The 72,089-nt window shown below is 42.2% G+C and overlaps 3 protein-coding genes and 1 long non-coding RNA gene across 5 annotated transcripts; 1 reads left to right on the plus strand and 3 right to left on the minus strand.

Moving 5' to 3' along the window:
- Positions 1-626: 626 nt before the first annotated feature.
- On the minus strand, positions 627-6,038 carry LOC137332170 (interleukin-6-like). Its single transcript, XM_067995879.1, has 3 exons — positions 5,958-6,038; positions 2,891-3,037; positions 627-809 (listed from the first exon to the last, which is right to left on the minus strand). The coding sequence occupies exons 1-3, from the start codon at positions 6,036-6,038 to the stop codon at positions 627-629; spliced, it is 411 nt and encodes a 136-aa protein (XP_067851980.1).
- A 379-nt stretch (positions 6,039-6,417) lies between these two features.
- On the plus strand, positions 6,418-36,346 carry LOC137333870 (uncharacterized). Of its 2 annotated transcripts, none has more exons than XR_010965999.1 (4): positions 6,418-6,621; positions 28,425-28,517; positions 29,157-29,203; positions 35,939-36,346. It is a non-coding gene; the product is annotated as an uncharacterized lncRNA (long non-coding RNA). The 2 variants fall into 2 exon arrangements; XR_010966000.1 differs by lacking the exon at positions 6,418-6,621 and adding an exon at positions 11,614-11,696.
- On the minus strand, positions 35,921-38,080 carry LOC137333859 (interleukin-6-like). The gene is made up of 5 exons (XM_067998250.1): positions 38,065-38,080; positions 37,796-37,965; positions 37,509-37,622; positions 36,213-36,359; positions 35,921-36,112 (listed from the first exon to the last, which is right to left on the minus strand). The coding sequence occupies exons 1-5, from the start codon at positions 38,078-38,080 to the stop codon at positions 35,933-35,935; spliced, it is 627 nt and encodes a 208-aa protein (XP_067854351.1). The 3' UTR covers positions 35,921-35,932.
- A 23,492-nt stretch (positions 38,081-61,572) lies between these two features.
- Positions 61,573-65,344, minus strand: LOC137333878 (interleukin-6-like). Its single transcript, XM_067998262.1, has 3 exons — positions 65,273-65,344; positions 62,874-63,020; positions 61,573-61,916 (listed from the first exon to the last, which is right to left on the minus strand). The coding sequence occupies exons 1-3, from the start codon at positions 65,336-65,338 to the stop codon at positions 61,728-61,730; spliced, it is 402 nt and encodes a 133-aa protein (XP_067854363.1). The 5' UTR covers positions 65,339-65,344; the 3' UTR covers positions 61,573-61,727.
- Positions 65,345-72,089: the final 6,745 nt, after the last annotated feature.

Genomic DNA, 72,089 nt, shown 5'->3' on the forward strand with positions numbered 1-72,089 from the left:
AATGAGACACAGATTCCAGATGTCATCTTATATCATTGATGTCACTTTATATTCTCCTTGTACATTATCATTTTATACAAGCAGCGTAAAATGAATGGTAGACAAGTGAAAGGAATAGTCAAAATATTGCTTTTATTCTGCTTGATTTGTTCCTTTTCATACAGTAGTTTTCCTTACAGTGTTAGATATAAAAATAAATACATAAAAAGTTTCCTTTGAATTATTTTGACTATTATTAATTTTAACCACTGAAGATTTAAATTCCATTTAATAATTTATTATAAATATACAAACAAATGCTACATAGATTTCATTTCAGATGTCATATAATTTGTAATAGTGACACCAGCAGCAGTTCTTATCACAGTATAAAGAACAATAATTCAGTAGATTTAGGAACAAACTGCAAAACAGGATTCATAGTCTCAGTAAATAAATAAATATTAATTTAAAATATTATAAATAGCCAAATTTGCATTGCTATTTTCAGTCTCACAGAACTGAACTAAAGCCAATACTGCTGGTTCTCAATATAGAACAACATTGTTATCTACTATAAAAGCAGATCTCATCCAGGGACTCATGTGAACTAGAACGTTCATACAGTGATGTTGTTGCTGTCATAATTAAACAGCTGTAGGGGTTAATTTCATGAATCGAATGGCTCGAACTGTACTCTCCATAAAGAGAGCAAAGTTTCTAAGAATCACGTGAATTTTCAATTGCTTATTCCAGACACTTTTAGGAGGCGTGTCTGGAATAAAAGCCCCCTTGTGCTGGTGTTGTGTAATACTTTCTTGAATCTTGCTCTAGAAAACAGAGAACAAAGCAGCATTGAGTAATACAGTTTGCATGCTAGTCTAAGTACATGCAGCAAAGTAAAATACTATCACTCTGTGGCATCAAACACTCTCTGACACTATGGTAATGACAAGCCGAGATCGGAGGGAAGTTACAGATTTTAATTGTGGCTCTCATCGTCTCAAGTTAATTTTTATATAGCATGATTTCCTAGCTTGCTAATCCCGTGAGAGAGTGTCTCTGTGCTTAGCTCACCATAGAATAGGTTCCTAGCAACATCACTGCAAGGTGTTGTCTTGATTAACATTAATGCATATTAATATTTACAGGTGAGAGCACACAGTCAAACGGTATTACTAAGGATAGTACTAAAACATTTGTTGTGAATTACAGTGTAATGTCTGCAGTACAAATTTGCCTTTTGCCCACAGGCTGAGCCTTAAATTGCTGATCTAAAACCTAAGATCAAAATCTATTATCTATGTAAAAATCATTTTTGCTATTGCTGATTTGTTTCAGTGAGGAATAGTATTCAGTGAATCAATTTACCAGCCAACAGAATAGAAACTATTTTCCACTGATGTTACTTGCAAAACAAAATTTGGTGAGTAGGCTTTCCAGATTAAAGGATCTGCTTACTTATTAGACTCTACTCAGAGACATCCCCTTTCCTCACAATTGAGACCAGTTTCAATGTCTATTGATGCAAACATCATTCCCTGCCAGGATTCCTTGACTGGGTGCTTCTGGCAGGGAATGATGTTTGCAGGGAGCGCTGGCTGTCAATTTGTGGTCCTGCAGTGCCTGATTTTCTGTCCATTTAAATGAATTCACAGAAAACAAGGCACTGCAGGTCCGCAATTTTCCAGACAGCACTTCCTACGAGCGCTGCTCCAGGCCAGGAGCACTGACTGCTGAATTCAGTCCTTTTGCTTCTATCTCCAATGTAATGTCTATTCATTGGACTGCTTGGCCAAATTAGACCCTTGAAGGCTTTACAAGGCCAAGGAGCACCTTGTACTAAATGAAATAACAAACACTCTTCCTGACCTGGGAAGTTTATGTATTAAAATTCTTTTTCTCCTAGCTGCAGCTGTCCTGGTTATTTTTCTTCTGAATTATGCAATTGATGTATCTAACTTCTCTTTTCTCGGCTTGTGACTGATTTGTCACCAGTCTCCTTTCAGTTTCCCTAAGGCTGCAAACCCAATGCCATCAAACTAACTCAAAGCTTTCCATTTAAAAATAAATGTTGGCCCAACAGTATAATGACTGCAGTTTACAGGTTTAAAAGGTGAAATTTTTGGCTCGAATAGCATGAGATAATGCTTCCAATAGCCTAGTGAGTTCAGCCAGTGAGTCGCTGAACCATTAAGATCAGGAAGGTAATAGGTATATCCCTGGTCTGTGCTGAGGTAGTTGATCTCATCCGGGATGGCAGCAAGGGCACTACAATTGACCTCAGTGCACTTGGGTTAGGGAGTGGGTTAGTCAGGGTTCCTGCTCGGGATAATCCAACAATCCCTGCTGGAAGTGCATATGTGTATACATTGGACGATGACAGGACCTGGCTTGACTGTGATTCACCCAATGTTTGAATAACCTGCTGACACAATCAAGGTTCAAACATGAATAATAGTCACAATGAATAATTGCTAGAGGACAGCCAGTGGAACTGTACTAAAGCAAGGACTGAATGGCTTCAGGAGATAAGGCATGGGGAAAAAATGATAAGGAAATAAAAAAGATTGAGAGAATAGTAATTTTCAACTTTGAGAATTATAGCAAGTTTCCAGTCTCCTATGTAATTCTTGGGTCAAGAATTACTATTGAAGCTGTCAACTCCAATGTATATTTGTTCATATATAATTTCAAACAGGATTGACTGAGAGTCTTTTGTATTCTTGTCTGTTAATCCTTCTTTAGTGGTTACAATTCTTAAGTGAATGTTGCCTGAGGAAATATTTCTATAATGATTAGATTAATTGTCTGCAGAAATGCACTTTGTTTTGACCCATTGATTTACCGGTTACCTTCCTGATGTTCTGACTTGCTTAGTTATAGAGCATACATTCTAAAGAGTGATTACCTGAAGTACAAGTAAATCAGAGAGATTTTTCATGCTGACCAGCATTAAGTTCACTTGCTGCTTTTCATCCCCAATCCATTGATTCACAAATAATAGATACTTTTTGTATTCATGAAGGCCCTTGACAACCTTTGTCAAACAGTTTTCCTACAAAAAAAAGACAAAACTTCTAAAGTTACTGAACACTAGAACAGATGCAAGTATCATCATCTGGTATCCATGATGAAATCTGTGAATTCAAATCTGAGGAAAGTTTACATAAGAAACTGATATCACATGAAAAGGAATCTCTACTTAGCTACTGGCCAAGTAAATTCCTACATGAAGGAGCCACAAAAGATGTAAAGCTGGCTACAACCAGGACAACTGTAGAGAATTTGCACACAGAAAGGACCCACAAACCGAAATGAGATAATGACCAGATAATCTGGGTTTTTTTTTAGTGCTGTTGGCTTATCCACTCCAGAAACATATTCAAGAAGTATTTGCACTAAAAATAATTACTAACTTACAGGATGTGGAAAAAAATATTTAGTTAGACTGTTACTGACTCATTCCTAAACAATTCCTAGTAAACTAATTTTTAAAGGTCATTTAGAAAGACAAAAATACTGTTTTAAAGGTAAAGGCTATGCCATAGTAAAATAGAAAATATCTTTTTTGATATCAGGTGACATGATAGGATACAGTTGGTTGCAACTTGTAGCAAGGGCAGATATATCACAAATATTATTATGGTGCCTGCTGAGGGCATTAACAGACTTGGAAAAATTATGGTGAGATGCAACAGATAAGAGATTTCCCATAAGTTAATACATGCTCCCACAAAGCTAGCTCAAAATTATAACAGGAAGAGTGCCAGTATTTTATCTGACAAAGTTAACACATTTCCAAAGCAATCAAGGATTAGCATGACCTCAAACACACATTGTTTAACTTGGGCAATCTATAAGATTTTTTAAACATATTGAATTAATTTTATTCTGGATTGATATTTTTCTTGTGATTCGGTGAAATGGCACAGTGCAGACTGGTTACCTGTAGGATAACCAATCCAACAAAGGCAGGTTATGAATTAAGAATAAAACTAATGAAAAAAAAAATACATTTTGGGGATTAAAAAAATTGCACTCAATGACATTATAGGGTAAAAGTTTGTGAGGCCGTGTGCAGCTGCAGGGGCTCACACGTGCATATAGAAAAAAATAGGAGATACAGTGTCGTGGTTTTCCAACCATTGAAACTGATGGATGCAAAATTGCCGGCAGTGTGCATGCGATTTTCTGATAAATTCTGACTGTGTGTGAGGCCCCACATGTAGCACAAAACTTACCCTTTTTTTCTCGTGATTAATCATTAATTATTTTACAATGAACAATGCTACAATTGTTAACCTTTCAGTATACAAACTATCACACATCAATGACACAGGCTGTTATGATACATTCAGGACCCTGATTTCCATTTGCCTTGCATCCTCCGACCAATTTGGCTGGCGATAGAACTGAAGAGGTAAATTTTGAAGTATTTTTGTGGAGATGGGTGAAGCAGGAATGCTCCACTGAGCCCCACAAAAGTAATCTGGGCCGCTGCTGCCTCAGACTTCTCCCCACAACGATCGTGCCCCCAGACTTACTTTGCTGCCAACTGAGTGGCCTCCGGCCTGCCCGACATTGCACTGGCCTGAATTGGGCGAGCTGCATCAGGACGCCCATTTGGATCCTGCAGCTCACTGGTTCTATTAAAATGAGGTCCAGGCCTCAAAATGGCTCCTGCCTCCTCACTGCTGGGATGGGTGGGCTGCCAGCGGGCTCTACCAGTCGGTCGCCCAAAACTTAAAATAGAGTGTAGTCTTTGGCTGAAGTGTGGTTAGAGGGAGCGGGATAATTGGACCAGGGCACACAGGCAAAATTCAGTCCCCATTTTAAAGGCATATATTTTGCCTTTGTGGAGAAGCAAGAAAGTAGAGTTGGTGGTTGGAACTTGAGAGATTCACTGTAATACAGGCTGAGGAGCTGGGAGACAGTACTAGAGTACCACCACTGGCAAGAGAATGCACTGACAGCATGACAAGTTTACATGGGCAGTTTCAATTATAACTGAGAACATAAGAATTTACATTGGGAAAATGTGACACGAAAGTGTAATAAAAATATAACAGGAAGTAATGCTTTATAGGCAGAATGTGCATGCAGATGTATTATTTTTAATAGGAACATAAGAAATAGGAGCAGGAGTCGAGCATACGGCCCTACGAGCCTGCTCCGCCATTCGATAAGATCATGGCTGATCTTCGACCTCAATTCTACTTTCCCACCCGATCCCCATATCCCTTGAATCCCCTAGAGTCTAAAAATCTATCTATCTCAGCCTTGAACATACTCAACGACTCAGCATCCACAGCCCTCTGGGGTAGAGAGTTCCAAATATTCACAACCCTCTGAGTGAAGAAATTCCTCCTCACCTCAGTCTTAAATGGCCAACCCCTTATCCTGAGACTATGCCCTCTAGTTCTAGACTTTCCTGCCATGGAAAACCTCTCAGCATCTACCCTGTCAAGCCATCTCAGAATCTTATATGTTTTATACATTTTTAATATATATTAGATAGATGTCAACATTTCCCATTCAACTGTCATGATGTAGTTGCAGGCTTTCTGGAGTGAGTTTCTGAAGTCTAACTCAAAACTCTGCCCATCTTGTACGTAACAAAAACATATATTCATCAATTGGTAACACCATCAGTAATTTACTGGTATCATTAAAAAGGCTCAAAAATCTCAAGGCAGTACTCTAATCTGAAGGTTCAGATAACTACTGTTAATTGCTTCATCTTTGCTCCTGTAGTTAATTAGATCACTGGAAATCCTCAATTACTGATCTACTGGTAGGAGCCCCCTATATGTGTGTGTATTTTTACTGTATATAGGGGACACCTATATATATATATATATAATAATTGCATTATTGCACTGATTTGAAAATTGCCATGTAAAGGAGAAGGGAAGGCAGTTTTTTTACAAATTGTCAGAGGGAGCGAATTTAGAAATAAAGTGAGAATATCTCACCTTTTGGAAACCCCTCTTGAAACAACTGTCTTCTTTCACAAGTTGTGGCAGCTCCATGTTGTACATCTGCAGTGAACTCATCCCTCCGTCACACATGGAAAAAAAGTCGCACAACTGGAAAAAAAAAACAAATATATTATTAATTATTGCAATACAATCACTGCAATAAACGCGATGGGGGTTAATCTGAAGAAAATGATTCTATTCGTGAATTTAACGTAGTCAAATTAAATATTAAATAATATCAATCTAGTTCTTCTACCAGAGGGCTGATGGCAGATTATCGGTAAAGTTTCTTTAAATATTAAAATGATGTTTGTATTAATTCCTACAGCCTCTTATCACGTGGAAATGCTTGACGCGGAATCCCGCCTAATCAGACTCACCTGCCGGTTGCGCAGTTCCACAGCAACACCGCGGATGAAAAGAGCCAAAGACGCGAGCTTCAAGCCCCCCAAATCAACGCTAGATTGCGAAAAGTCCTCAGACTCTCCTGAAGATTCAGGGAGCGGGGAGGCGGCAACTTGAGACATCAGGACGGCTGTCACCCACAGCGACAGCAGCAGGACAGGCTGGCAGAGATCTGAAAGGGAAAGACAAGAAGGACCGTCAGTAGCTGTTTTCCCCAGAGCCGAGAACCAGCAGCAAAGCTCAGAGAGCGGGGGTTTGTACTAACAGTGCGGCGAAGGCATGCTGAGGGTCGCAGGGTCTGACAATCAACCGGATCGTCTGTGTGGAGCTGCCTTAGAGACGAGTGCGGAGCGTTTGGTGTCATCACGACATCTGGGCATTTATTTATTGCCCAGGGTAATTCGTTGGTTTCCCCAACGGAAACCCCAGGATCGTGTTTTGTAATCCATGGAATTTATTTTTAACTGCCTCATAAGCAAGAGGAATCTCCAGTGGGGTGAAACTCAATTTAAAACAAAACTGCAAGTTTACAATTATTGTCGGTTGGCTGAAAATGAGAGGAAATATAACATAGCCAAACATTTAATATGAAATCAGTGACTCAGTTTGCCACTTTTTAAAAAAAAAAGCCGTAAATTGCAAAGAAACTTAAAAATTACAAATATTTTAACCATGAACAAAACCATCTTAACAATTTCCCTTTCTAATCCCCACCCCCTCATTCATTTCTTTCTCTCTCTCTCATACCCCTTTCTCCTCTTCTCTCATTCCCTCATGGAAGGAAGGCACATTTATTGTGACCGCTCACATCCTTTGTTATCAACATCTCCACACAGGTGCATGAAACCACACTTCAATCTCAAGAGCTATGCACAATGTGGAATATGTTATTAATCCCTGCGATGAATGTTCTAGACTATCATAAACTACAGTCATAGCTGGGTTTTACTGGTGGTTGCCAGGACCCAAAAAACAGAAGAATTAAAAAATATATATATATATATATATAACATAAACTATTCATCAATGTATGAGTTCCACATTACACAGGGAAGATGATCATCTCTACAGTTACAGCACTTTCAATCTGTAATGTCAGGCCATGCAGCCCTAAATTCAGGGAGCCAAACAAGTCCTGTTTGTGCCTGCTTTAAAGGATTGTTATTTTGCAAAATGCTCAAATTCTGTAAGTCTCTCAGAAAGATCAGTTAAATATTTAGTCTTCCTGCAGTCTTCCATTTGTTTTAACTGGAAGAATTCAATAATTCTCAATCAACAATTCTCTAAATCATCAATTTTGTATTTATTCAGAAGACATCTAACAAGGCTCTGTATGAGAGATTACAGGTTCAAATGAGGCAACTTCATGGCCTGGATTGGAAATTAGTCGGGAGGTAGGAGGCAGAGTCAGGATTAAAAAGGAAATTCTCAAATTAACATGCAGTGATAAGTGCTGAGGCCTCAACTTTTCACTAGATGACCTGGATGTGGGAGCAGTAGTGGGTACATACAAGTTTGCAGGTGATACTGTAGACCGGTGTGATTCTGTTAAGCTGGCCAATATGATGATCTGCTATTCATTTTTCCTAGAATGGAAAATTTGCTGGAGTCCCTGTACTATTAAAACCATTACTGTTATCAGGGTGAAGTGGTAGCTGTGTTAAAAGCGTGTGTGTGTGTGTGTGTGTGTGTATTTGATAACCTAATGTTCTTGCTCATGTCTCAGTTGTGTAGAACGGGAATGTATAAACAGATAGTCTTTGTATGCAGAATGAGACAGGGGAAATGGTACACCTGTCTGAGAACCAGATGGCTTTGTGGTTCTGGTTCAAGCAAGGTTGGTAGGTATAAATGTAAGGAATCTTACAACACCAGGTTATAGTCCAACAAATTTATTTTAAAATCACAAGCTTTCGGAGATTATCTCCTTCGTCAGATGAATGAATGAAAAGGTTCTCAAATCGCATATCTTATACTATGTTGGGACAGCATCACACCAATCAAAAGGTGTCGTTGTTATTCAAACAGGCCAGTCACGGAGAACAGCACGTCCCAGTACACTCGATATACATTGTGTCTATTACACAGGCAAGCAGAAAGAAACTCAAAATGGCAGAGAGAGAGAGAATTTTAAAAAACATATAAATTTTTTCCCCCTTTTTGCTGGTGGGGTTACGTGTAGCGTGACATGAACCCAAGATCCCGGTTGAGGCCGTCCTCATGGGTGCGGAACTTGGCTATCAACTTCTGCTCGACGATTTTGCGTTGTCGTGTGTCTCGAAGGCCGCCTTGGAGAACGCTTACCCGAAGATCGGTGGCTGAATGTCCTTGACTGCTAAAGTGTTCCCCGACTGGGAGGGAACCCTCCTGTTTGGCGATTGAAGACAAACACGGGACGCAACCAACAGAGTACCCTTCGTCGTCCAGTACTTCCCTGGAGCGGAGAAACTACACCATGTTCTCCGCAGCCTTCAACATGTCATCGATGACGACGAACACCTCGCTAAGGCCATCCCCACGCCTCCACTGCTCGCCTTTAAACAGCCACCCAACCTCAAACAGACCATCGTTCGCAGCAAGTTACCCAGTTTTCAGGAGAACAGCGTCCACGACACCACACAACCCTGCCACGGCAACCTCTGCAAGACTTGCCAGATCATCGACACGGATACCACCATCACACGAGAGGACACCACCCACCAGGTACATGGTTCATACTCCTGTGACTCGGCCAACGTTGTTTACCTCATACGTTGCAGGAAAGGATGCCCCGGAGCATGGTACATTGGCGAGACCATGCAGACACTGCGACAACGGATGAACGGACACCGCGCAACAATCGCCAAACAGGAGGGTTCCCTCCCAGTCGGGGAACACTTTAGCAGTCAAGGACATTCAGCCACCGATCTTCGGGTAAGCGTTCTCCAAGGCGGCCTTTGAGACACACGACAACGCAAAATCGTCGAGCAGAAGTTGATAGCCAAGTTCCGCACCCATGAGGACGGCCTCAACCGGGATCTTGGGTTCATGTCACGCTACACGTAACCCCACCAGCAAAAAGGGGGAAAAAATGTATATGTTTTTTAAAATTCTCTCTCTCTCTCTCTGCCATTTTGAGTTTCTTTCTGCCTGCCTGTGTAATAGACACAATGTATATCGAGTGTACTGGGACGTGCTGTTCTCCGTGACTGGCCTGTTTGAATAACAACGACACCTTTTGATTGGTGTGATGCTGTCCCAACATAGTATAAGATATGCGATTTGAGAACCTTTTCATTCATTCATCTGACGAAGGAGATAATCTCCGAAAGCTTGTGATTTTAAAATAAATTTGTTGGACTATAACCTGGTGTTGTAAGATTCCTTACATTTGTCCACCCCAGTCCATCACCGGCATCTCCACATCAGGTATAAATGTAGGTAGCGCAGCCGCTGACTGTTAGAACAGAACAGACTCGAAGATAGCATGCTGAAGTGATTGTATCTCTGTACTCTGGACTGGGTAAGGTAACTATAATCTGGTGTCTGAAGCCATAACAATCCATCTTTCGAGGGTCAACAATACTAAGCTAGGAAGTATAGTGAACTGTGAAGAACAGAAAATTGCAAAAGGATACAGATAGTGAATGGGTAGAATGGTGGCAGATATAGTTTGATTTAACAAAGTGTAAAGCAGTATACTTTGGATGTAAGAGTGGTAGATGGGAATACGGTCTAACAACTTGCATTTATATAGCGCCTGTAATGTAAAATTGCCCAAGGTGCTTCACAGGATCATTACAAAACAAAACTTGACACTGAGCCACATGAGATATTAAGGCAGGTGACCAAAAGCTTGGTCAAAGTGATAGATTTTAAGGAGCGTCTTAAAGGGGTAGAGAGGTTTAGGGAGGGGACTCCAGAGCTTAGCGTCTCGGCAGCTGAAGGCACAGCTGCTGATGGTGGAGTGATTTAAAATCGGGAATGTGCAAGAGGCCAGAATTGGAGGAGTTTAGAGATAGGGGGGTGATGCCATGGAGGGATTTGAAAAAAAGATTGGAATTTTAAAATCCAAATAGGGAAGCTTTAGGGGTCTATTGAACAAATGGATTTATAGGCCTAGATACATAAGTCATTAAAATATACAAAAAGTGATCAAAAAAACTAATGATGTATTGAAACGGGTATCGTATATAAAGCAAGTAAGTACTATTGTAGATATCCAGAGCATTGGTCAGACCTCATTTAGGGTATTGTGTTCAGTTTTGGGCTGCCACCTGGGGAAGGATATACTGGCCATGAAGGTTCAGTAATGATTCAGGTTGATATGAGACTGAAGGGACTTAACTATTAAAGAAGACTTGGATTGTATTTTCTAAAGATGAGAAGGTTAAAGGGTCCTCTGAGAAAGGGGTGCCACAGGGTTCAGTGTTATGACCACAATTGTTTCTAATTTATATCAAGCTGGTTTTAGATAATCTCAATCCAGTTCTTAGCAGACACAAGCTCACAGTAAAAACTGCATAGAATTATTAAACTAACTGAGGTGTTATTCAGATAAGTCAGAATGATGGCTGATCAGCAGGATGGAAAGGTCACTGGTTCATTAGGAGGTGTTCTTCTGAACTTGAATTTAAGGCACTTTGTTATGCCATAATAGAGGAAGCTTTACCACTGTATCTGACCTGATCTACTGTAATGAAAGGAAATACTTTTGAAGCATAAGTGGCTAGGACACTAGAAGAGCTGCCCTGTTTTTTGAAAAGTTTTGTTTATTCAGTCTCAGGGTGTGAGCGTCGCTGGTGAGGCCGGCATTTATTGCCCATCGCTAGTTGACCTGAGCAGGTGGTGGTGGGCCGCCTTGAGCAGTTTAATATAACTGACCAGACCAGAGGGCAATTAAGAGTCAACCATGTTGGTGTGGGACTGGAGTCACACATAGGCCAGACCAGGAAAGGACGAGAGTTTTCCTTCTCTAAAGGACATTAATGAACCAGTTGGGTTTTTAATGACAATCTGACAGCTTCATGGTAACTTTTACTGATTACCAGTTTGTTATTTCCAAATGTTTTTCTTTTTAAAAACTGAATTCAAATTCATAAACTGCTATTGTGACTTGAAGTCACATTTTCTGGATTAAACTAGTCCAGTAACACAAAATCTATGCTACTGTACCTGTAATAATGCCATGGACTCTTTTACATCTACCTGAAAAGGCAGAGAAAACCTCAGTTTAATGTCTCATCTGAAAGATGGAAGCTGTGACAATGCACTGCACCCTGAAGCATCAGCCTAGATTGTGCTCAAGTTCTGTAGTGGGACTTGAACCCACGACCTTCTAATTTAGAGGTGAGTGTTACCAATGAGTGACTTGGGTAGAATTTAGATTAAGATTTTATGAAGTGCAGTATATTAGAAAGTATAAGATTGAAACAGCAAAAAGGAGGAATGTAGCAAAGATAGACAAAAAGGATATGCTGTTCAAAATATGGGAGATATGTGTTGGACCGAAAAATTCTTCCTGGGAAATGGAAGGGACATTTAAGTATTAAAAAAATGACAGTGATAATAATTGCTAGGGTTACTTAGTCAATGTCTTCTAATGTCAGCCTTGGCTCAGTTATAGCACTCTTGTCTCTGAGTCAGAAGGCTGCGGGTTACATAAGAAATAGGAGCAGGAGTAGGCCAATCGGCCCCTCGAGCCTGCTCCGCCATTCAATAAGATCATGGCTGATCTGATCCTAACCTCAAATCTAAATTCATGTCCAATTTCCTGCCTGCTCCCTGTAACCCCTAATTCCCTTTACTTCTAGGAAACTGTCTATTTCTGTTTTAAATTTATTTCAAGTCTCATTCAAGAGACCTGAGTACGTAATCCAGGCTGACACTCCAATCCAGTACTGAGGGAGCTCTGTACTGTCGCAGTTGCCATCTTTCAGATGCGATGTTAAATTGAGGCCCCATCTGACCCCTCAGGTGGATGTAAAAGATCCGATGGCACTATTCGAAGAAGAGCAGGGGAGTTCTGCCTGGTGTATGGCCAACATTTATCTCTCAATCAATACCATTAAAACAGATTACCTGGTCATTTATCTCACTTCTGTTTGTGGGACTTTGCTATGTGCAAATTGGCTGCTGCTTTTCCTACATTTTTTATTCGTTCATGGGATGTGGGCGTCACTGGCAAGCCCAGCATTTATTGCCCATCCCTAATTGCCCTTGAGAAGGTGGTGGTGAACCACCGCCTTGAACCGCTGCAGTCTGTGTGGTGAAGGTTCTCCCACAGTGCTGTTAGGTAGGGAGTTCCAGAATTTTGACCCAGCGACGATGAAGGAATGGTGATATATTTCCAAGTCGGGATGGTGTGTGACTTGGAGGGGAACGTGCAGGTGGTGTTGTTCCCATATGCCTGCTGCTCTTGTCCTTCTTGGTGGTAGAGGTCGCGGGTTTGGGAGGTACTGTCGAAGAATTACAACAGTGACTGCACTTCAGAAATACTTAATTGGCTGTAAAGCACTTTGGGACATCCTGCGGTGGTGAAAGGCGCAAGTTCGTTCTTTCTAGGAAACAGAGTCTGGTATTGAATGGATTTTGAAACTTCAGTCTTCCTCTAGCTTTCCTCATCTTTGGCTTTTCTCCCCTCTTTCTCACTCTTAACCCGCAATTCAACCTGTTTCTTGGCTGTTTGCTCAGGCTGAACCCAATGATGCTCAATTTTGGTGTTCTTTCTGATAAGATGAGCTTTCATCCAACACTCTAACCATCACCAAGTTCTCCTATTGTCACCTCTGTAAAATTGCCTGCCTCCATTACTACCTGATTTCCACTGTTGCTGGAGCTCTTATTCGCCTTTCTTCAGTTCTAGCCTCGATCTGTCCAATTATCTGATCACCAGCCTCCTGAGCTCCACCCTACATGAACTCCAACTCTGCCAGCTGCATCTTATCCTGTTGAAGTGCCACTCATCAATTACTCCTATCCTCTCTGATTTCCATTGACTTTCAAAATCCTTTTGTTCTTCAAAGGAAAAGATGTCTTGTATCCCAAAGGCTTTCTCAAGGTCTTCCGCTTCCTATCCACCTTATCACCATACATGCCAGTAGGGACTTTGTGGAAATTGTTTTCCTCTAAATTCCCACTAGAAACTGTGGTTTCAGCAATTTACTGAAAAGAAATGCAAGGATTTTAGACTTTCTTTTAAAACTTGTTCATTGGGGCTAGACTTTCAAGAATGTGCTGACATATCGCCTGGTGGCAGCACATATCGGAGTCATGGGTGTGTACCTACATTGGCTCCCAGTCCACCAATGCCTCAATTTTTAAAAATTCTCATCCTCGTGTTCAAATCCCTCCATGACTTTGCCCCTCCCTAACTCCGCCCTCTGAGAACTCTGTTCCTCCAACTCTGGCTTCTTGTGCATCCCTCATTTCCTTCACCCTACCATTGGTGGCTGTGCCTTCAGTCATCTGGGCCCCAAGCTCTAGAATTTCCTCCCCAAACCTTTTTGCACCTCTACCCCTCTCCTTTTAAGACTCCGCTTAAAACCTACCTCATTGACCAAGCATTTGGTCACCTGTCCTAACGTCACCACCTTTGTCTTGGTGTCAATTTTTGTCTGATTACTCTCTTATGAAGTGCTTTGGGACATCTTATTATGTTAAAGGCACTATATAAATGCAAGTTGTTGTATTGCCCACAATTTTCTGTCCATTGAAATCACTGGACAGAAATTACAGGCAAGTGCACCTGTGATGTTGGCAGCACATATCAGAACATGTACCTAAGCTTTTGCTATTTTGCTGAGTCTTTTTATTCTGTGCATACATTTGACTAAATTAGTTCTAGCCTGTATGCAGTAGTCTGTTGAGGTGCTATTTTCTGCCTTTGAAAACAGTGGGATACTGTGAGTGGGCACCTGCATATTATCCAATAAGCAGTTCACCAAAACTAGGAGTTAATTGTTAAATCTGGCCATGCTAACAAATATGTGATGGTGATGGAAGGTGTGGATTTTGGTTCATAAGGGACTTGATTTTATGGAAATTGCAGATGAGCCTTGAACACAAAAGTAAGCGATGATTAAAATCTTGAACTGTAATATGGAGGTCAAACTTGGGACCTTCCTGGTCTCTGTGGCTCAGCTACTCACTGAGCAATTTGGAGAACATTAATGTTTGTGTTTTAATCAGAGTTTTAGACAATACCATTGTCTAGGAGAGAGTTCTCCAGGCAGGAAAGCAATATAATTTGAGCAGGCCTTTTGATATGTGAAACCTGGGTGGGGGGTGGGGGTCTTGTTATCCTGGAAGGTTGGTTAAATGCTGGCAACTGTTACAGTGCTACACTGTCACAGTCTTGTATAGAACTAGTGGCCCAGGTACATCTCTTCAATTTTGGAGAGGATGGAGTAGCAATTCTCTTGCACAGAAATTAAGAACTTGGCCATTTATGCCATTGGTGATAGTTGCTTTTTCAGGACCAAGCTTTTGAGAGAGATGTTTGACTTGTGGTCTTGATTTGGTTAATTTGAGATTTTAATCTTCATGGGAGTTTTGGGACTTTATCTTGGATTTCAGATTTTTCTGCAGATATAGTGTTATCTGGTTTATTAAATGAACTGATTATGATTGAAACCAACTGTGCCTAGCATTCCATTTGAACTTGGTGAAAGGGTTATATGAGCAATAGGCAAATTATTAAAAACAGAACTGCTCTGGGATAAAGAGACTGTAATAGGTCCTCATTTGATGATCCTTGACCTGGAATTGCTTGAAGCTGACACAGGACAAAATGTGATGACGTGCTTCTCCTTAATGGGTTCAAATTTTCCCAAAAAATTAAAGGAAAAAATCCTTCATTAATCTCAACTACCCTTTGGGCTGCAACAGGCCTGAGCTTGGTTAAAATTCACAAGGTAGGTCTGGATGAAGAAAGCCCTTAAGCCTATTTGACTACTTCCTTCCAGAATGCCAACCAAACCATCTTCCTATTTCACTATTGGGCTGTTACTTAAACGAGCCCAGTGTCCTGGCCTCAATCCTCTCTTGGCATCCTTTTCCAGTTATTGATCTCCCTCTATGTAAAGAAATGCTTCCGAATGTGTCTCAGCCTCTCATTCGCAACCCCTCAAATAATGAAGCAGTCCGAGCCCGCATGCAGCAAGACCTGGACAATATCCAGGCTTGGGCTCATAAGTGGCAAGTAACATTCACACCAGACAAGTGCCAGGCAGTGGCCATCTCCAACAAGAGAGAGTCTAACCACCTCCCCTTGACATTCGACGGCATCACCATCACTGAATCCCCCAACCAACAATATCCTGAGGGTCACCATTGACCAGAAATTTAACTGGACCAGCCGCATAAATACTGTGGCTACAAGAGCAGGTCAGAGGCTGGGTATTCTGCGGCGAGTGACTCACTTTTTTTTATTCGTTCATTGGATGTGGGCGACGCTGGCAAGGCCGGAATTTATTGCTCATCCCTAATTGTCCTTGAGAAGGTGGTGGTGAGCCGCCTTCTTGAACCACTGCAGTCCGTGTGGTGAAGGTTCTCCCACAGTGCTATTAGGAAGGGAGTTCCAGGATTTTGACCCGGCGATGATGAAGGAACGGCAATATATTTCCAAGTCGGGATGGTGTGTGACTTGGAGGGGAACATGCAGGTGGTGTTGTTCCCATGTACCTGCTGCTCTTGTCCTTCTAGTTGGTAGAGGTCGCGGGTTTAGGAGCTGCTGTGGAAGAAGCCTTGGCGAGTTGCTGCAGTGCATCCTGTGGACGGTACACACTGCAGACACTGTGCGCCGGTGGTGAAGGGAGCGAATGTTTAGGGTGGTGGATGAGGTGCCAATCCTGACTCCCCAAAGCCTTTCCACTATCTACAAGGCACAAGTCAGGAATGTGATAGAATACTCTCCACTTGCCTGGATGAGTGCAGCTCCAACAACACTCAAGAAGCTCGACACCATCCAGGACAAAGCACCCCGCTTGATTGGCACCCCATCCACCACCCTAAACATTCACTCCCTTCACCACCGGCGCACAGTGTCTGCAGTGTGTACCATCCACAGGACGCACTGCAGCAACTCGCCAAGGCTTCTTCGACAGCACCTCCCAAACCCGTGACCTCTACCACCTAGAAGGACAAGAGCAGCAGGTACATGGGAACAACACCACCTGCATGTTCCCCTCCAAGTCACACACCATCCCAGCTTGGAAATATATCTCCGTTCCTTCGTCGTCGCTGGGTCAAAATCCTGGAAGTCCCTTCCTAATAGCACAGTGGGAGAACCTTCACCACACGGACTGCAGCAGTTCAAGAAGGCGGCTCACCACCACCTTCTCAAGGGCAATTAGGGTTGGGCAATAAATGCCGGCTTCGCCAGCGACGCCCACATCCCATGAACGAATTTTTAAAAAAACTCTGCTGCCTTGGCATACATGAAGATACTATTTTGAGTTTGATCGTCTGTCTTGTTAAGCAACTTGTCTACTTCCATAAGATTCCATCTGAGACCATTGTTGTCAAGGCTGAAGAGCCCTGGCTTATCAATTTAATCTTCATAGCTCTTGACACTGACACAAGAGATTAGTCTCATGCACTGCCTCTAGATTATGGATGGCACCATCATATTACAGCAGTACTCCAGGTGCAGCCTTACTAAGGCACTGCACAATTCTGGTGATTGAAACTCAACTGATTAAGCGATATAACCCAGCATCTGATTTGCTTTGTTTAGCTCAATCCCAAATGTGTCACCACTGAGAATTTGCATTAGCAACTGGCCAATCTTAAGTAACTTTCTAGGTGGGAATAGGAAGTACAATTTCATGAAGTTACTAGTATCACCACCCAATCTGATAATCGAAACTGAATTAAGGAACTATCTTAAATTTTGCAAAAGTTTACCAAAGCAACAAAGAAAGATTAAATAAAAAGAAGCAGTGTACACAATGCGTGAAGCAACATTTCCCTAGGGGATTGACCATGCATTTATACTAAAATAATCAGTGCAAAGCAGTTTTGCTTTACACCAAATCAGGGCCTGGAGTGAGGGTTCACAGATACTAACATTGTAATGTAAATGCACCACGAGTGGCTGGATAGAGTCCATGAATGAGCTGATTGTAGTTGGTCTGTTGAACAAATTGGCTTGATTGCCAAACAACCTTTTCTGATTTCCATGTTTTCTTATTGTCTTTCTTATTCACCATATACATAAACGATTTCATAGAATCATAGAAGTTTACAACATGGAAACAGGCCCTTCGGCCCAACATGTCCATGTCGCCCAGTTTATACCACTAAGCTAGTCCCAATTGCCTGCACTTGGCCCATATCCCTCTATACCCATCTTACCCATGTAACTGTCCAAATGCTTTTTAAAAGACAAAATTGTACCTGCCTCTACTACTGCCTCTGGCAGCTCGTTCCAGACACTCACCACCCTTTGAGTGAAAAAATTGCCCCTCTGGACCCTTTTGTATCTCTCCCCTCTCACCTTAAATCTATGCCCCCTCGTTATAGACTCCCCTACCTTTGGGAAAAGATTTTGACTATCTACCTTATCTATGCCCCTCATTATTTTATAGACTTCTATAAGATCACCCCGAAACCTCCTACTCTCCAGGGAAAAAAGTCTCAGTCTATCCAACCTCTCCCTATAAGTCAAACCATCAAGTCCCGGTAGCATCCTAGTAAATCTTTTCTGCACTCTTTCTAGTTTAATAATATCCTTTCTATAATAGGGTGACCAGAACTGTGCACAGTATTCCAAGTGTGGCCTTACTAATGTCTTGTACAACTTCAACAAGACATCCCAACTCCTGTATTCAATGTTCTGACCAATGAAACCAAGCATGCTGAATGCCTTCTTCACCACCCTATCCACCTGTGACTCCACTTTCAAGGAGCTATGAACCTGTACTCCTAGATCTTTGTTCTATAACTCTCCCCAACGCCCTACCATTAACGGAGTAGGTCCTGGCCCGATTCGATCTACCAAAATGCATCACCTCACATTTATCTAAATTAAACTCCATCTGCCATTCCTCGGCCCACTGGCCCAATTTATCAAGATCCCGTTGCAATCCTAGATAACCTTCTTCACTGTCCACAATGCCACCAATCTTGGTGTCATCTGCAAACTTACTAACCATGCTTCCTAAATTCTCATCCAAATCATTAATATAAATAACAAATAACAGCGGACCCAGCACCGATCCCTGAGGCACACCGCTGGTCACAGGCCTCCAGTTTGAAACACAACCCTCTACAACCACCCTCTGTCTTCTGCTGTCAATCCAATTTTGTATCCAATTGGCTACCTCACCTTGGATCCCGTGAGATTTAACCTTATGTAACAACCTACCATGTGGTACCTTGTCAAAGGCTTTGCTAAAGTCCATGTAGACCACGTCTACTGCACAGCCCTCATCTATCTTCTTGGTTACCTCTTCAAAAAACTCAATCAAATTCGTGAGACATGATTTTCCTCTCTCAAAACCATGCTGACTGTTCCTAATCAGTCCCTGCCTCTCCAAATGCCTGTAGATCCTGTCTCTCAGAATACCCTCTAACAACTTACCCACTACAGATGTCAGGCTCACCGGTCTGTAGTTCCCAGGCTTTTCCCTGCCGCCCTTCTTAAACAAAGGCACAACATTTGCTACCCTCCAATCTTCAGGCACCTCACCTGTAGCTGTCGATGATTCAAATATCTCTGCTAGGGGACCTGCAATTTCCTCCCTAACCTCCCATAACGTCCTGGGATACATTTCATCAGGTCCCGGAGATTTATCTACCTTGATGCGCGTTAAGACTTCCAGCACCTCCCTCTCTGTAATATGTACACTCCTCAAGACATCACTATTTATTTCCCCAAGTTCCCTAACATCCATGCCTTTCTCAACCGTAAATACCGATGTGAAATATTCATTTAGGATCTCACCCATCTCTTGTGGTTCCGCACATAGATGACCTTGTTGATCCTTAAGAGGCCCTACTCTCTCCCTAGTTACTCTTTTGCCCTTTATGTATTTGTAGAAGCTCTTTGGATTCTCCTTTGCCTTATCTGCCAAAGCAATCTTATGTCCCCTTTTTGCCCTCCTGATTTGGAATCAGAAGGACAATTTCAAAATTTGTGGACAACACCAAATTGGGGGATATAGTTAATACCAAGGAGGACTGTGTCAACATACTTGTGATAAACTTGCAGAATGAGGGTGTAATTGACAAATGAATTTCAATATAGATAAGTGTGAGTTGGTACATTTGGGTGAGGTATAAAACAGGCTGCTGATTTGCTATTGCCAGTTTTTCACTACAGCCAAAGACCAATTTCACCCCATTGAGTCTGTCCTCACTGACAATTCAATGGGCTCAGAATGTTGGGGAGCAGGGTTTCAACAATTTTACTTTAATTTGCGTTAATCCACAGATTGGTAAGTGTACTTGCTGGTGTCTGTAATGGGATAACCTCCAAATATTATCAGTTCTGTTTAATATAAAGTGCAAATTATATAGAGTAGACAGATATTTGGATACAAACCAAAGATGAAACAATTATTGAAGTATAAGAACAATAACTTCTTATATTTCTTGTACATGTATTTCAGTAGCTCCTGGGAATCATACATTTAAAATAAACAAGTGAGTTTGAAGCACAAATTCAGCTTAGAGTATGATGTAGTAGCCTGGTTGCAACCTGAGCATGATTGGGAGCTAAATATTCCAGATTATAAGATTTTAGAAAGGATAGGGAAATTAGGATAGAGGGGGAGAAGCAATATTGATAAAAGGTACAATTACAGCAGTAGAAAGAAGGGATTTCAGTAAGTGTGATTAGCAGTGGAAATACTATGGGTAGAGTTAAGGAACAGAAAAGGATGCCAGACTCTGGTAGGAGTTGTCTACAGACCTCCTGATAGTGATGTAGAGGGATGTATAAATGTGGAGATCAGGGAAACGTAATGAACAATGGGAGATTATAATTTTCACATGGACTGAGAAGCGGAACTACTCAAGTAGTAAAGGCAACAAATTTCTAGAATGTATTTGGGACAGTTTTCCAGAACAATATGTTTTAGAACTGACAGGCATACTAGATTTAGTGATGAATAAAGAACCACAATAGGAGGGATCAGACAGGGGGCAAATGCCCCCTAAGATGAGATTGGAGTGCATGTGTGTAAATGCACGTAGTGTGGTAAATAAGGTTGGTGAGCTGCAGGCTCAAGTTGCCACATGGGACTATGATATAGTGGTAATAACACAGACCTGGCTCAACGAAGGGGACGATTGGGTACTTAATATTTCTGGCTACAAGGTATTCAGGAAAGATCGGGAAGGAAAGATATTGGGGTGGGGTGGGTGGCAGTATTGATCAAAGAAACTATTATAGTATTGGAAAGGGGTGATGTAGTTGAGGGGCCAAAGACAGAATCTATTTGGTTAGAATTAAGAAACAATAGAGGAACTATCACACCACTGGGTGTATACTATAGACCATCAAATAGTGGGAAGGAGATAGAGGAGCAAATTTGCAGGCAAGTGACAGAAAAATGCAAGAGCTATAGAGTAATGATAATGGGGGACTTCAATTATCCCAATATAGACTGGGACAGGGACAGTAACAGTGTAAAAGGCAAAGAGGGGGAAATGTGTTTGAGAACTTTCTGGAACAGTGTGTTTCCAGTCCAACCAGGAAGGAAATAGTTCTGGGGAATGAAGTGGGGAAGGTGGAGCATGTTTCAGTGGGGGAGCATTTGGGGAACAGTGATCATATTAGGTTTAGAATAGTTATGGAAAAGGACAAGGAACTATCAAATGTGAAAATGCTTAACTGGAGGAGGGCAAATTTCATTGATTTTTAAAAAGGGATCATGCCCAAGTGGATTGGAATCAAAAATTGGCAGGCAAAAGAGTAATTGTTCAATGGGAGGCCTTCATGGTTGGTTCGGGTACAGACTAGACACATCCCTACGAGGGGGGGAAAACCAGGCCATCCAAAGCTAGAGCTCCCTGGATGACTAAAGATATAGAGATTAAAATGAAACAGAAAAAGGAGGCTTATGACGAATGTAAGGTTCATAATACAACTGTGAACCAGGCTGAATACAGAAAGTACAGAAGAGATCTAAAAAGGGGAATAAGAGGGGCAAAGAGTATGAGAATAGATTAGTGGCTAACATAAAAGGGAACCCAGAAGTCTTTTATAAACATATAAATAGTAAAAGGGTAGTCAAAGGAAGGGTGGGACCAATTAGGGACAAAAAAGGAGATCTTTTTGGGGAGGCAGAGGGAATGGCTGAGGCACTAAATGAATACTTCGCATCGGTCTTCACTAGAGAAGAGGATGCTGCCATTGATGCAGTAAAGGAGGAAGTAGTAGCGATGTTGGATAGGATAAATAGATAAAGAGGAGGTACTTAAACGATTGGCAGTACTCAAAGTAGAAAAGTCACTTGGTCCAGATGGGATGCATCCTGGGTTATTGAGGGAAGTAAGGATGGAATTTGCAGAGGCTCTGGCCACTATCTTCCAATCCTCCTTTGATATGGAGATGGTACCAGAGGACTGGAGGATTGCAAATGTTCCACCCCTGTTCAATAAAGAGGAGAGGAATAAATCCAGCAATTACAAGCCAGTCAGCCTAACGTCGGTGGTGGGGACTTTGAGACAATAATCTGGGACAAAATTTATTGGCATTTGTAAAAGGAAAATAGTGTTTGACTAACTTGAGTTCTTTGACGAAGTAACGGAGAGGGTTGATTGATGTTGTGTATATGGACTTTCAAAAGGCCTTTGATGAAGTGCTACGTAATATACTTGTTAGCGAAATTAAAGCCCATGGGATTAAAGGGACAGTCTCAGCATCGATACAAATTTGGCTAGGGAACAGAAAGCAGAGAGTAGTGGTGAATGGTTGTTTTTCAGACTGGAGGGAAGTATACAGTGTTGTTCCCCAGGGGCCAGTATTAGGACCACTGCTCTTTTTGATAGAGGGAATAATTTCAAAGTTTGCAGATTACATGAAACTCAAATGTAGTAAACAATGTGTAGGATAGTAACAGACTTCAGGAGGACAGACTAGTGAAATGGGCAGACACGTGGTGGATGAAATTTAATGCAGTGTGAAGTGATTCATTTTGGTAGGAAGAATGAGAAGATGGAATATAAACTAAATGGTACAATTTTAAGGAGGCTGCAGGAACAGAGACCTGGGGTGCACATACACAAATCTTTGAAGGTGGCAGGACAAGTTGAGAAGGCTGTTTTTAAAAGTATATGGGATCCTGGACTTTATTAATAGAGGCATAGAGTACAAAACCAAGGAAGTTATGCTAAACCTTTATAAAACACTGATTAGGCCTCAGCTGGAGTATTGAGTTCAATTCTGGGCATCACATTCGGAAGGATGTCAAGACCTTAGAGAGTGCAGAAGAGATTTACTAGAATTATACCAGGGATGAGGGACTTCAGTTATGTGAGGAAACTGGAGAAGCTGGGGTTGTTCTCCTTAGAACACAGAAGGTTAAGGGGAGATTTGATAGAGGTCTTCAAAATCGTGAATGTTTTTTTGACAGAGTACGTAAGGAGAAACTGTTTCCAGTGGCGGAAAGATTGGTAACCAGAGGACATAGATTTAAGGTGATCGACAAAAGAGCCAGAGATGACATGAGGAAACATGTTTTTATGCAGCGAGTTATGATCTGGAATACACTGCCTGAAAGGGTGGTGGAAGCAGATTCAGTAGTAACTTTCAAAAGGGAATTGGATAAATACTTGAAGGGAAAAAATTTACAAGATTATAGGGAAAGAGCAGGGGAATGGGACTAATAAGATAGTTCTTTCAAAGAACGGGCACAGGCATGATGGGCTGAATAGCGGCCTCCTGTGCTGCGCCTACTATGATACTATGAATTGGTTAACAATCTGATAATGGAGCATCTTGCAAATAGTGACTATATGAATGTGTTTGATACTAGATTTGAGAGGGAGGAGGGAGAGTCACAAACCAAGGTTTTAATTTTAAGTAATCAACAATGCTAATGGAATGTTGGCTTCTATCTCATGTTTGGAATTCTCAACTTTTTGGGAGTGTTACAAATTTCAGATGTACCTTTTTAAATATTCTCTTGGGTCAGTGGTGCTGGTCAGTGCCATAACTGTTGTACATTCAAAGTTGCAGCCATTCTATAAACAATGCAACCTGGGGGTGTAACAATAGGACTTCCTCATGATCATAACTTCATATTGTATCTTTTACACACGCCCTCGTGGGGTTTCTCCAATCCTTTGGTAAACAGACTTACAACACTTCAGTGATTCGAGGCCAGATACAAGTTGTTAAGATGCTTTGTTTTATGACAGCAAATACAGAGTAACAGTTATAATCAAATCCCACCTTAATTCAACTAACTTCAGTTACCTCCTTGTGAATAATAAAAATACAAAGCACTGTAGTGGGTTTAGCACATTAAAAGATGTTCACTTTTCTTGAACAGTCTTTTTCTCCAGAAACTGGCTGGCTATCTTAGCTTGCTTTCTCAAAGGAGATCTGCCTGGATCTTTCTGGCCTCCCTCTCAGCTGACCTCACTAACTGACTGACTGACATAGGGTTCTTTGTTTTCTTGTTTCCTGTCCCATGGGAGGTTGTGGCTTGGTTCCTGATTTCCCCCTCTACCCTGTCCAGGGTTGGCCAGAGGAGCTACTAATCATGCCTGCTATTGACCACCTGCCACCACTCTTCCCCCCCCCCCCCCCCCCCCCCCAGATGTGGGACCATCTTGACATCATGGAGGTAAATTTTGCTTCGCTACCACCCCATTTGTGATTAAAGGAAGGGTGGTAGTGGAACCAAAATTACATGACTGGAAGTGCCAACCTACTGCCAAGTTGGTATATTTGTCCTGATTTTTGGTGAGACCTCTATCCTGGTAGCCAGAGATCCCTCCTGAAATCAGTGGGCGGCTCATTCACATTGAAAATCATAGAATTACACAATGTACAGCACAGAAACAGGCCATTTGGCTCGACAGACCCATGCCGGTGTTTATGCTCCACACGAGCCTCCTCCCTCCCTACTTCATCTAACCCTATCAGCATATCCTTCTATTCCTTTTTCCCTCATGGGTTTATCTGGCTTCCCCTCAAATGCATCTATGTTAGTTGCCTCAACTACTCCATGTGGTTGCGAGTTCCACATTCTAACCACTCTCTGGGTAAAGAAGTTTCTCCTGAATTCCCTATTGGATTTATTAGTGACTATCTTCTATTTATGACCTCTAGTTTTGGTCTCCCCCCGCAAGTGGAAACGTCTTCTCTATGTCTACCCTATCAAACCCTTTCATATTCTTAAAGACATCTATCCAGTCACTCCTCAGTTTTTTCTAGAGAAAAGAGTCCCTGCTTGCTCAATCTTTCCTGATAGGTATAACCTCTCAGTTCTGGTATCATCCTAGTAAATCTTTTTTGCACCTTCTCCAGTGCCTCTGTATCCTTTTTATAATAGAGACCAGAACTGTGCACAGCACTAAGTGTGGTCTCTAACCAAGGTGCTATATAAGTGTAACATAACATCTCTGCTTTTCGATTCTGTCCCTCTAGAAATGAACCCAAGTGCGTAGTTTGCTTTTTTTATGACCTTATTAACCTGCTTTGCTACTTTTAGTGATTTGTGTATCTGTACCCCCAGATCCCTCTGCTCCTCTACCCCATTTATTATCCAAGCAGTATGTGGCCCCCTTATTCTTCCTACCAAAATGTAATATCTCACACTTATGGAATAACGATCATTGTTAGAATTTCTAATTTTTGGAGGAACAGTATGAAAGCAGTGGATTAGCACGTTGGTCTTTCAACACTCTATATTGAAATTCATTTGCCAATTACAGGCCCATTCTGCAAGACTGCAAGTCGAATGATGCGGTTAGGCCATTTTCATCGTGGTGGTACAACTGCTGGTGGTACAAGTTGGGAGGTGGCCATTTCCAGACACAATTAAAGGGATTCTCACCGGGAAAGCTGGGTGAAGCTTTGGCAGACATTTTATATGGCAGTTGCAGATGTGTTTTGCATCTTAAAGCATTCAAACTTAATGTTGCTGTAGGTTCAGCAGACATGTTGCCTGCTGCTCTAAATTGCTGCTGCTTTTCATTCCTGATGCTAGTACCCATCCTTTTCACTTCTAGGACAAAGCATGGCACAGGCAAGATGGAGAACAACAATCCCTCAGGTCCAATACAACACTGCTAAATTAGTGAAATTGCTTCTGCAATGCACTTAGTAATCCCAATGGCCTCTCTGAATGAGACTGCCAAATGAATGCCAACCAGTGTTGCATTACTCTCAATTATACACTTGAGGCTTTGTCTGCTAGGAATTGGATTTAGAATGCCCAAGTGGGACCTTACATCAAGTAGAGAGAGTGTTGAAAGACCAACATACTAATCCACTGCTTTCATACTGTTCCTCCAAAAATTAGAAATTCTAACAATGATCATTATTCCATACAATCCCAAAGCACTACAAGTGTATCTGCATTATTAATAAAATTCAGTTCGACCGCCATTCACTTTCTATGATATGATTGGTCCATTAATTGAAGCCATCAATGAATTCCTATTTTCCGGCATCTTCTTTGTCCATTAGCTAAAGCAGTGTTGAAATAATAATTATTGCTTTAAGTGACCTCTATTAAAAGCGCAACCCCACGGATATTACTAATAGAACATTTAAAAAAAATTATTCCAGTTCCTGCTGCTTGGCCTTTGGACACTCTGGGACCTGTCTTCTGGTGTGTGCCTACTCCATATCCTGCCTGTTTCTGATCTGGGGATACTTCAGAGAGAAACATTTTATTGAGAGAAGTTGGGGGAGTGACAACATCTCTTTTTTTTTTTTCCCCACCCCGAACAGGATCTCGCTCTTTCTTCCTATCAGCAGAGTGTCTTTATTTAAGAACATAAGAAATAGGAGCAGGAGCAGGAGTAGGCCGTACGGCCCCTCAAGCTTGCTCTGCCATTCAATCAGATCATGGCTGATCTTCAACCTCAACTCTACTTTCCTGCCTGATCCCCATTTCCCTCAACTTAAATTTAATCTAATGAAACCTAACAAAATATGCAAGCTGCTAAAATCCTAAAACACAAATGTCATCTTCAAGCCAAGAAAATAGTAAGATAGATAGGTTCTCTCTCTACCTGCACTATAAAGGAGTAGAATATCGCATATCATGCAATTTGTAAAAAAAAACAAATCATCTTTCATTGATTCCACTCATTGACTTCAATGGAAAGGAAAATTGGCTGAGGTGTATAATGGGCAGCCGATCCGCTCCCGCCTGTTTTAGTTTCCCGCCAAAGGTGAAAGTTCCACCCATTGAGTTTTTTTTGAAAATATAACCTTTACGGACATTAGAGATTTGAGAACTGTTGTGGTTTTGGATTTTCAAAGGCCATTTGATAAGCTGCCTTGTAGGAAATGTTTTGAGAAGGTAATGATTAAAGGCTTTAAGTTTATTGAGGTAGAATGGAGAGATAATTGATTGGAAGATAACATTTAAAAACCTAAAACTTAAATGTTTCTGACGAGCTGGGGGTGATTTTTGATTAGCTCCTAAATCGGGCCAGTGTTGGGCAGCGTGTCTGCAATGCCTGGCTGATGACGGTGTAAATCCCAAACCACTTTTGTGGTGGGGCCTCATTCCAATAACATAAGTGAGCTGCCAGTGCTGAACATCGACAAGCAGCTTGCTGATTGGGAGAGGGTTTTGCAGGAAATCTGACGGCTCCTCTGCAGAGTTGAGCCAGAAGTGGAATATTAAAGTGGGGGGGTGGGGGTGGGAGCGGGAGGAAGGAAGGAAAACAAAATCCCTGGGGTGGGGGGAGCACAGAGTCTGGCAGTGGCGGGAATATTTTTCTGGGGCTATGAGGAGCTCTTGACCCCACAAAAACCAATGGCTTAAAAAACATTTGAGTGGCCTGCAGCTGTCCTTTTTACAGACTGCTGGTTCAGCTGCTGAGCACTCAGTTCACTCTGTAGTTACATCCTTCTGCCGATGGTGGCGATGCAATGCCTCCATTGGCAGTTAGGTGTAATTACAGTGTTACATGTTTACATACACTGTTTCTATTTTAAATGTGAACATTGGAATTTATAATGGAAAATGTTGACAGGAAGAGCGCGGACACACTACTTTTAATATGATGTCATAAGACCCGATGCAATTGTGAAATATGTAAGGAATCTTACAACACCAGGTTATAGTCCAACAGTTTTATTTGAAAATCACAAGCTTTAGGAGGCTTTCTCCTTCGTCAGGTGAAGTCAATTGTGAAATACCAATGGGCAGACCATGCACTCCCCCCCCCCCCCCACCCCCAATTAGTACTTGATGTAGAGCAGCCTAGCCAACGGTCCTTAAAAGGATTGCTGCAGGTGTCTCCAAAAAAAAACATTTAAAAAGTGCCTCTTAAATGATTTTTGTGAGGCCAGGAGGGGCATGAATGCTGGGCTCTGTAAGGGGGCTGTCGGGATTTCCCGCCGCCTCCGATTGGCGAGTTGCTCGGAGTGTATGAGCAGCTCCCCGATGGAATTCAAATGAGGCCTGACCATGAAAATTGTTCGGGCCTCTGATCGTTTCCATCAAACGGGTAGCAGGCTCGCTCTGCCTGCCTCCAGCTCAATGGAAGTGGACACATCAAAATTGAATCCCACATCCCTGTAAAAATTAGCTAAAGAACTATTTTCCTGTCCTCCTGTTAGACCAGCTGCCTACATGGCCAAAGCTGTACAGTGAGTTATAAACAATTAGGCAAATGAGCTGATACTGGAAGATTGTGTACAGTCTGCTGTGCTAAATTGACACCACATTTTGTGTCTGGGTTCCATGTTTACAGATGACATACTGTAAATGTTCTGTAAATAATGCTGCAGAGCGCAACAAGATAATTTCTTATCAGACGCGCATCTAAGAACTGACTACTTCTTGGAACAGAGTGGGGTGGGAGCAGGAATATGACACACTTAAGATCTTGAAAGGAATTGATGTAAGTTTGTTTTTGCATCTGTAGAATAGAACAAGAGGATGTGGTGGCAAGATGTGCAAGAGAAGGTCTGACAATTATTCCTTCAGAAGAAAGATATACAGTGGAAACTGCCACCTAGTGAGTTAATGTAATATTGACACTCATTTAAAAATGATTTGGATGTGTATTTTTGTTGCTGTGGGGTGTATGAAAACTACAGACAATGCATTTGGTAGGATAAAGACTAAGTCGCATTGGAGTTTGAATGGAATTCAAATTGGAATGACAGAATGATGGAAAAGGGTAGAAATGTTTGTCAATGGTATTCTAACATGGATTATAGACATATTTGGAGGATTATGATTATTGTGGGATTTAGATTGCTGTGCTATGAGCAACTCTGCATTGTGCAATTCTGGAAATTTGATGGATGGTTTAAATTTCCATATCATATCAAACAACCAAAAATCCAGTTGCCTGATTATTTAGATTTTGGGGAGTTTCACTTCTGGCTTAGTTGTTGAAAAGCCATTAGTATGAAGAATATCAGATTAAACTAATCCCTTCAAACTTGGGGAAGATTTCCTCTGTACACTGGGTGCAGTGAAATTGTAAATGTGTTCTTTATAAATGTATTTACAATTTTGGTATATCTCGCACAAAGAAATCTTCCCCCTTAATTGCCATTGGATTGCAGGTAAGGGTATTACACCTCATAATAAACTGCCTTATGGTAAACAAACTCCTTTGTGCTAATATTGCCCTATCTTTCTACAGGGGATGTGACAACAAGGATGCTATATGATACCTTGTGGTAGTAAATGGTGAGTCAATTTATGAGAGAGATTTTACAGGATGCACTGGATTTGATTTTTTAAGAATTAAGTAATTTTGAGTTAAATGTTTCTCATCATTGAGGCAAATTAGCATAAATGAAATTTCAATTTCTAATTTGAAATTATAATATTATGCCTTGACTATACTGTTTTTCTAGTTTTAAATGTGATGCATTCAGAATAGTGCCATTACATGTTCTCACAAATAAAGTTAAGTGTTCAAGAAAAATAATGACTAGAAACCCTGGAGAGTTGGGGAAGGAGCAGGAGGAGTGGGCTGGGCTTGGAACTTTTGAGAAAATTCCTTTCAGTTTTAACTTTAAAATATTCTCATTATTTAGGAAAGGCGAACTTCACAGCAAATTGGGGGTTGAAAATAGCCCCCTCCCCCCCCCCACAATGTTCCATTTTGTTCTCATATTTGCTTTTTTAAAAAAAGCAACATATCATCAGTGATTCTAGTGGGCAAGCACCCATGCTTACAGTGATATGATTATCACTAGCCTGTCATCCCTACACGGTGAGTTTCCAGATTCAACTGAGGCTGGTTGGGAAGCAAAAGTTTGAGGGAGAGATGGAAAGGGAGAACAAGCTAACCTTCAGTACTATCAAGATCAACTACCAAATTCCATAGTTTAGAGACTCTGACAGGTCACTCCTTGGAGTGTACTTGAGACCTTCCCAGTACAAAAATGATTGAAAACTCTGGATAATGTATGTAAAATATGCCCAAATATATTGATGTTTCTGCTAGACAACATATCCCACTTACACACATTATAGAGACCCTTATTCAATCAGTACCTGGTTTTGAACATTGTAAACTATTCGTAGGTTGTGACAAACGTTATAATCACTGCAACTTCATTTTGACCTTTAATGGAAAGGTTCTTTTGAAGAACTTGCATGGAGTAAATACCATACTGCAAGGCCATTAAAGTTAACCTCTGGAACCTGATTCCAATGATGATATAGGGAGATTATTTGGTGTGCAAAATATCATGATAGATTGCTTTTTGCTATCTAATTAACATATTGTGTGCTTGTCTTAAAGCTACTGGACTATTCCAATGCTCTCCTGGCCTGCTTCCCATCTTCCACCCTCCATAAACTTGAGCTCATCCAAAACTCTGCTGCCCATATCCTCACTCGCATCAAGTCCCGTTTACCCATCACCCCTGTGCCTGCTGACCTACATTGGCTCCCGGTCTGGGACTGCCTTGATTTTTAAATTCTCATCCTTGTTTTCAAATCCTTCCATGGCTTCACCCCTCGCTATCTCTGTAAGCTCTTCCAGTCCTACAACCCTCTGAGATCTCTGCGCTCCTCCAATTCTGGCCTCTTATACATCCCTGATTTTAATCGCTCCACCATTGGCGGCTGTGCCATCAGCTACCTAGCCCCTGAGGTCTGGAATTCCCTCCCTAAATCTCTCTACCTCTCTCTCCTTTTAAGATGCTCCTTAAAACCTACCTCTTTGACCAAGCTTTTGGTCACCTGTGGCACACCACTGGAAATCCGTTTCCAGTGGTGTGCCACAGGGCTCAGTGTCGGGTCCCTTGCTGTTTGTGGTATATATTAATGATTTGGACTTGAATGTACGGGACATGATTGGCAAATTTGCAGACGACACAAAAATTGGCCATGTAGTTGATAGTGAAGAGGATAGCTGTAGACTCCAAGAAGATATCAATGGGTTGGTGAAGTGGGCAGAAAAGTGGCAAATGGCATTCAACCTGGAGAAGTGTGAGGTAATGCACTTAGGGAAGGCAAACAGTAAAAGGGAATACGCAGTAAATGGGAATATATTGAGGGGTAGAGGAAGTGAGACCTTGGAGTGCATGTGCACAGGTCCCTGAAGGTGGCAATACAGGTAGATAAGGCTGTGAAGAAGGCATACGGAATGCTCTCCGTTATTAGCTGAGGTCTAGAATACAAAAGCAGAGATGTAACGATGGAACTGTATAAAACGCTGGTAAGGCCACAGCTGGAGTATTGTGCGCAGTTCTGGTCACCACATTACAGGAAGAATGTAATTGCTGTGGAGAGAGTGCAGAGAAGATTTACAAGAATGTTGCCAGAGCTTGAAAATTGCAGCTACGAGGAGAGATTGGATAGGCTGGGGTTGTTTTCCTTGGAGCAGAAGAGGCTGAGGGGAGACTTGATTGAGGTGTACAAAATTATGAGAGACCCAGATAGAGTAGACAGGAAGTACCTGTTTCCCCTAGCGGAGAGTTCAAGAACTAGAGGACATAGATTTAAGCTGATTGGCGGAAGGATTAGAGGGGACATGAGGAAAAACTTTTTTACCCAGAGGATGGTGGGTGTATGGAATTCGCTGCCTGAATTGGTGGTAGAGGCAGGGACCCTCAACTCTTAAAAAAAATTACCTGGCCCTGCATCTAAAGTGCTGTAAGCTGCAGGGCTATGGACCGGGTGCTGGAAGGTGGGATTAGAATGGGCACCTGGTTGTTCTTCGAGCCGGCACGGACACGATGGGCCGAATTGGCCCCCTTCTGTGCTGTATCTTTTCTATAGTTCTATCCTAATATCTGCTTGTGTGGCTTGTTGTCAAATTTTGTTTCATAACTCTCCTGTGAAGCACGTTGGGACGTTTTACTACGTTAAAGGCGCTATATAAATGCAAGTTGTTGTTGTATGTACATATGTGATGTAAATAGCAGTTGGACTCTGCTCTATCTATCTTCATTTCTCTTTTTTGTTTTCTTTCATTTGCTGCATAATGTACTTCCATCTTTATGCATATGGAGATGATCATGTAAAATGTTACATAATTATCACAAAAACTTTTCCTATAAAGTCATGCAATCATGATTAATAATATAAAGCACCACAACACATCTTTATTTTGGATGCTGCCACCTTGTGAACATCAGCGAATAAAAGAATTACATTAAACACCCCTGCATCTTTAAGAGATAGCTTTTAAGAAAATAAAAAATTCTTCCCTCCCCAACTTTCCTGAAAGTGTAAACTCCTTGCTGGAATATGGCTTCACAAGTGCTGATTGTCCTTCGTTGCCATGCTAAAGTGAGCCTTGATAGTCAATGACAGCAGACTATTCAACTGCAGGCTCAATTGTGTCCGACATCCACACACTAGCACTTACAGCATGGATCACTGGATAATGATCAGGAGCCTCATCTGACACTTGTATGTGAGGAGTTGCACCTGCTGATGCTCTACAGAGCTGAATCTGAGAGAATTATATGGGTCAGCTCATTTACCTATCCATTGGAGGATCTCTAGTGCAAATCCTTTGTAAAATGCAAGGAATGTAGAGCTCTCAAAGGGTTGTAGGGCTGGAGGAGGTTACAGAGATAGGGAGGGGGTGAGGCCATTGAGTCTTTAAAAATGGCACAAAATCACACAAGCCATCCAGTGCAGCTGAGTGATCCAAAAACTTTCTTATTGAAATAAAAACAGAAAATGCTGGAAATACTCAGCAAGTTAGGCAGCATCTGCGTTGAAAGAAAGAGTTAACGTTTCAGGTCTATGACTCTGTCAGAATTGGAAAAAGTTGAAGATTAAAGAGTCCTCGACCTGAAATGTTAACTGTTTTTCTCCGCAGATGCTGCCTGACTTGCTGAGTATTTCTAGCATCCATAATATTTTACTATTGAACTTTCTTATTGACCTGCTTGAGAAGACAGAACAAAGAAGCAACAGATTGCTGGATTTCCATGGGAGGAAACCTCAAAAAATGTCTTGTGCCATGTAGAGGGAGGTGACACTGCCCAATGAGTGCCAACTCTCGCCCCTGAACTACAGCCCACTGCCACAAGAGGTTCAGTTATATGACCAGGGCAGACAAGGTAACACATTCTCCCTTTCTTTACTTGGTCACCCAGGGCACCAACACACTCTTCACCCTCTTAAAATTAAAAGCTATACAACTAACACTTCACATTACACTCTGGTCAAAGAGGGCACAAATTAGGGATCTTAGTGTGTGTTGCTATTTTCTCGAACAGGACTTATAAGTAAAACCTTAAAATCCTTCCTCTAACGGGATGATACCACCATATCTCTTACATCAGCTGTCCTGTCATCTGGGAGACATCTCTCAATTGCTACCCTTTACCTAATTCACTCAATGTTGTTGTGGGAGAAACTTGCATACAATGCATGTAAGAGACAGGGAACTGGAGGGACCATCCCTAATAAGGAACTCATCCCTTACAATTGCTGAGGAAGCACACTCCTCTTGCCATGGGTGATGGAGAGATCAGGGGCACAGTGCTGGCACCAGGTTAGTGGCTGTTCATCTACAAGTCACCACAGCATCCTGTGAAGCAGCACATCACCATAAGCTTTCAAAACCTTTTCTATCTCCTTAATCTCAAGGGGGATGTACTCAGGAACGTAGGAATATAGGAACAGGAGTGGACCATTCAGCCCCTCAAGACTCTTCTCCCATTCAATTAGATCGTGGCTGATCTGTGCATCAACTCCGTTTACCTGCCTTTGCTTTGTTTCACTTGATACCCTTGTCCAACAAAATCTATCGATCTCAGTCTTGAAAATTTCAGTTGACCCAGCACCCACAGACTTTTGGGGAGTGAGTTCCAGATTTCCATTATGCTTTGTGCAAAAAAAAATTGCTTCCTGATTTCACTTCTAATTGACCTAGCTTGAATTTTAAGATTATGCCCTGTGTTCTGCATTTCCCTACCAGAGGAAATAGTTTATCTGTATCTACCCTACACCATCCTTTATCATTTTACTCACCCATTCTTAGCCTAATCCACAGTTAGCCATGGCTCAGTGTTGGCACTCTCACCTCTGAGTCAGAATGTTGTGGGTTCAAGTCCCACTTCAAGGACTTGAACACAAAATCTAGGCAATAGTGCAGCACTCCCTCACTATTTGAGGTGCTGCCATTCGGGTGAGATGTTCCCCCTCAGATGGAGGTAAAAGATCCCATGGCACTATTTTGAAGAGCTTGGGAGTTCTCTCCAGTATCCTGGCTAATATTTATCCCTCAACTAACATCACAAACACATTATCTGGTCTTTATCACATTGCTCTTTTGGGACCTTGCTGTGCACAAATTTGCTACCGCAATTCCTACATTACAGCAGTGATGTCATTGGCTGTAAAGCGCTTTGGGACATCCTTAGTTCATGAAAGGTGCTGTATAAATGCTAGTCTTTCTTTATGCTCTCCTTTTCTTCAGATCCACCACAGTAAGGGGGGAGGGTGGTGCTGAGGAAGTTGATGAGGGGCCGAGACTGGACCATTACAAAATCTATAAATTTTTGGTGATTTTTCATGCGTTTTTGCTGTTCATAGAACATAAAAAAATATGAGCAGGTGTAGGCTATACGTTCCCTCGAGGTTGCTCTGCCATTCAATAAGATCATGGCTGATTTTCAACCTCAACTCCACTTTCCTGCCCGATTCCCATATCCCTTGATTCCCCTAGAGTCCAAAAATCTATCGATCTCAGCCTTGAATATACTCAACGACTGAGCATCCGCAGCCCTCTGGGATAGAGAATTCCAAAGATTCACAACTCAGTGAAGAAATTCCTCCTGATCTCAATCCTAAATTGCTGACCCCTTATCTGGAGACTATGCCCTCTAGTTCTAGACTCTGCAGCCAGGGGAAACATTCTGTCTAGCCCTCAAAGAATCTTATATGTTTCATTGAGATCACCTCTCATTCTTCTAAACTCCAGAGAATATAGGCCCATTCTACTCAATCTCTCCTCATAGGACAACCCTATTTAAGAGACCCAATAACCATTAGAGACAATGGGGTAGAAATTCGTCTAGGGCAGTAGTGCAAAACGGGTAGTATCACATCTGGCGCCCGTTATACTCCCATCTGATATTCAGTTCTATTGAAGTCAGTAGAACAGTGGAACAAGCAGGGCAGGGTAACAGGCGGCCCATGCAGTAACACCACCTTCCAAGATGGATTTCTATACCATTTGTTGTCACCTGCCATTTTGTAAAATACTTTGGCTGATCCTTGTTCACATGTGTACCACATGGCACTGTACAGAATTTTCAAAGTCATTATAATAAAATTAAATATTTAATGCAAATATAAAACAATTGACATTTATAATCCAAAATCTGAAGTTTTAACAGTTAAGCAAGGAAAATAAATACAATGTAGTTAATAAATATTATGTTAGGCTGATGTAATAAATATCAAACATTGTATTAACGTTCTGTAAAATATATTCACAAATTATATTTCCAGATACATCAATATATTAACAACCTATAAATTATTATTGATAATTAAAAGGGGGAAATCATCATTGTTTTGGAGAGGGAATTTTCATCACTTGGTTTAGAGAAGTTGAGAAGCATTTTTGTCACCTTGGATGCATACAAGTGAATTGCTGACCTTTGCAATGGTTTTGCAACAATAAATTCATTCACTATGCAAATTAAGCCATAATATTGCATGTAGGTTATCAAAGCTCAAAAGCTTTTTCTAACTTTACAAGGCTGATAATACCCCTTTAACAAACAGTGTAATCAAAAGTGGTTTAAAAAAATCTAAATTATGCAGGTTAAAAAAAAATCCAACTTTTAAGTTTACAGTAGTAGCGCAGTGCACTTTCACAATTTTTAAAGTTCTTTTACAGAACAACATTCATCTACTTTGATTGTAGATTTTTGTATCCTATGTTGAACTATAACGTTCATACATTGAGGGTTTTATTGCCTTTGTTCACAGAATCGATACCGATTTCATGAAGCGAATGGCTCGGGATGTTTTCTCGATGAATGTAGTGAAGTCTCTAAGGATGACATGTACTTTCACCTGTCTGCTCCAATCTGTTGGCAGGTCTGAGGCAGAAACCTCCTGCCCGCTCTCGGCCAGATCGGTGCTGCCAAACTCAGCATTTAACTGAAATAAAAAGGAAACAGTTCGGTGACTCTGGTTTTCAGACTCATGTAAACACAGACTATCAGAGGCGGCTTTAGTAACTGTTTCTGTTTACACTTACCTGGTATGTGACCAATTCAGCCAGGCGCTGGGTGCTGGATCTCATCCATATCACTTGGTCATTTGAACTCGGGATGAATCTTTCCACCAATAATAAGAAGGGGTTGTACTTCTGAAGGCCAGAGGCAATCGCTTTGAGGCATGTTTCCTGGGGAAAAAAAAGGTTTCAAGGACATTGAAAGTTTAGCACATTTAATTATAGCGTCCTGTAAGAACCTATAACCTTTAATAATTTATAGAGAAATATACATTAGGTGGGATACCAAAGTCTGAGTATTACATTCTTCTGTGCTCCTAATTAGACAACACAAGATATTAAACTTTGGTGTGTTAGCATGTCAAACCAAGAATCAGCTGGAATGTTAAACACGTGGGGTGCAGCACGCAGTTGATGTTCTACGGGTTAACGTGAAAGTCAAAATGGAAGCAGCTTTTAACCATGCTTAGAAAGATGGGTAAACATGCAACAATCTCGTTGTTGCAATGGGTTCAGTCACAAATAGCAGCTGTTCACCTGACAACTGTCACGGTATTAGGGTTACCTGATGGGTAGATACAGTGCGTTTATGATTTTGTTGCACAGAGGGAAATTTTTCTCGGCATGTTTAATGGGTTGGAAATCTGTCCCATTTGTTGACTATATCACTGTTAACAGTTCCCTAATGTTGACATCTCTGGTTCACTTTCCTGAAAAGGTCAGTTATACTGGAGAATTTGCATCTATTCAGTCCACTTTTCACGTGGTCCTGATATCTAATTTATGGTGTAACTCCAGTAGCTGATTTCAATACAATTTGACTTATCAGGCGTGGCGTTAGTTTACCTTTGGGGGGCAGTCTTGCATAGCCTCAGCTGCGACCAATGCAGAGCTAGTTTTTAAAACGTTGATATTGAAGACTAAAAGTGGCCAGATGGGCCACTGGTCGCTCTTTAATTTTTATTAGCAAAGAAGCCAGGGGGAAACCAGCAATTTACTAACATCACACCGACGTTCAGACAACTGAGCCGAGCTTTGCACTTGGCAAAAGAGAGAGCATTGAAGCCGGCGGTATAACTCTGTGTTGCTGATCGATCGTCGGCGTTCAAATTGGAACAGCACCAAGAGGGGTGAATGCAGCGATCAGAACAACTTAAAACATCGGCGGGGAGCACCTTGCAGGAAGAATCTGAATTTAGTATGAAACTACTGCTCCAAACAAGCGCGTCTATTCTCACTCAGCTTTATTTTTTTTTATAAACGTAATTTGTGATGTCCCAATTTTCTCTGAAACTTCTGCTCCAACTAGTTCTCACTCACCTTGTGGAAACCCATTTTTAAGCATCTGTCCTGAGCTTGGATTTGTGGTAGGTCGAAATTGTAACTGAGCAGCGAGCTTCGGTCTCCGTCACAGAACGAGAAATACTCACACAGCTGGAGGGGAAAGAAAAGGTCAGACGGTGAGTGAGCGAGTCCCTGCCCAAAGGTCCCAGTCCCCCAACCCTCGCTCCTCAATCCACAGCCTCTAGTCCCTGGTTCCCGGGCCCCGATCCTCAGCCGCGAGTCTGGTCCCCAGTAGCAGCTCCCAGCCCCAGTTCCTATCTCACCTGTGCGTCCCGTAGTTTAGCCGCTGTTCTCTGGATCTGCAGCGCCAGGGAGTCGCAGGCTGCACAGTTCAGGGGGGCTGATCCAGGTAAATGCTCCGCCGTTTCTACCAGATCCCCCACAGGGAAAGCAGCGACTGTTCCAAACAGCACCAGGAAAAGTTGGCAAAAATCTGCAGGGAAAGAGACAAAATGAAATGAGAAATCACGACTCCTCCAAACTCTCTCTAAAATGAGATATTCACAGATAACTGGGCGCAATGTTCACTAACATTGGACAGATCTCATATTGCACTGCTCTTCGTATTTTGCACAAAGGTCTGGAATTCGTCGCTCTCTCCAGCCCTTTTCCCCACTATTTATTAATCGCTACCTCTGGGGAAAATCCTATATTTGTAAAAAGATTCTTATTGACGTCAAACCTATAGACTTGTTACTTAATTGCAGTGACGTGACATTGTCTTTTATAACGCATATTTACATAAAGGCGACTTCAGTAATAATTACCGGGGAGGATGGGGAAGTGCTAACATTATTCAATTGTTATTTTTTTCCACAGACTTATTCCTGAAAATTGGCCAATTTAATCATTACGTTTTTACCACACTTATAATTGCACAACATATATTCAAGGAGTGAGGAAGCCTGAGTGGAGCACTTTCAGCAAAGTATTCCTTGTGTATTAAAAAAGGAAGAATATTATCCTTTTTATAACATATATTTTGGAGTAGCTTGGGTGACAATGCAGAGGCAGCTGAGCCAGGAAAGCTTGGTGCTGCGGCATAAACAGCCAGCGATAGATTTTACTAGCTGTTGACGCCAACAAACTGGCACCAAGGCTGCTTCAAAGCAAAGAGTTCACTGCAGATGAAAGCTGCTCTGTCAGAGTCACTCTTAAATCAAAATACTTTCATTTAAAAAAATAACACACCATAACCCTAGCATTTCATTCTCCTTTAGAAAGAAAGAATTGCATTTATATAGTGCCTTTCATTACTTCAGGACATCCTAAAGCACTTTACAGCCAATTAAGTACTTTTGAAATGTAGTCACTGTTGTAATATAGGAAACATGGCAGCCAATTTGCACACGGCAAGGTCCCATAAACAACAATGTGATAATCACCAGATAACCTGTTTTAGTGATGTTGGTTGAGCGATAAATATTGGCCAGGACACCGGGGAGAACTCCCCTACTCTTCTCCGAATAGTGCCATGGGAACTTTTACATCCACCCAAGAGGGCAGATGCACCTTGGTTTAACACCTCCTCTGAAAGATGCCACCTCCGATAATGCAGCACTCTCTCAGTACTGTGCTAGAGTGTCAACCTATATTTTGTGCTCAAGTCTCTAGAGTGGGACTTAAACCACCAACCTTATGACTGAGAGGTGAACGTGCTACGACTAAAGCATAGCTGACACCTCATTAAAGGACTGGCATGCTGTATTTAAAAAAAACTATAAAAATGTATTTAATTTTTAATGAGTTTAACTCACATGTTGCCCACATACGCAGAGCTTTTCTCCCCACCACCCCCACTCCCACCTCCATAGCTATTTTGTATTGTTAGGATAATGCGGCCAGCAAAACACCAATTTTCTCATGAAATTAGAAAGGCTGCAGAAAAATCATAAAGTGCTCGGGAGATCCAATGGATTCCAGAGCACTTTTTAAACCAGGTTTCACACCAAACTGGAGCAATAAGGGGCAATTTTTGATTCCAGTGTAATTTGGGTGCATGCTGCGCCTGCCCGAAGGAATCAGAATGGGGCCTGAGCCATTTTAGCAGTTGGGCCTTACTTACATTAATGTAGTGTGCTGTCAGTGCAAAGCTCGCTGATCCGAGGGTGTGGAATACAGCAGCGTGGACAATTTTAAGGGGCCTGCAGCAGCACCTTAAAGGGGAGGGTTGGAAGCATCTGGAGTGAAAGGAAACACCAGTTTATAGCAGCAAATAAAGTTTTGCAGCACCTACAGCAGCAAGGAGATTAAATTTGGAAGCCTTCGAGGCTGAAAACCCACAAAGCATTGCAGTAAAAATGAATGCGAAACTTGCTTCCAGCTTTTCCTGTCTGCAGCTGAGGATCCCTTTAATGGATGCTCAAAATGACCACCTCCCGACTTTTACCGTCCAGGTTTGGTGGGCTGGAACTGGAACCGCTGGTAATCCAGTGGGCAGAGGTGAAAATGGCATCGGGGGTTTTAACTACATCACTTAACCCTGATTACCAATGAATAGATGCAAGATCCGCGGTATAACTGACCTTCCTATCAGGAAACAGTATACCAGGTGAGTGCCTCCTGAATATATTATAATTGGGAGCTCCTGCTGCTCGGATCAAGGCCCACCCGAAAATCAGAACAGGTGGGACCTCGGCGGCAGGTTCGTGTTTCAACTAGACGTGCTATTTTTTTTTAGTCCTGCTACTGCTGTGTTTATCATTGCAAATGGGATAGTAGGAATACGAAAATCTCCACCAATGTTTGCCTGGTGCAAATGGTGTGAAATGGCTTCCTGGTTGGGCCTTGCACTTAACTTTAGTGTGCTTGGAAGTTAGATTGCAATCTGACTCTCAAATTATGCTGCCACATTTGTATCAGTGCACACCCAAAACTAATTTGCTTTGAAGTGAAAACGGATTTATAACCACATTCTTACAGATGATATTCATCAGGGACAGCGATTGCTTAATATGAGTAATCATGTTATATACTTTCCATTAATTCTTTTGTAAACTGTAATCTTCCTAAATTTCACATAATAGCAAATCAAACTTAATCCCTTGCCTGAACAAATAAAATAACTAGAGAGCAACACTGAAACTAATGCAAATTGTATTATCAATTATGTACGCAAATGCACGTAACATTAGGAATTTTAAAAATGAGTTAGAAGCACAAATTCAGCTTAAAGGATATGATGTAGTAGCCATTATCGAGACCTGGCTACAAGCTGGGCCTGAATGGGAGCTAAACATTCCAGGCTATAGGATAGTAACAGGAGTAGGCCATTTAGCCCCTCGAGCCTGTTCCACCATTCAATGAGATCGTGTTAGATCTGTGATCTAACTCCATATATCCGCCATAGCCCCATATCCCTTAATATCTTTGGTTAACAAAAATCTATTAATCTCAGATTTAAAATTAACAATTGAGCTAGCATCAACTGCCGTTTGCAGAACAGAGTTCCAAACTTCTACCACCTTCTACGTGTTTCCTAACTTCACTCCTGAAAGTCCGGGCTCTAATTTTTAGGCTATGTCCCCTAGTCCTAGACTCCCCAACCAATGGAAATAGTTTCTCTCTATCTACCCTATCAGTTCCCCCTAATATCTTGAAAACTTCAATCAAGTCGCCCCTTAACCTTCTAAATTCCAAGGAATACAGTCCTAGTTTGTGTGTAATCTCTCCTCGTAATTTAACCCTTGGAGTCCAGGTAGTATTCTAGTAAATCTACGCTGTATTCCCTCCAAGGTCAATATATCCTTCCTAAGGTGCGGATCTTCAGAAAGGACATGGAAATTGGGACGGGAGGAGGAATAGCAATATTGATAAAAGGCAAAATCATAGCAGTGGAAAAAAAGGACATCAATAAGGTTGAACAAGCAATGGAAGCCATATGGGTTGAAGTAAGGAACAGTAAGATGCAAGACTCTGGTGGGAGTTGCCCACAGCCCTCCAGATAGTGGTAATGTAGTGGGGAGATATATAAATACAGAGATCAGGGAGGCATGTAGCAGAAACAATGTGGCTATAATGAGAGATTTTAATTTTCACATAGATTGAGAGAAGCAGAATAGCTTAAGTAGTAAAGGCAATGAATTTCTGGAATGTATTCGGGACAGCTATTTGGAACATTGGGGGGAAAATTGGATAGGGCCTGTTATGGTGGTGGTGGGGGTGGTGCGATCCACTATTACCCCACGCCCAATGGCCTCTGCGCAGGTAGGACGAGACTTTAGTCAGGCCTGAGGACTTGCCTGCAATCTGCATTGGAAATCGGTGTTGAACGAGGATTCCATACAATTTCCACTTTCCACCAGCAGGAGGAGTTCCAATCTCTTAAAGGCAGGCCGTCACTTAAAAATCTCTTAAAGGTAGCTGGTACTTGTTATTTGCTGAAAATAACAGTCTGCTGTATGCACGGAGTCTGAACAGAGATCAGACATCTCACATGCAAAACACAGATGCGGCTCCCATCCCTATGTTTACAAACTGATGAGTTATGTTAAAACATTGAATAAAGATTGCGCACTACTAAATCCCACATCCTGCAAATATAGAAACATAGAAAATAGGAGCAAGAGTAGGCCATTCGGGCCTGCTGTACCATTCAAAATGACCATGGTTGATTGTCTAACTCAGTACCCTGTTCCCGCTTTTTCCCCATATCCCTTGATCCCTTTAGCATTAAGAAAAATATCTATCTCCTTCTTGAATACATCTAATGACTTGGCCTCCACTGCCTTCTGTGGTAGAGAATTCCACAGGTTCACTACCCTCTGAGTGAAGAAATTTCTCCTCATCTCGGTTCTAAATGGCATACCCCGTATCCTGAGACTGTGACCCCTGGTTCTGGACTCCTCAGCCATCGGGAACATCCTCCCTGCATCTGCACGCCGGACCTCACCAATTTGCCGATCTGAGTTGGTACCAGGCCTGTGCATCAAGGTTCTCTGGTGATGCACTGGAGACCTTGGTGCAAGAGGTAGACAGATGGAGGAACATCCTACGTCTCCGGGGGGTGGGTGCAAGAGGCCCTCCAGACATATAGCTGAGCTGAGGCGGCAGAGCAGAGGAGTGGCCCATTAAAAAGCCAGGAGGGAGGAGCGCAGGATCAGCTGAAGCGGCGGAATGGCTGAGTGGAGCGTCGGAGAGAGAAAAAAAAAACCTCAAAGTGACGTCCGTATAAGGGAAGGTGCTGATTGGTGGATGTTTCTTTCTCTGGTGAGTTTTTTTAAGTCTTTAGTTAATTTTAGTTACATTTAGTTAATAATCTAATAAATAGAGGCATGGCTGGGCACCTCAGACCCATCTAATATACATCTTGTGCCATGTGGGAACTCCAGGACACTTCCCGTGTCCTGGATAACCACAGGTGCAGGAAATGTCCGCAGCTGGAGGAGCTCAAGCTCAGGATTTCGGAGCTTAAGCAGTAGCTGGCATCACTGCAGTGCATCCATGAGGTTGAGAGCTATGTGGATAGCATGTTTCAGGAGGTGGTCACCCCATAGCTTAAGAGAGTGCAGGCAGAGAGGGACTGGGTGACCGCCAGACAGACGAGGAGGACCAGGCAGGTAGTGCAGGAGTCCCCTGAGTGCATCTCGCTCTCTAACCAGTATTCAGTTCTGAATACTGATGAGGGAGAGTTTCCGCTGCGGAGTGTAGCCAGAGCCAAGATCATAGCACCATGAATGGCTCAGCTGTACAAGGGGGAAGGAGAAAGATCAGGAGAGCAATAGTGATAGACGATTCTATAGTTAGGTGAGCAGACAGGCGTTTCTGCGGCCGCAGATATGAGTCCAGAAAGGTATGTTGCCTCCCTGGTGCCAGGGTCAAGGATGTCACTGAGCAGCTGCAGAACATTTTGGAGGGGGAGGGTGAACAGCCAGAGGTCATGGTCCATATCGGTACCAATGACATAGGTAGAAAGAGGGATGAGGTCCTGCAGAAAGATTTTAAGGAGTTAGGAAAGAGAGTAAGAAGCAGGACCTCAAAGGTAGTAATCTCCGGATTACTCCTGGTGCCACGCGCTAGTGAGAATAGAAATAGGAGGATAGAGCAGATGAATGCGTGGCTGGAGAGATGGTGCAGGAAGGAGGGCTTTAGATTCCTGAGGCATTGGGACTGGTTCTGGGGGAGGTGGGACCTGTACAAGCCGGACTGGTTGCACCTTAACAGAGTCGGGACCGATATAATTGCGGGGAGGTTTGCTAGTGCTGTTGGGGAGGGTTTAAACTAGCTTGGCAGGGAGATGGGAACCTGAGTGTAGATTCAGATAGGACAGAATCAGAACTGGAGATAGAAGGCAGAAAATTAGCCAGTGACTTAGGAAGGCAGAGGAAACAAAGGTTAGAAAATAAACAGCAAGGGTGTTTGGCAGTGCTTAAAGGTATATACCTCAATGCAAGGAGTCTAGTGAATAAGGCAGATGAGCTGAGGACACAGATAGACATGTGGCAGTATGATATCATAGCTATTACAGAAACATGGCTTAATGAGGGGCAGGAATGGCAGCTCAACGTTCCTGGTTACAGGGATTTTAGATGAGATAGAGAAGGGGATAAAAAAGGAGGGGGTGGCAATTTTGGTTAAAGAACAATTACAGCTGTGAGGAGGGATGATATGTTAGAAGGATCATCAAATGAAGCCATAACGGTTGAGCTAAGGGAACAAAAAAGGGGCAGTCATACTACTGGGAGTGTACTATAGACCCCCAAACAGTCAGAGGGAGAGAGAAGAGCAAATATGTTGGCAAATTTCTGAGAAGTGCAAAAACAGTCGGGCAGTAATAGTAGGGGATTTCAACTACCCTAATATTAACTGGGACACAAACAGTGTGAAGGATATAGAGGGCGCAAAATTCTTAAATTGCATCCAGGAGAACTTTTTTAGCCAGTACGTAGCAAGCCCAACAAGAGAGCGGGCAGTTCTGGATTTAGTTTTAGGAAATGAGGCTGGGCAGGTGGAAGGAGTATCAGTGGGAGAGCATTTTGGTGGTAGTGATCATAATTCAGTTAGTTTTAGCATAGTTATGGAAAAGGACAAAGATAGGACAGATGTTAAAGTTCTCAATTGGGGAAAGGCCAATTTTACTAAGCTAAGAAGTGATTTACCAAAAATGGACTGGAAACAGCTATTTGAAGGTAAATCAATGTCAGAGCAGTGGGAGGCATTCAAGGGGAAGATTCAAGGGGTGCAGAGTAAACATGTTCCCACAAAGAAAAAGGGTGAGGCTGCCAAATCTAGAGCCCCCCTGGATGTCAAGGAGCATACAGGGTAAGATAAGGCAGAAAAGGAAAGCTTATGTCAGACACTGAGAGCTCAATACTACAGAAAGCCTAGAGGAGTGTAAAAAGTGCAGGGGTGAAATTAAAAAGGAAATTAGGAAAGCAAAGAGAGGGCATGAAAAAATATTGGCAAGTAAAATCAAGGAAAACCCAAAGATGTTTTATAAATACATTAGGAGCAAGAGGATAACTAACGAAAGGGTAGGGCTTATTAGAGACCAAAAAGGTAACCTATGTGTGGAGGTGGAAGATGTGGGTATGGTTCTTAATGAATACGTTGCATCTATCTTCACAAAAGAGAGGGACGATGCAGACATTGCAGTTAAGGAGGAGGAGTGTGAAATATTGGATGGGATAAACTTAGTGAGAGAGGAAGTATTAAGGAGATTAGCATCTTTGTAAGTAGATAAATCACCAGGCCCAGACGAAATGTATCCCAGGCCGTTAAAAGAAGCAAGGGAGGAAATAGCAGAGGCTCTGACCATCATTTTCCAATCCTCACTGGATACAGGCATGGTGCCGGAGGATTGGAGGACTGCTAATGTTGTATCGAGTAATTACAGACCGGTCAGTCTAACCTCGGTGGTGGGCAAATTATTGGAATCAATTCTGAGGGAAAGGATAAACTGTCACTTAGAAAGGTATGGAGTAATCAACGACAGTCAGCATGGATTTGTTAAGGGAAGGTCATGTCTGACTAATTTAATTGAATTTTTTGAGGCGGTAACAAGGAGGGTCGATGAGGGTAGTGCTTTTGATGTAGTCTACATGGATTTTAGCAAGGCTTTTGACAAGGTCCTGCATGGCAGACTGGTCAAAAAAGTACAAGCCCATGGTATCCAAGGAAGAGTGGCAAGTTGGATCCAAAATTGGCTCAGTGGCAGGAAGCAAAGGGTAATGGTTGACGGGTGTTTTTGTGACTGGAAGGCTGTTTCCAGTGGGGTTCCGCATGGCTCAGTAGTAGGTCCCTTGCTTTTTGTGATGTATATTAATGATTTGGACTTAAATGTAGGGGGCATGATAAAGAAGTTTGCCGATGATACAAAAATTGGCCGTATGGTTGATGGCGGGGAGGAAAGCTGTAGACTGCAGGAAGATATCAATGGACTGGTCAGGTGGGCAGAAAAGCGGCAAATGGAATTCAATCCAGAGAAATGTGAGGTAATGCATTTGGGGAGGGCAAAAAAGGCAAGGGAATACACAATAAATGGGAGGATACTGAAAAGTGTAGAGGAAGTGAGGGACCTTGAACTGCATGTCCACAGATCCCTGAAGGTAGCAGGACAGGTAGATAAGGTGGTTAACAAGGCATATGGAATACTTTCCTTTATTAGCCGAGGCATAGAATACAAGAGCAGGGAGGTTATGCTGGAACTGTATAAAACACTGGTTCGGCCACAGCTTGAGTACTGTGTACAGTTCTGGTCACCACATTACAGGAAGGATGTAATTGCACTAGAGAGGGTACAGAGGAGATTTACGAGGATGTTGCCAGGGCTGGAAGATTTTAGCTATGAGGAAAGATTGGATATGCTGGAGTGTGCCGCCGTAGCCCCATATCCCTTGATATCACAGAAATCTATCAATCTCAGGTTTAGAATTCACAATTCAGCTAGCATCAACTACCGGTTGCAGAAGAGCGTTCCAAACTTCTCCTACCCTTTGTGTGTAGAAGCATTTTCTAACTTCACTCTTGCACGTCCTGGCTCTAAATGTTAGGCTATGTCCCCTAGTCCTAGTATTCAAGTATAGACGACCTCCAAAAACAGTTACAAATGTCTTAGCAGCCAGAAGCAATAATCCAGCCACTAACCTATAAATCCTACATGGTCCCTTTAAATAGTGGTGGTGGGGGGTCCTCCAGGCACTCTAAGACGCATTCAGATGGTTGGGGTTAAGACTGTGCATTGAGTTGAGCATTAAGTCCCAAAATGGTGTCTATCACTTTAAATCAGCGTTGCACACTGATTGTATCCATTTTCTCCCTACTTTACATGCTTCCGGCATTCGTTATCTGCGCCTGCGCAAACTCCTATATCAAGATGGCGTCCGGTGCATGTCACGCTGGAAATGTGCATGCACTGCCAAGACGCTCTCTTGGCACTTCGGGATGCCACGTAGCGCGAAACAACGGGCGCTACACGGCCCAATTTATCACCCAATATGTTTTAGAACTGGTTTTGATCACTTGAATGGGGTCAGAGAGGAATTTTCCAATTTTTTTCCCTCAATTGGCCCTTCGTTTTTTCCTCTTTTTTTTGCCTCTCCCAATTGCATGGCTGCGAGGGTGGGTGGGGGGGGGGGGGGGATGTGTTTGGCCGTGATGCTCCGGCCATCATGAGTGTGGAGCAGGCTTGATGGACTAGCTGGTCTTTTCCTGCTCATCAGTTTCATCATAGAATGTTTACAGCACAGAAGGAAGCTGTACAGCCCATCAAGTCTATACCAGCTCTTTGTAAGAGCTATCCAGTTAGTCCCATTCTCTCACTCTATCCCTGTAGCCCTGCAAATATTTTCCCTTCAAGTATTTATCCAATTCCTTTTTGAAAGCCACAACTGAATCTGCTTCCACCACCCTTTCAGGCAGCATTCCAGATCATAACTATTTGTTGTGTAAAAAAGTTTTTCCTCGTGTTGCCTTTGGTTCTTTTGCCAATCACCTTAAATCTGTGTCCTCTGGTTCTCGACCTGTCCACCAATGGAAACAGTTTCTCTTTATTTACTTTATCTAAACCCTTCATGATTTTGAACACTTCTTTCAAATCTCCTCTCAACCTTCTCTGCTCTAAGGAGAACAATCCAAGCTTCTCCGTGTAACTGAAATCCCTCATCCCTGGAACCATTCTAGTAAATCTTTTCTGCACCCACTCTAAGGCCTTCACATCTTTCCTGAAGTGTGGTGCTCGGAATTGGACACAATACTCCCGTTGTGGCCAAACCAGTGTTTTATAAAGGTTCAACATAACTTCCTTACTTTTGTACTCTAAGCCTCTCTTTATAAAGCCCAGGATCCTGTATGCTTTTTTAAACTGCTTTCTCAAATTATCCTGCCACCTTCAAAGACCTGTGCACTTATACCCCCAGGTTTCTCTGTTTCTGCACCCCCTTTAGAATTGTACCATTTAGTTTATATTGCCTCTTCTCATTCTTCCTGCCAAAATGTATCACTTTACACTTCTCTGCGTTAAATTTAATCTGTCATGTGTCCGTCCATTCCACCAGCTTGTCTATGTCCTCTTGAAGTCTATTACTATCCTCCTCACTGTTTACTACACTTCTAAGTTTTGTGATATCTGCAAATTTTGAAATTGTACCCTGTATGCCCAAGTACACGTCATTAATACATATCAAAAAAGGCAGTGGTCCTAGTACCGACTCCTGGAGAACATCATTCACCACTACTCTCTGTTTCCTGTCACTTAGTCAATTTCATATCCATGCTGCCACAGCCTCAGTAAAGGAAGACATAGTTAAGATACTGGATGGGCTAAAAATTGATAAAGAAGAGGTACTTGAAAGGCTAGCTGTACTTAAAGTAGATAAGTCACCCAGTCCAGATGGGATGCATCCTAGGCTGCTGAGGGAAGTACGGGTGGAAATTGTAGAGGTACTGGCCATAATCTTTCAAACATCTGTAGATATGGGGGTGGTGCCAGAGGACTGGAGAATTGCAAATTTTACTCCCTTGTTCAAAAAAGGATACAAGGATAAACCCAGCAACTATAGATCAGTCAGTTTAATCTCAGCAGTGGGGAAACTTTTAGAAACGATAATCCGGGACGGAATGAACAGTCACTTGGATGAGGTTGGATTGATTAGGGAAAGCCAGCACGGATTTGTAAAAGGCAAATTATGTTTAACTAACCTGATAGAGTTTTTTGATGAGGTAACAGAGAGGGTAGATGAGGTTCAATTCAGTTGATGTGGTGTATATGGATTTTCAAAAGGCATTTGATAAAGTGCCGCACTGTAAGCTTATCATCAAGATTGCGGCCCATAGAATAAAGGGGGTAGTAGCAACATGCATACATAATTGTCTAAGGGACAGGAAACAGAGTAGTGGTGAACAGTTGTTTATCGGACTGGAGGGAGGTGTACAGTGATGTTCCCCAGGAGTCAGTGCTGGGACCACTGCTTTTCTTGATGTATATTAATGACTTGGACTTGGGTGTACAGGGCTCAATTTCAAAATTTGCAGATGACACAAAACTTGGAAGGGTAATAAACAGTGAGGAGGATAGTAATAGACTTCAAGAGTATATAGACAGGCTGATGGCATGGGCGGACACGTGACAGATGAAATTTAACGCAGAAAAATGCGAAGTGATACATTTTGGTAGAAAGAACGAGGAGAGGCAATATGAACTAGAGGGCACAACTCTAAAAGGGGTACAGGAACAGAGAGATCTGAGGGTATATGTGCACAAATCTTTGAAGGTGGCAGGGCAGGTTGAGAAAGTGGTTAAAAAAGCATACGGGATCCTGGGCTTTATAAATAGAGGTATAGAGTACAAAAGTATGAAAGTCGTGATGAACCTTTATAAAACACTGGTTTGGCCACAATTGGAGTATTGTGTCCAGTTCTGGGCACCGCACTTCAGGAAAGATGTGAAGGCCTTAGAAAGGGTGCAGAAGAGATTTACTAGAATGATTCCAGGGATGAGGGACTTTGGTTACATGGATAGACTGAAGAAGCTGGGGTTGTTCTCCTTGGAACAGAGGTGGTTGCGAGGAGATTTGATAGAGGTATTTAAAATCATGAAGGGTCTAGGCAGAGTAGATAGAGAGAAACTGTTCCCATTGGTGGAAGGGTTAGGGACCAGAGGAAATAGATTTAAGGTGATTGGCAAAAGAACCAAAGGTGACATGAGGAAAAACTTTTTTACACAGCGAGTGGTTAGGATCTGGAATGCACTGCCCGAGGGTGTGGTTGAGGCAGATTCAATCATGGCCTTCAAAAGGGAACTGGATAAGTACTTGAAAGGAAAACATTTGCAGGGCTACGGGGAAAGGCGGGGCAGTGGGACTAGCTGGATTGCTCTTGCATAGAGCCGGCGCGGACTCGATGGGCCGAACGGCCTCCTTCCGTGCTGTAACCTTTCTATGATTCTATGATTTAGTACCTCAGCCATGCCCTCTGCCTCCATCCATAGATCTTTTTGGTCCCTAATCGGCCCCACCCCTCCTCTTACTACCCATTTACTATTTATATGCCTATAGTAGACTTTTGGATTCCCTTTTATGTTAGCCACCAGTCTATTGTCATTTCTAAGTTTCTTAGAATTGACAAGGGAACAGGCTATACCAGATTTAGTAATGAGTAACGAACCAGAATTAGTTAACAGTCTGACTGTAAGGGAACATCTTCAAAATAGTGACCATAATATGATTGAATTTTATAATAGGTTTGAGAGGGAGTAGCAAGACTCACAAACCAAATTTTACAGTTAAGTAAGGCAAAATTTAAAGGGATGGGCAATAAATTGACCACAGTAAACTGGGCTGAGCTGTTAATAGTTAAATCTACCGACAAACAGTGGGAAGTAGTCAAAGAAGTATTTGGCACAATACTTTGATGGAGACTGAAAAATATTATCTGGTGATATATATTTTCAACAAAATGAAAACAAAAGTAGTTTTAAAAAGATAAAGAGGGTCTAATATATCATTCCATTTTTCCTTCATTGAAGAAAGCCCAAATTACAAATTGGTTCAGTGCAAATAAAAAGGAACATTGCATAAAACCGGAGCAGAGCTTCAGATCCCATATCCTCTCCAACACAAAGACCACCTACTTCTACCTCCATAACATTGCCTGCCACTGCCCCAGCCTCTGCCCATCTGCTGCTGAAACCTTCACTCATGCTTTTGTCATCTCCAGGTTCAACTATTCCAATGCTCTCTTCGCCAGCTTCCCATCCTCCACCCTCCTCAAACTCATGCCCATACAAAACTCTGCTGCCCACATCCTATCCTGTACTGGGTCCTGTTCACCCATCACCTCTGTCCTCATTGACAACATTTGTTCCCAGTCCCCCAGTGTAGCGAATTTAAAATATTCATACTCGTAATTAAACCCCTTCATGGCCTCACCCTCCCTATCTCTGTAATCTCCTCCAGCCCTACAACCCTCCGAGAACTCTGTGTTCCTCCAATTAGAGGGTGAGAAGGTTGGTTCTCAAACAAGCGTACTGAACTTGAATAAAGGAGACTATGATGGTATGAGAGCGGAATTGATTAAAGTGGACTGGGAAAATAGATTAAAGGGTAAGACGGTACATGAGCAGTGGTGTTCATTTAAGGAGTTATTTTACAACTTTCAAAACAAATATATTCCACTGAGGAAAAAAGAGTGTAAAAGAAATGACAGCCATCTGTGGCTAAGTAAAGAAATTAAGGATAGTATCCGACTAAAAACAAGGACATATAAGGTAGCCAAACTTAGTGGGAGGATAGAAGATTGGGAAGTCTTCAAAAGACAGCAAAAAGTAACAAAAGGATTGATTAAGAAAGGGAAGATAGATTATGAAAATAAATTAGCAAAAAATATAAAAACAGATAGCAAGAGTTTCTACAGTTATATAAAAAGAAAAAGGGTGGCTAAGGCAAACGTAGGTCCTTTAGAGGATGAGACCGGGAAATTAATGGTGGGAAACATGGAGATGGCAAAAATGCTGAACAAATATTTGTTTCAGTCTTTACGGTAGAGGACACTAAGAATATCCCAACACTGGACAAACAGGGGGCTCTGGGGGGGGGAGGAGCTAAATACGATTAAAATCACGAAGGAATTGGTACTCAGTAAATTAATGGGACTCAAGGCGGATAAATCCCCTGGACCTGATGGCTTCCATCCTAGGGTCTTGAGGGAAGTGGCAGTAGGGATTGTGGATGCTTTGGTAATAATTTTCCAAAATTCTCTGGACTCGGCAAAGGTCCCGGCAGATTGGAAAACTGCCAATGTAACACCCTTATTTAAAAGGGTAGTAGGCAGAAGGCTGGAAATTATAGACCAGTTAGCTTAACATCTGTGGTGGGTAAAATTTTGGAGTCTATTATTAAGGAGACAGTAGCAGAACATTTGGATAAACATAATTTAATAGGACAAAGTCAGCATGGCTTTACAAAGGGGAAGTCATGCCTGACAAATTTGCTTGAGTTCTTTGAGGATATAACGTACAGGGTGGATAAAGGGGAACCAGTGGACGTAGTGTATTTGGACTTCCAGAAGGCATTCGACAAGGTGCCACATAAAAGATTATTGCTCAAGATAAAGAATCACTGGATTGGGGGTAATATTCTGGCATGGGTGGAGGATTGGTTATCTAACAGGAAGCAGAGAGTTGGGATAAATGGTACATTCTCGGACTGGCAACCTGTAGCCAGTGGTGTTCCGCAGGGGTCGGTGCTGGGTCCCCAACTCTTTACAATCTATATTAACGATTTGGAGGAGGGGACCGAGTGTAACATATCAAAGTTTGCAGATGATACAAAGATGGGAGGGAAAGTAGAGAGTGAGGAGGACATAAAAAACCTACAAGGGGATATAGACAGGCTGGGTGAGTGGGCGGAGATTTGGCAGATGCAATACAATATTGGAAAATGTGAGGTTATGCACTTTGGCAGGAAAAATCGGAGAGCAAGTTATTATCTTAATGGCGAGAAACTGGAAAGTACTGCAGTACAAAGGGATCTGGGGGTCCTAGTGCAAGAAAATCAAAAGGTTAGTATGCAGGTGCAGCAGGTGATCAAGAAGGCCAACGGAATGTTGGCTTTTATTGCTCGGGGGATAGAATATAAAAACAGGGAGGTATTGCTGCAGTTATATAAGGTATTGGTGAGACCGCACCTGGAATACTGCATACAGTTTTGGTCTCCATACTTAAGAAAAGACATACTTGCTCTCGAGGCAGTACAAAGAAGGTTCACTCGGTTAATCCCGGGGATGAGGGGGTGGACATATGAGGAGAGGTTGAGTAGATTGGGACTCTACTCATTGGAGTTCAGAAGAATGAGAGGCGATCTTATTGAAACATATAAGATTGTGAAGGGGCTTGATCGGGTGGATGCGGTAAGGATGTTCCCAAGGATGGGTGAAACTAGAACTAGGGGGCATAATCTTAGAATAAGGGGCTGCTCTTTCAAAACTGAGATGAGGAGAAACTTCTTCACTCAGAGGGTAGTAGGTCTGTGGAATTTGCTGCCCCAGGAAGCTGTGGAAGCTACATCATTAAATAAATTTAAAACAAAAATCGACAGTTTCCTAGAAGTGAAGGGAATTAGGGGTTACGGGGAGCGGGCAGGAAATTGGACATGAATTTAGATTTGAGGTTAGGATCAGATCAGCCATGATCTTATTGAATGGCGGAGCAGGCTCGAGGGGCCGATTGGCCTACTCCTGCTCCTATTTCTTATGTTCTTATGTTCTTATGTTCAACTCTGGCCTCTTGTGCATCCCCCAGTACCTTCACCCCACCATTGGCGACTGTGCCTTCAGCCACCTAGGCCCTACATTCTGGAATTCTCTCCCCGAACCTCTTTGCCTCTCCATCTCCCTCTCCTTCTTTAAGACCCTCCTTAAAACCCACTTCTTTGACCAAGTTTTTTATTAGCTCTCCTACTATCTCCTTCTTTGGGTCGGCGTCTGTGAAGTACTTGTTGTTACCATTGAAGGTGCATGCAGAACTCAGTGGGATGGAGTAGAAAGGGCAATGTACCTTTGACTTTGCAGCAATGAGTGCATATCTGATAGTTTACTGATATTACTGTGGATATACATTTGAGTTGCATCAAAGATTTGGGGAGCAGGACTGATATGTATTACACATGTATACTGGTCCTCAGCCTTATCCTAGTCCCCACCCATCTGGTAACGGAGGAAGCTGATACAGTAACCAACTAGTGTTCCTGTCAACACATATTCCTCTTACTGACACTTTAAACACTAATGCTTTAAATCACCAATTTTATACATAAGTGCAAATCAGATAGACTGATCTCTGCACCCGATTCTCTAATCTGCTGTCCTGGTGAGTGAGTCTTTGGCCATCCTGTCTCAGTCACTTTGGCCGTCAATGTGAGAACAAGACCTGATGTTGAGTTCATTGTTACATAGATATTTCATGACATCATAGAAATTACAGCACAGAAAGTGGCTATTCAGCCCATCATATCTGTGCCAGTGCTAACTCTTCAACTGGACTATTTACTTTACTTCCATTTCCCTGCCCTTATCCTGTATCCTTTTGTATTCTTCCTTTTCAAGCACTTATCCAATTCCATTTTAAATAATGAGTAATTTAAAAAAATTGTGCCCCTGGTGCCTGTTGGGAATACATTTTGTAAAATTACCACCCACAGTATCAGCCTCAATAAAGCAGTCCATGTTCCAATAACCCTTGGTGTGAAAAGATTTCTTTCAATCTCCCCGTTCATCCTTCTGGTGATAATCCTGAGTTTATGACTCCTAGTTACCGATTCACCAACTAGGGAGGATAGTCTTTCAAAACGCTTCATAATTTTGAAAACGTCTATTGGATCTCCCCTTTAATCTTCTCTTCCAGTGAAAAAATCCCAAATTTTTTGAATTTTTCTTCATAGCTACCCTGATATAATTGTTATGTTCCCTCTATCCTGACATAATTATGTTCAATTTTCACTGTACCATTTCCTATAATGGAGTTCCCATGACAGAGCATTGCACGTAGTTGAGTATTCAGCTTCAGCTAGCTTCAGCTACCTTCAGGTCTTCATCACTCCATGTCTTATCACGTTCCATACAACAGATTTTGCCCAAAATAGGAAAAACAATTACTTTTAAAATGTGCCTGCAGGAACCCAAAAGCCAAACAATAGGATAGATTTTTGCCTTTATCATCTGGAAATAGAGCATGCCTGGGAGAGGGTAGACAGGAAATTCAGACACAACGGAACCTGCTCGATTTTCCTTCCATTTAAATTAGTGCAAAATCAGGCAGGCTCCATTCTGGGTGAATGGTTCTTCCTTTCTGCATTCCAACAGGGTAAGAAAGACAAAAAGACCTCAATATGTGGCATATATATATATTTTTAAAGTAGTATGCGTAGGTTTGTTGAGGAATGAAACACAGATTGATGTTGGATTAAATCCCCAAGTATGAGTGAGTTTTGAGGTCTAATGCCACTCAATGGTTTATGCCTCAAAAAAAAATCACCACTTCTAGTTTATTCTTATCGTTTTACACTTAACATTATATGTTTCAAAGGGATTGTTGCTGGTCTGATGATGGAAAGTTCCCAGAAGAGTTGTTCATCATTTTATGTTACACACAAGTGATTTAATAACATTATGCAATGCGAATGAAACTTGTGATACAATGAGATTTTCCAATGCTAAATATGTTGTTGATTTATGTGCGGCTAAACATTGTTGCAAACTATGGGATGGCTTTTCAGTGGTGATGATCCTTTTCATCTGGTATTTGACATGCTTTGTTTCAGCTGTTATATGGACTGTGATTTTGGGCTAGATTTTTCTCTGTTTTTGTGCTAGTTTTTTGATGCAATTTGAGAGCTAAATGGAGGAAAGTGCAGTGGAGAGACTTAGTGGGTGATTTTAACTTTGGTTGATGATATGCAATGGGTGATATCGAATTGGCCACCCAATTTATACCCTGCCTGATTTTTCCTTCCATTGAATTCAGTAGAAAGGAAAGTCGGGCGTGGTGCATAATGGGTGACTAATTCAATAAATTCCTCATTTTACACCATCACCCAAAGTTAAACTTAACCTCTGTGTTAAATCTCCACTAGTCTTGAAGAGTTTTGCAATTTTTCTTCTCCTCCGCTCTCCCATGGTACTTGCTGAAAACCTGCCCCAAGGGTTAGCATTTGATGGCAAGGGTAAGCAGAGCAGATGAGTGGCTGGTGAAAGCAGCAGCCCTTTGTCATGCATATGAGGGTGAGATTTAAGTGAGAAAGGAAAGAGGACGAGATGGCCAAAGCCCTGCAGGATGTTTCCTCCAGCCTCTTCGCAGGCCGTGCTCACAATGTGCCTCTTGCCCACTATGTCCATGATGCTCTCTTCCAGAGGGGACAGGATGCATATAGATGGTGGGCCTCCTACTGTTGCGGTCTGCTCCCTCTTATTGCACGCCAGCTTCTCCTGCAAGAAAGAAGGGAGCGTGTTAGTGTTGACCTGGTTTTGAGGACGTACATGTCAGGGTAGAATGGTGTTGCTGGTGTGTTAAAGATGGCACAGGTGTGAGGAGATGAGGGAAGTAATGTTGATGACATTAGCAGGTGCAGAGTGTGGCAGTTGCAGCAGAAGGAGGTGGAGTAAAGTGTGTTGCAGTGATTGGAGGAGTGTGTGGGGAAGGGAAAGGTTGCGAGTGTTGAGGCTATAGGTAATACAGGGCTACGCAGACAATAATGAGAGATATGAGTTAGGAGTCTTACCTTAGTAGCCCTTGAGAGGTCATTGAACTTTTTTCTGCATTGCAGCCAAGTCCTTGGAGAAATGCTTCTGGCATTTACCTTCTCTGCCACCTCTGCCTACTGTTGCTGGGAAGCTAGCCGGGATACCTTCTTGCTACTGCATTGAAAGTTGAGGGCCCTCCACCTACCGACCTTTTCCACGAGCAGCTTCAAAGCAACATCTGAAAAGCAGGGAGCCCTTCCAACATCTCATCAGCCTGCCATTTTAATAGTGTTCACAATGAAGCTAATTGTAGCCACAGAGCACCTCCCCTCTAAGAGGTGTTGGCTGCCTTTAACTGACATCTGATTCCACCCCACCTCCCACCCAATTACGTGAGCTGCCAATGAAGAGCGCCAGTAGCAGTGACAGGTCATTTATTTCATGCTAAACATGCATTGGGATCAATTTAATGTGGACCCTGAACCCACTTGAACAGGTGCACGATCGGAATGCGTCAACCATTTCACCCCCGTTTTTGGGCGATAACGAATTTAGATCCCATGAATCTGAAATTCTTTTTAATTGTCAGAAATACTGTTGTTATAATTCATTAAAAAAAAAACAGCATTATGTAATGCTGGGCCAATCAGTGGTGTATAGGTAGAAGCTAAAGCCTACCTTTGCTTTCTTTGTGCCATACACGGACTCGACAGGCTGAATGGCCTCCTTCTGTGCTGTAACCATTCTATGATTCTATACATGGCCTAGTTTTTGGACTTGACTTCAATAATATGTGGTTTGTATACTTTAGCTGTGACCTTTATTCTGTTGGATTAATGGAGATCCACATCTACCACATTGCACCATAATATCCTTTACAATCCTGCTTCCAATCTTTGTATTAAGTTCCAGTCCTGCTCTTTGGGTTTTTTGTTGTTGTCTTTTGGTACTTGTATTTTGGTACTCTTCTTTGTATTTGGGTACTTTTTTTAGTGCTGCCGCTTCCTTTTAACCCTACTTTCAATGTTTCTTTGTTTTACTACAGTTCTGCTATTTATTTTAAGCCTCTTTCAGTGTTTGTGGGGGCTTTTTTTTACTGTTGATCCAGCTATATTTCCACTTCCCACTATGTATGCCTTTTTGGTGTCTCTCTGAATGGTTCTCTTTTTAACCACATCTCTGCTGTTTCTGTTACGTTCTGATCCCAGTGTTTCTATTTCTTTTAGTCTCGCTAGCAATCTGGTATTTCTTGCATTTATATAGCGCCTTTCATGTCCTCAGAATATCTCAAAGTGCTTTACAGCCAATGAAAAACTTTTGAAGTGTAATCACTGTTGTAATGTAGGCAATGCAGCAGCCAATTTGTGCACAACAAGGTCCCACAAACAGCCATGAGATAAATGACCAGTTAATCTGTTTTGGTGATGTTTGTTGAGGGATAGATGTTGGCTAGCACACCGGCAGAACTCCCCTGCTGTGTTTTGAATAGTGTCACGGGATCTTCTATGTCCACCTAAGCAGGCAGACAGGGCCTCAGTTTAACATCTCATCTGAAAGATGGAACCTCTGACCATGCAGCGTACTGCACTGAAGTGTCAGCCTGAATTATGTGTTCATGTCTCTGGAGTGGGGCTTACACCCACAAACTTTTGACTGAGGCAAGAGTGCTACTACTGAGACAAGGCATATGACATCTACGGGGGCTTCCCGACCTCTCCTGACCTTCTACTCTCGGTCCTGTAGACCCGTCCCGCTTGCCTCTGGTGCCCTACTGGCGGTGCCAGCCATTTAGTTTTTTCCCCAGGACAGCCTTTTAATTCTTTCTTTGATCCAGCAGACCTCCTCCCCTTGGTTGGTGTAAGATGGCCACTGTGTTGGATTGACACGTGGAATGGCCACTATATTAAATTGGGAAACTGTTGCTAGGTTGACTGTTAATGAGAAGATAGATCATGAGGCCCGCTGACCAAACTGATCAAGTGAGTTGCCGTTCTTGAGGCTCACTGACTAAACTGATCATGTGAGATTAGCACACAATTGATCATCGAGTTGCAGCCTCGATAATTCAGGATATAAATTTGAGGGTAGTGAGAGATCTGGGCACTGCAGTCAAGAACGAGCCCTTGGTTTGGTCACCAAGTTGAGACAACCAGGGCAAGGTAAGCCTGACCAGCACTTGCGTCTGGGTAACATAAACGGGAACCCTTAAGGTATTTACTCTGTGTATGTTGTGTTAAAATTGTGTTTATCTAACTCGAGTTAGACAGATAAAAGTGTTAACAGTTAACCTGACATTGTGTGTATTTGTCTGTAATTCCTGGAGTCACAAATGTTGTAACATAGGGTAAAGGCATGTTCCTTTTTGTCTACAGTTGGCAATAACAAATTTTAAAATCTTTTTCAGCTGATCCAGCCTTCCCCCACATTGTTGGCCAGGGGTTGGTATAGTTTTAATTTTTTTTTCTTTAACCCAGCCGGACTTGCACTTAGGTTCCCAGCTGCAGTAGGGAGAGATGGGGGAACACGATACAGAGAGGCCAGAAGGATAGAATGAGAGCTATACTAAGATCACAGAGAACAGAAGACTCATTGTGAGGAAAGCCACAGGTGATCTACTGGAATATTTTAAATGGGTTAATGCCTCCATTCAAATAGCAGGCAGAGGAATGCCATATGCATTGTGTTTGCTAATATTGGCAACAGATCCCATGACACTAAGTGATTCCATGGCACACTTGAAGGAGAGCAGGGAGTTCTCCGAACCGCCAGTCAATATTCTTCTTTCCACTAACACCAAAAACATTCATTTATTTGCTGTTTGTAAGAATGAGATGTTAAACCGAGACCTTGTTTGCCCTCTCAGGTGGATGGAAAAGATCTCATGGCACTATTCAAAGAAGAGCGGGGAAGCCCCCCCCCGACCTTGTCCTGGCCAATAAGCATTTCATTAGTCAAGGCTGGATTCAAACCTAGGACCTGGAGGTGAAAGGCCAGTGCCTACACACTGCACCACCTGTTCTCCCTTGGTACTGGGTTTTCACATGTTAACTTTGAACATTAGCGTAGTTATTTCAAATTAACGGGGTTATTCCTTTTTAAAGTAAAACAAATTTTTGAAAGAAATACCAGATTGCCTAGACACTCCTCCAATTATTGTCTGTAATCATAAGAACTGCCTCTCACCAACACATACATTTGTCTCTCTCATAGACAATAATGGGAACAATTGTACTTAAGTTAGCAACTATTGCCCTGTATTATTATTCAACAATTATAACATTTTGATAAAAGCTATTAGACTTTGTATTAGAAATTTATGCCATTGATAATATAACAAGATATAAATGTTTATTGATCGCAGTGACAAAGCCACCACTTTACAGCCTATTTTAGTACAGATTAGAGGAGTGAACTCCATTCTATAGCCACCGACTCCGTCTCTCTCCCTGTCCACTATCTGAGGCTGAATCAGACCGTTCGCAATCTTGCCGTCCTATTTGACCCTGAGATGAACTTTCAACCACATATCCACTCCATCACAAGACTGCCTACTTCCACCTCTAACATCGCCCGTCTCCGCCCCTGCCTCAGCTCATCTGCTGCTGAAACCTTCATCCATGCCTTTTTACCTCTAGACTTGACTATTTCAATACACTCCTGGCTGCCCCCCCATCTTCCACCTTCCATAAACTTGAGCTCATCCAAAACTCTGCTGCCCGTATCCTAACTCACACCAAGTGCCGTTCACCCATCATCCCCTGTGCTCGCTGACCTGCATTGGCTCCCGGTCTGGGGACACCTCAGTATTTGCATCTGACACTGTCGATGGTCTAAGGAAAACCGTTGGTTTAACTCTTCTACTTCCTTTTTCAGCTTCTTTCTCTCACACTCCTGTGCCACCTGTTCTGACCCTCGCGCAGCTGCTAAGTTCACTAGTGTTGATTGGTTTCCTAATATAGCACTTAACTCAGTGATTCACATGCAAAAACTCTCAATTGACTGCTGTAGTTCCCTTTTCTTGCATTTGCCCTGGCACTTATGCTCCATCATTTCCTCCTTTAAATTTTTAGCCCATCATCATTTTTAACTACGCAGAACCACATAGCATATCTGCACAAATGTTCTGCTTGCTTGCCTGGCTTTATTTTCTTAGCCCTGACCTGTTCTCATATCCAGGCATATGCCTCTTTGTATGGTTCATCCGCTTTGGACATTGCCAGGATCAGATCACCTGGTTTTACTGCACCATCTTTGACTTTCTCCTCATATTGGTGGATCCAGTCGGATTCCCCTTTCTTATTCATGCTGCTCAATTGTCGGAGGGTAGCGCACCGCCCTCACTCCTAGTCTACTAAACTAGTATTCTCCCCCAGGAGTTAGGTTATGACCTGTTACAACCCGAAGGAATTCTGCTTCGGCTACTTCACCTTGTTATTTGCCAAGTCCTGTCACGGTTGCCATTTTGTTCGGCTAGGTGTTGGGGCATTCGGCCTTAGGTCACCCTGCCAATGATTCGGCTTGGCACTCCCAATTGGGTATAACAAGGCTTTATTGTAACATTAGCAGAATCAATAATACACACAATATTCAAGCAACAATTAACAGAATCTAGGTTGATAATACCCAGTCCAAGTCTCTGGACAGCAGCATCGCATGGTAGGTCTTGTTCAAATCTGCTGTGTTTTGTACTTTTTGTGCTCTTTCATTTATATCCTTACGTTTATCAAGTAACAAGGGTAACGCCCCCTAAGGTCATCTGACAGTTAACAAGGTTATCTACCATAACCTTATTAAAAACTCGAGATGGCAAAGTTAAAAGGGTGACCATGGTTATGGGTGGGAGATTTTATCTGAAGAGTGAAGTTGAATGAGGTCAGGACAGCAAGTTGAAGAGGTTGGGGTGGGTAGCAGATTTTCTGGGTTGGAGCTTGGATACCCAATGGGAGGCTCTATGAAGAAACTGTTTCTTCTATTTTGAGTCATTTTTTAAGCTGTTCTGATTGATTTCAGGCAATTGGGGCCTGGAGCTGTCTCCCTAAGCAGCTAACTGGGTGATGACATCACCATAAATCCATTGCACCTATTTTTAATCAGATCCCCAAATTGCTACAACATACTGTTCTTTTCACAGATGATTTAAACATAATTATATTTTGACAAATAGCATATGAAGAACATCAAGATAGCAGAAACAAATTTGAAATAACATATAATAATTTATTGAAGTTTGTTTACTTTCAATTACAGAAGCAGTACAAATATAATTAATTTGGGCCAAGTACAGTTATGAAACTGGATTCTGACTCGGCAACACTAAATTGATAGTTGTGGTAAATAAATAAATAAATTTAAATTATTATAAATAGCCAAGTGTGCATTACTATTTTCAGTCTCACAGAACTGAACTAAAGCCAATACTGCTGGTTCTCAATATAGAACAACATTGTTATCTACTACAAAAGTAGAACTCATCCAGGAACAAATGTGAACTAGAACGTTCATACAGTGGTGTTGTTGCTGTCATAATTAAACAGCTGTAGGGGTTAATTTCATGAATCGAATGGCTCGAACTGTACTCTCCACAAAGAGAGCAAAGTTTCTAAGAATCACATGAATTGCTACTTGCTTATCCCAGTCTTTTTCAGGAGACTGGTCTAGGTTGAAAGCTTCTTCGTTATTTTTATCCTGTTGAGCAATACGTTCACGAATCTTGCTCTATAAAAAAAGAGAAAAAAAAACAGGATTTAGAGTGCATTTTATTTGCTTTTCTGAAACAATGGTACGTTAAAGCAAAATATTGGAGGGGGGGGGTAGAATTTCCTTAGAGTTTTCTTGATCTCCTGTAACTTTGATGGGAGATTGGCGGAAACCCCTGAGTCATTCCGAAAATGGCCGTTTACACTTTCTCTGGGGTTTCTACTGATGACTGCTGAAGTTACGGCAGGAGATCGGGAGAAACCTGTAGAAATTCTATCCTCGTTCCTCTGAAGATTGATAGAGCTCCGATGGCTGCCCTGAGATTGTAAATTAGTATCATACAACTAAAGAACATAATGAAAAGGAGAACAATGTTATGGTTTAGGTAGTAACAATTAAAATACATAACCTGCGGGTTATAAGCGGAATGCATATGGTATAGTTTTTTTTTCATTTGAACCTTACACAGCTAAGCATCTCCAAAAACTGTAAGAGCAATCATGAAGAGTGCATTTTTAAGCATTTAAAATTTTGTATCGTTACATCTCGGACAGGTGTGACCGTCTTGATGGCGTTTTGAACTTATCTATTAATGTTGATCAAATAAGTAAATCCCGAAGAGAAAGCTGTCTGAAGAAATAGGTTGATCCAATACTTCACTGATCATCTTATTGCTGTTATGACTAGTTTATACATTACATAGTAATATAGGAATCGATAGGATTGGATAAGACCAATGGCTGGTCCCAAAGTTCAGAAGTATGTACTGTACTATCTCATAAATGGCTTCTTTAATCAAAAACTATCCCATTCTCTCTTGGATTTGCTATTGCTATCTGTTTCCCTGAGCAATCTAATCTACACATTCACTACCCTCTATGTAAAGTAGTTAGATATAAACTGTCTGTTCACTCTCTCTCTTCTGATCTTGAGTCCCTGCTCCACATTAGTGTGAATGTTCTAGATAATTGTTACCTCCAGTGGGAGTAAGTCAACCAAACTCTTTGTGCTGCTCAGCATTGCCTCCACTTGCGGTTTTTCCTCCTTAATCCATTGACTCACAAACAACAGGTACTTTTTGTATTCCTGAAATCCCTTGACAATCTTGGACAAACATTTCTTCTGCAAAGAATGTAAATTTGTAACATAATTTCAGTATTATGTATATAATATAAAACCATTTTATAAAAATATATCAGATTCTAAAAAGAAAGATTTTGCATTTATATAGAGCCTTTAATAACCTCAGAATGTCCCAAAGCACTTCACAGCCAATGAAGTACTTTTGAAGTGTAGTCATTTTTGTAATGTAGGAAATGCAGCAGCCAATTTGCACACAGCAACATCCCACAAACAGCGGAGATAAACAACCAACTAATCTATTTTACTGATGTTGGTTCAGGGATAAATGCTGGCCAGGACACTGGGAGAACTCCCTTGCTCTTATTCAAAAGGTGCCATGGGATCTATCACATCCACCTGAGAGGGCAGACAGGGCCTCAGTTAAACATCTCAACAACGGTCCAGCATTCTCCCAGTACTGCACAGAAGTGTCAATCTAGATGTGCTCAAGTCTCTGGAGTGGGGCTTGAACCAACAACCTTCCAACTCTGAGGCAAGAATGTTACCACTGAGCCAAGGATGACACCGTTAAGTTAATTAACAGATCTGTTTTGTTTGTGTAACAGCAAATTTTAACTTTATGCTTGTGATTGTGAAAAGTAACCCTTTCATTGATTTTGACTTAAAATTATTAGTCGTGAATATTCCAGTATATTTTAACCTGCTGTAAAATTCAGCATCACTGTTATGTTCAACACCTCTACTGTATTAGTTACCTATTAGAAGAAATAATCCAATTTTAAACTGCAAATACTTTTGACCTGTTACAGATAGGTATGGAGTTTCCTCTAGGGGCTCAATTGGGAAAATGTGCGGTTTTGCCGAGGTAAAATTATGCTGCGGTTTCCGCACAAACTCATTAGCAGAAGTCCGAACATAAAATCTCCCATGAATCAGCGCAATCAAGCAGCATAATGGAACATAATCAATTCGTGACTGGAACAGCGCCAATGGGGCTTCAAAGTACTGGGTGGAGTTGTATAAAAGGGAAGGAAAAAAAATTCATTTAGAGTGAGACTGAAGATCACAAGGTAAGACACTCCCTGTCCTGTGCTACAATTAACTATTGCTGTCTCCAATTAACTTATTACAGTAGCAGAGCAGGACACACCTGTGTGACTTCAATTGATTGCTGGTCACAGGTCTTCTGTACTTACGTGACCGAATTTAAACTATTAAGCAATAGCAGCAGCAAGAGGAACAGACCTGGGTCAGGCTTCAGTTGACTACTAGTCATTACAGGTCAGGTCATTAACGTAGGATTAATGTGACCATGGGTGCCTATGCGCCTGAAATTCTGGGCACAATGTGAAGAAATCCCATGAATTGGTGGAAACTTGCCATTCTGATGTAGGGGTGTGACCAGTTTTGTGGACGGGGACTGCTTTGGGTGAATGGACTTTTGAACCAGCGTAAAATATGACAGATACTCCAGCATAAAGTGGTCATGGGCGCAACTCACTTAAGCTTAAAATTCCTCGATCTTTAATACTATTTCATTCAATACCGCCCAGGTTAAGCTGATATTTGGGCAGAAATCACGAGGAAACTCCAGGCCATAGTCTTCAACACCACAATCAATTAACAATTGTGATAACAATTGTCATAATTAGTTGAGATGAACATTTTCATTGTAATATGAAGTTGAACTAAAATTCTTTGACTAAATTGTTATTATAAACCACTGATAGCTTAGAAATAGCCTCTGAGGGCTTAATGTTGCTCTTTGATTATTTCTGCTTCCCCTGTGCTTCTGTGTGAATTATTTATAACTGGCCTTTAACAAAAATTAACAAGCCCTAAAAAATCTGGCATTGAATTGCCACGAGGGTTTTTCCACAAACACCGGCCACAACTTTAATGGGAGATTGGCGGAACCCCCAAAGAAATTATGTAATCGGCTGTTTTCAGCTGCTTCTTGTTGGGGGCCGGGATGTGCTGATCTCCTGTTGAAGTTACGGCAGAAGATCAGGACAACCCGAGCAGAAATTCAGGGTTGCTGCCGTTTTTAAAACTTTTCGCAAATTTTCTTTAAAGTATTTTTTGGATAGGAGCAATCGGTAGATCAGTGAGAAAAATAAAATGAATAGCTTGGTATCATTTTTGCTCCTATTGCACCACTGTTTTATGCAAGTCTATCTTTTCACTGAAGGCAGAAAGCAGAAGAGCCATTAATGCGCCATTTCAGCAGCATAAATGTAGATGGTCGGCTTTGTAGGGAGCGAAAGCATACATTTAGTTAAATGCCTCACCTTCTGGAAACTCCTCTGGAAACATTTGTCCTTCTTTCGAATCTGTGGCAGCTCCATGTTGTACATCTGCAGTGAATTCGTACCACCATCACACATGGAAAAATAGTTACACAACTGGGGGGAAAAAAAATCGCATTTTATTATTCTAACTTAAAAAGACCTTCTGTGGATGTCTTTTTCGCTGAAGCTGCCATTGGTGTAGCATTGTCAAATCTCCATCTCGAACAGATTCATCAAGGTTGTCTTAAGTGGCTCTAGCCAGACTATCAGAGCTCAGTATTGAGATGGCACATAAACATCAATCTCCTGCAGTAACTAAGAATAACTCATTACCCTTAGCTCAGAATTTTTTATTTAATGGCTTAATCTTAAGTGCTGGAAAAATACATCCTTTTATTTTATTCTGTGACTCACAGTTCACTATTGTTATTGGCAATGCTATCTTGGTTGTCCTGTGATGTGAGGCGCTGTGGTGAACTCTGGGCATTGTAAATCCCCAAGAGCAGAGTGCAAATGACAGCTTCCATGTAGCATTTCTTACATGCACTCATACAGAAATTGTCAACGAGGTGATAAAATAGATGGAAAGGAGGAAGACCATTCGGCCCATTCATCTCATCTACCCAGAAAGTCCAATCATCCTGGCATCCAACTGTTACTTAAATGATTTGTGGATTTTAACTGGACAGGGTCATTATTATCCCAATACATGAGGTAGTAAAATAAACACATCAACAATAAAATGCTACGTAATATTAAATAATACGAAGCCCGTCCCCTTTTCATGTACAGAGTCCCTTGCGGCTTATTACTAAAGTTCATATAAGTTTTGTCCAGACTCACCTGTCGTTTGCGCTGTTCAGTGGCAATATTCTGGATAAACAGAGCCAAAGGTTCAAGATTCAAATCTCCAGCAACGGAGGATGTTTCAGTCGTTCCCGAAAAGTCCTCAGACTCTCCTGAAGATTCAGGGAGCGGGGAGGCGGCAACTTGAGACATCAGGACGGCTGTCACCCACAGCGACAGCAGCAGGACAGGCTGGCAGAGATCTGAAAGGGAAAGACAAGAAGGACCGTCAGTAGCTGTTTTCCCCAGAGCCGAGAACCAGCAGCAAAGCTCAGAGAGCGGGGGTTTGTACTAACAGTGCGGCGAAGGCATGCTGAGGGTCGCAGGGTCTGACAATCAACCGGATCGTCTGTGTGAAGCTGCCTTAGACACGAGTGCGGGAGACCTTGTTGGTATCAGGGCATCGCTGTTGCCTATTTATTGTCCAGGTTCAGTTACTGGCTTTCCCGGTGGAAACCCCTACAATATCTCCCCTCTCGTACAACGAAATTAAAAAATATTTAAATTTTCTACGCGCAAGCAATTCTTCCAGAGTCAGATTTTTTTTCAACTTTTCTCTTGAGGTAATAAAGGAAATTACCAAAAGACAAGATTCCCCTCATCATAGCGAAAGTGCTGCCTTGTAAAAACCTCTTTAAAGTTTTTTTAAAATCACTTACAGAAATGTGGCTGCTCTTTCCTCTCTATTACCCATGTCTTTCAGCAATTTAAGAAAGAGAGTGGGTTAACAAAATCTTTCTCATAAGAGATGAATAAATGCTTGTAGGTATATCACAATTGTATGTATATAGATCTTATCCAAGCTTTTATCACCGCCAGACTGGATTTATCCAATGCCCTCATTCCTTGTTTCCCATCCTCCATAAACTCGATCTTGTCCAAAATTCAGCCACTTCATCCCTTCCCACACAAAGCCCCACTTGCCTGAAAGATGGATGAAGAACATAAGAAATAGGAACAGGAGTAGGCCTTACAGCCCCTTGAGCCTGCTCCATCATTCAATAGGGTCATGGCTGATCTTCAACCTCAACTCCACTTTCCTGCCTGATCCCCATATCTCTTGATTTCCCTAGAGTCCAAAAATCTATTGATCTCAGTCTTGAATATACTCAACGACTGAGCATCCACAGCTCTCTGGGGTAGAGAATCCTCCTCATCTCAGTCCTAAATGGCCGACCCCTTATCATTCTTAGCTTATGTCCTCCTTTCCTGCAGATCCATCGCAGCAGTGGGGGAGGGTGGGGGGCAGAGGAAGTGGAAGATGATGATGATGATGATGACGAGCAGGAGTAGGAATAGGAGAAGGATAGAAAGCAAATTATCTTTGTCAATTGATAGTGTCAATCAGGCTGTGGCACCAGGTGATTCACAGAGCACAAGGAAGCTGGAGGAGTGGCAAACAGGTGAGGATGTGCAACCTTCCCAGTGGAGGCTGAGCAGAAGGCTGCCCATGGCTTCGGAGTGGGTGGGACCCCGAGCTCATGGGTACTTGCTTAAAAAGAAGGATATTTGAAGAACATCAATCCTATGTTCAGGCTCTCAGGTTAGTCTCTGAAGATGTGTGGCAACTGACAACTGTGACTTTTGAATCTACAGTAATCATTTATAGCAACATCAGGGAATCTTTTTCTTTGTTGGAGGAATGGAGCGTGTGGCAACTGCATTGGAATCTGCAACAGCCCACCCTCCCCATCTTTGTGTGTCAGCCTTAGCTCAGTGGAAGCACTTTCGCCTCAAGCCCCACTTCAAAGCCTCCAAAGCAGCTAGAGCCACCTCCCCAGCAATGTCTGTGTCCAGGCCGTTAAGAACTGCATAGCTATGCAAGACACATGAAGGCTACAACCATGTGGGACACACGAGCTGCGGCATAATCCAGAGGCCCTCCTGACCTATCAGGTGTGAAAGCATCCTTCCAGACACCAATGATGCTCTCAATGATCATTGTGATAGAGGCATGTGCCTTGTTGTAGTGCTCTGCCACTGCTGTTTGTGCAACTCTTACAGGGGACATTATCTGTGGCAGCAGGGGGTAGGCCTTCTCACCCACAAGCCATCCATTGACATGATTTTCTTCTTTGAAGAACTCAGAGAGGGGTGAATTTTGAAAAATGACAGCATCGTAACAGCAAATCTCATCTTGATGTAGAGGATCCTTTGCAAGTTGTCACACACGAGTAGAAATTGGACCTTGTTGCACCCATTTTAAAGCCATAAAACCGGTGCCATGAGGCCCATTTTCAGGGGCCAATGTCTTGTGCCCCAAGGATGCCTGTAAAACTTTTGACTTGAAATTTGGTCGGGCCATTTTTCAGGCGTCTCTGGCGGCCATTTAAAACAGGCATTAGGTCCCTCGCATATATAAATAAGGGAACTAATATCTATATTAGGTCCCCTCACAAAAATTGGGTTACGATGAGCGGGGAAGGCATCGGGCTTGCCCCGCACACGATTCTTCAGCAGCCGCTGTGGCCTATGCAGCACCTGCCAACTAAAGGTAAGGGTACATTTATTTTTAATAAAAACCTTCCTGTGGAGCCAGGAGGAGCAGGAGTGCTCCTCTTGGCTTTCACAGCACTCCTGACAGTTGCTGCCATCGGCCCCTCTCCTGCTGTCTTGCCCCCTCTCCAGGCACTTGTCTGAGGCATCTGCTGGCAAGGCAGGTGGCCTGTGAAGGCATGGTGGACATTGGCAGCCGTTCACATGGTTGAGGAGGTTGACCCTGGGAGATCACAAAGCAACATAGGTGCCATATATTACACCCTGAACTTTGGGAAACCTAGCAACCTCGTAAAACTGAATGATGCTATCTCACTGTTGCCTAGTGGTGATGCCAAAGAGATGAATTCCCAAGCTCTGCAGAAAAGTAGTGTCAGTTACCTGACGAATACATATCAAGAAAGCACCCTGGCTGATATTGTACAGATCACCTGTGGCTGTCTGAAATGACATGCTGCCATAAAAGTTAAGTGTGGTTTTGACCGTCATAGCCACAGACAGGAGTGCCCGTAGTCACAGGTCCTTATGTAGCAGCTAGCACAGCTCCCCTCTTGCCTCTTCTAACACAAAGCTAATGTCTTCATAGGACCAGTATTGCATATATATTATTTGGGAAAGAGGAGGTAATATCTTGAAGGGTGCATTCTCCTCAAATACTACCTCGTTTTCCTTTCCTCCATCCTTTGCTGCAAACAAAGACATGTCCGTTGGGAATCTCAGACCTGCTCCTGAAAACTTCTCACTGTGGTGGGGCCAAAAATATTCTGGAATCTCACATTTGCATAGGCAGAAATGGGGATGTTCGCTGATGACTGCACAGTGTTCAGTTCCATTCGCAACCCCTCAAATAATGAAGCAGTCCGAGCCCGCATACAGCAAGACCTGGACAACATCCAGGCTTGGGCTCATAAGTGGCAAGTAACATTCGCGCCAGACAAGTGCCAGGCAATGACCATCTCCAACAAGAAAGAGTCTAACCACCTCCCCTTGACATTCAACGGCATTACCATCGCCAAATCCATCACCATCAACATCCTGGGGGTCACCATTGACCAGAAACTTAACTGGACCAGCTATATAAATACTGTGGCTACAAGAGCAGGTCAGAGGCTGGGTATTCTGCGGCGAGTGACTCACCTCCTGACTCCCCAAAGCCTTTCCACCATCTACAAGGCACAAGTCAGGAGTGTGATGGAATACTCTCCACTTGCTTGGATGAGTGCAGCTCCAACAACACTCAAGAAGCTCGACACCATCCAAGATAAAGCAGCCCGCTTGATTGACACCCCATCCACCACCCTAAACATTCACTCCCTTCACCACCGGCGCACTGTGACTGCAGTGTGTACCATCCACAGGATGCACTGCAGCAACTCGCCAAGGCTTCTTCGACAGCACCTCCCAAACCCGCGACCTCTGCCATCTAGAAGGACAAGAGCAGCAGGCACGTGGGAACAACACCACCTGCACGTTCCCCTCCAAGTCACACACCATCCCGACTTGGAAATATATCGCCGTTCCTTCATTGTCGCTGGGTCAAAATCCTGGAACTCCCTTCCTAACAGCACTGTGGGAGAACCGTCACCACACGCACTGCAGCGGTTCAAGAAGGCGGCTCACCACCACCTTCTCGAGGGCAATTAGGGATGGGCAATAAATGCTGGCCACATCCCGTGAACGAATAAAAAAAAATTCAGCACTGTCTAGAGCAAAGCAAAAAAAATTGCTTCAAAACTCCTTCCCACTTCCAACAATTGGTCGTCAAAATTTCAGCACTATTCAGGCTCAGAAGTTCTTAACTCCCACCTGTCTCAGCTGATCCTGGCACAGGTATGCCTTATATATCCTGTTCTAAGTTACCCCTAGTGTATTGTGAGCACAACTTGAGAATTTCAATGCAACAGCGTTACTGGCTCTCATTTTAATTTATTTAAATTAGCTCTGTGGGAACTTGACAGGTGGATTGGGGAAGGCCCAAAACACGATCACAAACTCAAGCACATCGACTTTGGGGCAGAAAACTGGTGGAAATGGCTACTACCCAAATCTGATGACTAAAAAAAAACTTACCCTGATTTAGCGCCACTGAACTGGCAAAAACAGCGGATAACTATGGGGCCGCAATCAATTAGGTAAAATATTAGCTGAATCTTTCCCCCCTTACACATCAGATAGTTGGATTGGGAACTATAATTTACTTCAAAGATTTACATGATGTCTATTTTAGCTCACCTTTGGAATCTCCCACAAACTCCAGCCCAAATTATATTGATAGTTGACCAAACCAAATGAATCACAGCAGGAATGCATTACGACACTGAAGAGTAATTAGCTTCTACTTTACAGAATCATCAAAGATGAAGCCAGACACTACGGTAGCACCAGAAGTTCCAGGAGCAGCATTAAAGGGTCAGAAGTGCCCCGAAGATGAAAGGATACAGTTATGATTTCTGTTTTTATTTCAGATAGGCTGGAAATTGCTGTTTGTGCCAAGCTAAACATGGGTGGAAATAGAATGTTACTGTACAGTGACTTAGTGAGAATCAAGTTAGTACTCACATGCTGCCTGTTTTGCAACTGCTCCTAAATCTCTGAAGAATAAAAGCTAGAATCTAAGTGTTACAGGCTGTTCCCTTACTGCCCTGTTTGTGCTTGAAAATGGGATTCTAACAGGTAGAAAATGAATAATGTTTCTCCTCCTGGGTTGCAATGGTTACAGAACTTGCCTGATTTTACAGTTAGCTGTTCCCTCAGCTTTCCTTGCAACCTCCACCTGTTTATTCTCATTTGCGCTCAGTGAATCTCCCAGAGCAGTTCCCTCAAACACATTATCTAAATCTCCAAAAAACTGATTTCCATGCTGTTGCTTGACAGGGTAAGAGTGAGTGACTGTGCATCATCATAGGAACAAAGGACCAGGAATAGGCCATTTAGCCCCTCAAGCCTGTTCCGCCATTCAGTAAGATCATGGCTGATCTGTGACTTAACTCCAAATACCCACCTTAGCCCCATATCCCTTAATACCTATGGTTAACAAAAATCTATCAATATCAGACTTAAAATTAACATTTGATATCTTGAAAACTTTGATTAAATCACCCCTTAATCTTCTAAATTCCAGGGAATACAACCCTAGTTTCTGTGTAATCTCTCCTCGTAATTTAACCCTTGGAGTTTTCAAGATATTAAGGGGAACTGATAGGGTAAATAGAGAGAAACTATTTCTGCTGGTTGGGGAGTCTAGGACTAGGGGACATAGCCTAAAAATTAGAGCCAGGACTTTCAGTAGTGAAGTTAGGAAACACTTCTACATGCAAAGAGTAGGAGAAGTTTGGAACTTTCTTCTGCAAACGGCAGTTGTTGCTAGCTCAATTGTTAATTTTAAATCTGAGATTGATAGATTTTTGTTTACCAAAGGTTATGGAGCTAAGGCGGGTATATGGAGTTAGGTCACAGGTCAGCCATGATCTCACTG

The sequence above is a fragment of the Heptranchias perlo genome, chromosome 2 (genome assembly GCF_035084215.1).
Source record: "Heptranchias perlo isolate sHepPer1 chromosome 2, sHepPer1.hap1, whole genome shotgun sequence".
Classification (NCBI taxonomy): Eukaryota; Metazoa; Chordata; class Chondrichthyes; order Hexanchiformes; family Hexanchidae; genus Heptranchias; species Heptranchias perlo.

Coding starts and splice junctions, on each gene's coding strand:
- LOC137333878 (XM_067998262.1), bottom strand. CDS start 65,338: ATGTACAACATGGAGCTGCCACAGATTCGAAAGAAGGACAAATGTTTC. Junction 63,021..65,272: donor TCCAGAGGAGTTTCCAGAAG/GTGAGGCATTTA, acceptor CATTCTTTGCAG/AAGAAATGTTTGTCCAAGAT. Junction 61,917..62,873: donor TTGACTTACTCCCACTGGAG/GTAACAATTATC, acceptor CTTTTTTTATAG/AGCAAGATTCGTGAACGTAT.
- LOC137333859 (XM_067998250.1), bottom strand. Junction 37,623..37,795: donor CTAAACTACGGGACGCACAG/GTGAGATAGGAA, acceptor TTTCCCCTCCAG/CTGTGTGAGTATTTCTCGTT. Junction 36,113..36,212: donor CTGAATTGGTCACATACCAG/GTAAGTGTAAAC, acceptor TTTTTATTTCAG/TTAAATGCTGAGTTTGGCAG.
- LOC137332170 (XM_067995879.1), bottom strand. CDS start 6,038: ATGAGTTCACTGCAGATGTACAACATGGAGCTGCCACAACTTGTGAAA. Junction 3,038..5,957: donor TCAAGAGGGGTTTCCAAAAG/GTGAGATATTCT, acceptor TTTTTTTTGTAG/GAAAACTGTTTGACAAAGGT. Junction 810..2,890: donor CTGATTTACTTGTACTTCAG/GTAATCACTCTT, acceptor TCTGTTTTCTAG/AGCAAGATTCAAGAAAGTAT.